Source organism: Lucilia cuprina, chromosome 6, assembly GCF_022045245.1.
Source record: "Lucilia cuprina isolate Lc7/37 chromosome 6, ASM2204524v1, whole genome shotgun sequence".
Classification (NCBI taxonomy): Eukaryota; Metazoa; Arthropoda; class Insecta; order Diptera; family Calliphoridae; genus Lucilia; species Lucilia cuprina.
Window position 1 is genome coordinate 30,351,505 of NC_060954.1, and position 72,089 is coordinate 30,423,593.

Genomic DNA, 72,089 nt, shown 5'->3' on the forward strand with positions numbered 1-72,089 from the left:
TTTGTAGATCGAAAAAGTACCAAAAAGTCCCCTTTCATGTGCTCTGGCCTAATCCGGGCTCTGCATAGTTAATTTCATGTTTCTATGTTCAATATTATAGAAAATTCAAAAAGTACCTTTGTAGAACGAAAAAGTACCAAAAAGCTCCCTTTTATAGGTTCTTACCTAGTCAAGGCCCTACATGCCAAATTTCATGTTTCTAGGTTTAATATTAAAGAAAATTCAAAAATTACCTTTTGTAGAACGAAAAAGTACCAAAAAGTCCCCTTTTATGTGTTCTGATCTTATCCGGTCTCCGGGCTCTACATACCTAAATTCATGTTTCTAGGTTCAATATTATAGAAAATTCTAAAAGTACCTTTTGTAAAACGAAAAAGTACCAAAAAGTCTCCTTTTATAGGTTCTTAACTAGTCAAGGCCCTACATGCTAAATTTCATGTTTCTATGTTCAATATTATAGAAAATTCAAAAAGTACCTTTTGTAGAACGAAAAAGTACCAAAAATTCCCCTTTAATGTGTTCTCGCCTAATCCAGGCTTTACATACTTAATTTCACTTTCTAGGTTCAATATTATAAAAAATTCAAAAAGTACCTTTTGTAGAACGAAAAATTACAAAAAAGTCCCCTTTAATGTGTTCTCACCTAATCCAGGCTCTACGCACTTAATTTCACGTTTCTAGGTTCAATATTATCGAAAATTTAAAAATTATTTTTTGTAAAACGAAAAAGTACGAAAAAATCCCCTTTTATGTGTTCTCTTTCATGTTTCTAGCCAATAACAACGTAACGTAATGTTCATTATTTGCTTTGTGTTGTTTATAAACAACGAATCACAAAAACAAAAAATTTACCGTTTGATACTGTGTTTTGTTTTTGTTTTTTTATTGTTTTGTATAAGCATGCACGAAAAATTTAATTTTTTCATGAAATTATCAGAGGTGGTCTCGGATTTTTATTCATATCTTCGTTTTTTTAAGGCCTATTGGGCTGATTTTAAATAGCGTTCTATTCGATTGTATTTCCGATGGAATTATGGAAAACTCGAATCTCACACATATTTGGGGTCTTCTGAAAACTGATTTCAACATACACACAGACACCCCCGGGGGCATGTTTCCATGATGAAATCTCCATCATGATGTATTGCAATCCCCGGGTAAAGAGGTGCTACCAATACCTCTAATCTAACGGGACTATAGACTGGTGATGTCAAATGTATCCTTGGCTTCGCCTCGGAATGATTTGGCATGAGGTCTAACCAGAGCACCATATAATCTGGCACTTCGGGTGGCCAGTTGCCAAGCAGCATAAGCTGGATTCCTAAATCCGATGGGTATCTCTTACCGTTCGTGTAGTGGGACGCCAGTATATGCTGGGGAATTGTCAGGTCAGTATTCAATGGTTGCCTGTCATGTAGCTCGATCTTTATGATTCTAAACACACAGAGTTTTATAAAAAATTACAATTTTAAATTTGTTTGAATTTTCAATACCAAAAATTGAAACTCTGTTTGTAAAATAAAATGCAACAACAAAAATGAAATGTCAATAAATCATCAAAAAATTTTGTTTCCAGTTCATGAAAATTAAACAAAATTCTAAATTTAAAGTGCTTTAAAACTATTTTAAAAAATTGCAGTTTTTTTGTGGATAACAGCAATTTCGCGTACGGTCCTTAAAAGTGTCCAAAAAAGTAAGTTAAACATTTGAGTGTTTTGACAAGTTTTAATTTCTCACAAGAGAGTCGAATTCACACGGCACTCGTAGATGTGAGAGAGTAATTTCCTATACATGAGAGTTGGACTACTTGTTATACTTTGGTATAAAAATATAAATTATTTATATTTGAAATATTTTATGTCAAGGCTACTATTGTTCAATTCACAATAAAGTTGTATATTGTACCTACTAAAGTGTAGTAACAGTGATTGTGAACAGATCTTTGCAGCAAGTCATAAGTTTATGTTCTCAATAAAAAAAACAATCAAAACAAATACACATAACAATGTCAAAAGATAAAAAAGTCAAAAAATATTAAATTAATTAAACATGCGAAATAAACCAAATTAATTTCTTTGGATTTTAAATTCTTTTATTTTCTTTATTCCACATTTTAAACTAATAAATAAACTGTTTTAAATAAAATTTTAGTTTTTTTGTTTTTGTAAACAGCTGTTTGTTTTTGATTTCAGTGTTACCGCTTTATCGTTTTTTATGCTAAAATCGTTTGAATTTTTGTTTATATGTTGAAAAAAACAATTGGCAACTCTAAAATTTCTTACAACATTCAAAAAACATATGAAAAATTGTCGTATGAGTTGTATAGAGCTTTTGCATGGAAAATACCAACAACATTGTTATGACTATTGTAGCAGCTGCTGACATACAACGCTACAACATCGATTGTGAATTGAACATATATTTTGGTTGAAAATATTTTTCTGTGTAGTATTTTTTTTTTTAGTAAACGAGAAAAAAGGAAGTTATAAACATAGAATAATTTTATACATAGAATCGAATCTGAGCATGACAGAACCTAAGTCTGCTGTCAAAAACCTAAGTCGTGAGAATGTATTAGTAAAAAATATATAAACCAACAAACACAAACTTTATGGTTGAAAAAGTTTTAATATGTTTGTTTGATAATGGTTTTAATTTGTCATTTTTATTAAAATTCTATTCACCAAAGCAAGAGATTTTCATTTATAATTATTCAAAATTTCAATTAAACTCGTTGTGTTTGTTGGGTTGGACCAATATTGACACTTGAAAATTATATAAAAAAATAAAAACAATTGAAAATTTAGTTTTTTTATACCCTTCACCTTCGTGAGAAGGGTATATATAAGTTTGTCATTCCGTTTGTAATTTCTATAATATAATTTTCCGACCCTATAAAGTATATATATTCTGGATCCTTATAGATAGCGGAATCGATTAAGCCATGTCCGTCTGTCTGTTGAAATCAGTTTTTAGAGGACCCCAGACAACCTCTGAAAATTTCATCAAAAAATGTCAAATTTTTTTCATGCTTTGTTATAAAAGCAACAACAACACTGTATATTAGAAAAAGATGTACACGTGTGTGTGTGTAGATGTATTTGGTTTTATTCAGCTGTGTATTTTTTGTATGTTTAGATGCTTTTGGCGTCATTGCGTTGTTATATTTGTTTTTATTTTTCTGTGTTTTTCTTTATGTATTTTTAGATGTCTGTTGGTTTATGTGCCTTGTATGTTTTGTGTTTTTTTTCTTTTAGCGTTGATGTTGTTGTTCTTTTTGTTTAGCTTTTGATGTAATAATAATTTGGTCGGGAAAAAATTTAAAATTTATAAAAGATGTTTAAAATACACTATTGTTAATCTCAATGCAGCCCAAATGCAGTCTATATACACCACACTAATGGGAACGCCATTTTAATTATTGCTTAAAGTTAGTAACACTTGCATCAGTGTAATGATGTTATCCGTCTATAAAATTAGTCTATTGAACTTTTTTGGAAACGGTATATTTTAAACAAGAATAGGCTCTTTAAAAAATTCGACTCAACAAATTTTACATATACGAAAATGTTACTATAATCATCAGTTAAGCAAATAATAAATATATAACCTCTACAATAATAACTACTATATTACTTATTGCAATTTACTCACAATGTGGTAGGGTATGGTGTATTCCATATTTTTATAATTTATGTATAAAAAATTAAATACTTATACAGGTGAATTGAATTGAAATTGAATTCACACAATACCTATACATGTGAGACAGTAATATTTTTTTATTAATTTGTGTATTGTAAATGAGAAATAAATTCAAAATAAAATTAATATTTTGTTAAAAAGCGAATAAAATAAGTTGAAAATGTGTGCAAGTATAAATTTAATTGTTTTATATTATTCCTGGATTTTTTAGGCAACTTTGTAGGTTTGGAAACAGTAGTGAAAGTGTTTGGAGCTAAAAGAACACATAGAAGAGAAACTCATTTTCACTTTTTTAACACATATGGGTATTGTGAATTCAACATAATACCTGATAGTTCCTCACATTTACCTGTCAAAATAAATAATAAATAAGATATTTACAATTTTTTAACTATGTCTTGTCCAGTTTATTGGTCTCTTCGAGATGCACGTGGTGACTGTGGTTTAAATCCACAATCGTGCGAAGAAAACGGATAAACAGAAACATAAATTGAAGAGCATTACGTGAACACCTGTCGTGTTGGGGCTATTTCACGAGGGTAAGAGATGGAAAAAATTTTCAAAAAGGGGTAAATTCACAGATATTTTGCAAAAATGTGGGTGTAAACTCATTCAATAAATAAATTTTGTTGTGCAAACCAATTTTGCATAAAAAATCATTTGTATTCACAACAAATTAAAAAAAATGTTTTCGCCTTAAGAAATTATTATGTAAAAGGGGTTTGAACCAGAGTAGGAAGAGCGTTCAAATTGATTTCTCTCTCGAGTGGTATTAATTCGAGTGAAATAAATTGTTTACTTTCTTGTGAATTTATCTTTTTTTCTCGTGCATTTTAAAAATAAATCTCACGAGTGATATTTAAATTTAAAGAGCGGAAAATAAATTTCTCTCATGAAACGAGTACAAAAGAGTAATTCATGAGTTTTATAATATTGTAAATCTTAAGATAATGAAAATTAACTTTTTTATGTGTGAGTGTGTAAACATACATGTGCATTTATGTATGTATATACGTGTGTAAACTTTAAAGAGTTATGTTTGCCTGTAGATGTTCGTAAATTTTTAAAATGTGGTAAATTTGCAGAAATTTCATTATGATTTTATGGCTATTTACGATGTTTGTGCACGTGTGCAAATAGAAATATCAATTGTTATTGTAATTGAAGTAAGAAATAGGACATACGATGTGTCAATTATGTTTTTGTATTAAAAAAATATTTGTTGATGCAATTTATTTTGTTTTTTTCATAAAAATTTACAGGTCAATAATATTTTTAATTTTTCTATTTTGTAAAAATAATAATATTGTATATGTAAATAAAATTGCATTAACAAATTTTTAATATTAGTATTTTTTTCTAATGTAACTTCATAATTTCATCATATATGCAAGTTTTTGTTTTGCAAATAAACATTTTTATTTCTTAAAACATTTGTTTTTCGCCATAAACCCTTTTTCTCCGCATACACATCCATCTTTCACATACATATGTACGTACATCCTTCTTACTAAATTTATTTTTTACCACCGCCATTAAACCGGTTTTCGTGCACATATTTTCTGTATGTGAGTTTTATTCAAATTCTATTAATTTTGATATCTCTTGTGAGAGAAATTAAAAAAACAATATACATGTATATAAATATATAAAAAACAATATACATGTATATAAATATCGCTCATGAAGTGAACATAAAAAATGAAGAGTTCAAAAAAAAAATAGATCTCGCGAGATTAAAAATGAATCTCGTGAAACTGAGTTGTTAAACTAGAGAAATAAATAAAATTGTATTCACGAGTGCAAAAAATTCCTACTCTGGTTTGAACCCCCTTTTATAAGTTTTTGATTAGTCTAAGGTTTGAGTCTTTAGGCAACCAATTTTTTACTTTTACAACCCACAGGTTGCACCAAGACATGTAATCAGTGAACCAAAATAAGAATCCATCAAATAAAACAATGATTTTATTCTTACTCACACATAAATGTAGTAAGTCAGCTGTGGCAATTATTTTTTTTGAAATCAATAAAGAAATAGCTATCTGAATTCCTTTGTAGAATTTTTGATAGTACCAATAGGTAAAAATTTACACTCATTTGAATAAAACGCTGTAGGACCAAATTACCCAACTATAACCCCCTCTAAGTGCGGCAGTTCTTTTTTGTCCTTCAGCCCCATAGTACTAACCTTTCTGCAAATTCATCAAAATCGTTGTTTCTGTTTTTATTTGAAATTTGTTACTATTTTTATATTTTTCTTGGTTTAAATAAAACTGAAGCTATTGATTTTTTTAATCTATTTTTAACTTCTTTCATTTATAAATTTTTTTGTACAACTTACGATTCTGTCATAAAACTAAAAGCCGTGACAGGATGCACTAAGTAGGGTGAAATCATCAAGGCAGTTGATTTTTATTTGTTTATTGTAAAAGTGCTTGGGTTTTGTCAAAAATAATTTATTTATTTTTTTCTAACATAAAAATTAAATTTGTGTTTTCAAACGAAAAAAATTCAAATCAAAAATTATGAATGAAAATGCTGATAAAAGGGTTCCAAATGAAGAATATCAGATGAAGCACCAATAAGACGTTGTCCTGCTGTGAATACAATTTTAATGCAACGACGGTTTTATATGTAATATTGTGAAATACACAACAAATTTTCTTTCCAATATTTATTATTTTTCAATTTTAGAAATTTCATTTTGACAAAACCCATACTCTAAACAAACCAAAAATATTGTGTTTGTTGCGGTTGTTGCCTAAACGCTCTCACCTTACTTATTACATCATGAGCCGTGATACACGTTCAAAATGTTCAGAAAATGTCTAATAATTGTCTGAACTTACAAATTTTCTTTTGCAACGTTGTCATAAACAACCGTGTATACAAAGATAGCATTAGCAAACGTTTGAAAAGTCAATTTCTAAATAAGTTTTTATCTTTAGTTACCTTATGTTTCAGCTACAACAATCGAAGTGAAAAGCATAAAGTTACCGCTTTAAAGCGGAAAATGTGCTTTTTCAAATATTTTAAAAAAGCTCACAGTAGCAGCGTGATGACTTTGAATATTCCGTGCATCATTTATTTTGCAATGTTAATGATGTTTATGCGTTTAGTTTTATATTGTAATCCTTTTATGAGTTGTAACCTATTTATTTCTTAATTATCATTTATACGTGTAAATCAAATTCCGAGCACTGTATATCAATACATACATACGATGTTATTTTCACACATTTATAGGTAAATATGTATGTATATATGAATATGTATACATATATATATTTATTTTTTTTTTCAACAAATACATATACACATGTGCAAACATACAGCTGTACGTATTTATACATGCACACGAACGCGTAAAGAAAATATAAAAATAAGTATATATGTATGCACACAGTGGTGGAAGGTATGTATGTATATCAACACAGCAAATAAGAAACGGAAACAATTTTTTTGTAAGTATGAAATCGAAATTTTAAATTGGTATTGCTATTAGTATATGAATAATAATGAATATATTTTAATAATTATTCTATTAACATTAATATTATATAATATATTTTTACTACCGAAGAGGGTCTAACACTTTACATTTACACAAGGATTAATAACTGTTCACAAAAAAAGATGTGTGCACAAAATATGGTGGATTTTTCAATTAAATGTTCCGTTCCTAAGGACCGTTTAACGTGGATACTCATCAACAACTGTTGCAGTTTATAATAAACAGGCAACTTGTAGCTACTTTTGTAATATACAGCATCTCTCCGGTTGGTAGAGAAAAAGTCTCCATCAACTGTCATTAAAGCTTTTTTCAACTGTTGGCCCAAGGCGAATTCATATAAGGTGGTGTTAGTTTACATTTTTATATACAGTGTCTCTCATATGTATTGGAATTTAGGTATAATATGAAAAGAAACCAAATTTAATAACATATTTTGTATGCAAAAGTAATACATGAATTTGTTAAATTGTCTAGACAGTCCTTAGCTTTGATATCACGCTTTTTAAAACATTAAAAATTCACATTTACTTAAATTAATTAACCTTTTTTTAAAAAAGTCTATAAAATTAATTCACAAAAGTATTCGAATTTTTCCTGTATTTCATGTTTGACCATATTTTACGAAACATAAAAATTAGAATCGAATGGTTTTTTTGCTTAAAATTGTTTTAATAGATTACTATCAACTGAAAGGATCTAAAACAATATATAGAAAACAAGTTTTCCCGAAAAATTTTGACCCTAGTATTATAAAAATATACTTGAGTTCCAATAAATTTAATTAGCGATAGAAGAATGATTCCAAAAATATATCTTGGAACGCACAGTAGGGCAGAATGGAAATTTTTTGGAAATAAATCTGGCATTTCTAAACGGCTGATCCGATCGGGATAAAATTTGGCGTAAGCGTAGCCAAGGAGTATTCGAGTTTAAGTTTTGAAGATGAACCCCGCAGATGCCCCAGGGACGGAGCTGTGGCGGCTCAAAGTAGGGTACCTACGACATGTAAAATTTTTAAACTCGTGTCATTTGTTTGTTTTTCACCCAAATACAAAGATTTTTATATTTTCTGAAAGTGCTAGACGAGATCTTATCTCTTATAATATCCGAGTTATAGGTATTTAAAAATTAAGTGATACAAAATTTACCATACCTTGGTCCGCCTTTTTTTGAATACCGGGCGTAATTTTGGACCAAATGGACTCAATTTTTTCTCTCAATTTTTCTCTCAATTTCAAAATTTCCAATAATATACAAAAAATTTCAGATCAATATCATTTACAGATCCAAAAATATACGTTTTTTAATTTAAAAATTCAAAAAATTTTAGATTTTTGCCGTTTTTTTGCCCAAAATGTGTCTTAACTCTTTTATTAATAAAATAAAAGTTTCTTTAAGAACATATAACAATTTTATAGTTTTCTAAAAGGTATCTTTACGCAGAACGCTTTGGTGTAAAAAACTTGTCCTATTTTTTGAAAATGTTGCCACTGCGTCCTTCCGAATATGACCTATTTTTTATCAAAACTTCAACTTTGGGCGACATGTTCTAAAATCCCAAAGCTGGGATCAGAAAACTGAAAGCAGTTTTGAAAACCTCAATATGTTTTCCATTTACTCCAAAAGTATTTTCCCAGCCCTGAAAGATATGTGGATGTAAAAAATCCCATTTTTGGGATTTTCATTCCTATGTTTGGGAATTGCGGGATGCCCTTTGACCTTTTTAATTTTTTTTTTTGCATTTTCTTATTTGAAATGACAAATTTAACAAGCGTTGAAGATTTCATTGAGTTTTGTTCATAAATAAAGATTTTGTCATATATTACATATTTGTTAAATTTCTAAAACTATGATTTATATCAAAATTTTAATAGGGTCGCAGATAGCTACAACAATTTAGTCCATATTTATTCCTTAATATCTTTTTTTAGTTAGATATGGAAATTCTCGACCCTTTACAAAAAATTTCAAGCCAATATCTCAATTACATTCAAAAATATGTTCATTTAAACCTGTGTCCTTTAATTTCATCTTTTTCATATTTTAGTATTAAGTATGACAGAACATACATTTGGTGTTGAATAAAATATTTGGATAATTTTTAAAAATTATTTAGTTAATTATTTTATTAAAGACTATAACGTTGTATATACAATAAAAAAATATAATTTTATTAAGAGCCACGCACAACAACACCTAAATCACCCCACACAAACCATCTAAATATAAAACACAATTTAATACAATATCATCAGTTAGTATAATAGCTTTTTTATTTGAACTTTTTATGTTTATCTTAAACATAATACAATTAATTTTTACAACCTACTTATATAGTTAATTCCTAACACTACTTATTTTCTATAAAATAATCTGTCATATCGGTATACATATCCATAAGGTAATATAAGTCCTTTAAATCTTCCTCGTTTTGAGATGATAGAGTTTCATAACAAATCCATCTTTTTCGCATAGTTGAAAGAACAGGATCAGAAGATAGAAGTAAACTATTAAAAATATCTTCATTCTGTGATTGCCTGGAGCATTTTCTTGAGCTGAAAAGTTGAACATGCTTAAAATCTCGATTCCTCGCTTCCTGGGCTTCTTCTGTTAACTCTCCAAGTGGATGTTGGTGTTAGTTCCCTCCATGGATACAGAGATACAAGTAATTTAGAAATTTCAGATGTATATTTCCCAAATCGATTTCCATTAATTTTATGTTTACTATTCAGTGCCATTAAAATAGTGTTAACTCTTCGAAGCAACTCCTTGTCGATTCCAGTTATTTTTGAAGTAATTTCAAAATCACGAAAAAACTTATATTGAGCATATCCAGAAGGAAGAAGTTTCTGTTATGACATTGCTGGCCTTTCCATCAATCATTGTTAAGCTTAGCTGATATGATACGTTATGCAAATGGGCTCCAGTGCATTTATTTCATATTTTAAATATTCTACTGAATCTTTTGTAGTTTTCTTTGACTCCTTTTATATTCAAATCCAATGGGTCTACAAAAATTTTTTGAACCCGGAGTTGTATTGATCCATATATCTTCAAATGAATTTCCGATGCTTGACGATGATGGATTAAGGGAATATGAACGAATTCGTAATGGCACTAATGATGACATAAATACACATTTGTAGTCTGCTAATGTCCGACTTCCACAAGCTTGTTTGTATTCTGGAAGTGCTGATAAACCGTCACATCCCCACTTACACATTAAGACAACATCACAGTTATGAAGTTTCCTTAGTTGGTCTTCTGAAAAGTCTGACACAATTCTTGATGTTGTGTTTTTGAGCAAAGATGATATATCAATACAAGCTTCCACATCATTAACAGCAATAGGTGATGGTAGGATAGTTTGTTTTTTTTTTCCTGGATCGCCTTGTATGATGGTAATATATTGTGTCCTTTTTCATGCAGAGCTTTCCTTAATATTTCATACTTATTTCGACTGAGACCCAGTTCCAACATAAGCGCTATTGCTTCCTCTTCAGTAAAATTTGATTGTGATGTTGGAGTTGGTATACTTTCCACAATTCGCTTAAGTCGTTTTGGTGATGCATTAGGAAGAATAGTTGCAATATGTACGGCATCCATAGGTTGGTTTTCCTTTTTCAGCATTTCGTTAAATGTATCAGCAATTTCCTCATTTGAGATTGAAAAAGTTTTTGTGTGACCCTCTTTTTTTTGACCTTGAACATAAGTCTTCGTATGACTTGCAAGGCGCTCCTGCTGATGTGTTGTAGTAGTGTAGTAGTGATGTGTCCGTAGTAGTTTCCATCCAACTACATCAAAAAGTTTTTAAAAGTTTTCAATTTTTGATATGCCTGTTTTGTCTACTTTTCTACTATATGTAGTTTTTATATAATTTGAAATGTCTTCAATTCTTTCTGGCCCTTTTGAAGATACACTCCATAAGACGGAACACAACTCTTCGTACTTTAATGTAATCTTCATTGTAGATTTATTAAATATGGTACTTAAAATCTGAGAAGTTTTCTTATATACCAATTCTTGTCATTTCCGATACAGGTATTCCAAAGTAAAAAATTACGAACTGTCTATCTATTAACATTTAGGACTATATTACTTTAACCAGTAATTCAGTCATTGATATTTCTTATTAGTGAATGAATCGAAATTATCATTACCTGTATATTTTTACCTACATGATCATAAACGAAACAGAACGAAATGATCTGTCGAAAAAATTTAAGTAAAAAATAGTTATAAGTTTCTGAAAATTTAAGCATAATAGGACCTTTCAATTATAAGGATAAGCAAACAAATAGAAAATAGGTAAATATAAGATTTCAACATGTTCTGTCATATTTAATACTAAAATATGAAAAATATGAAATTAAAGGATACAGGTTTAAATGAACATATTTTTGAATATAATTGAGATATTGGCTTGAATTTTTTTGTAAAGGGTCGAGAATTTCCATATCTAACTAAAAAAAGATATTAAGGGATAAATATGGACTAAATTGTTGTAGCTATCTGCGACCCTATTAAAATTTTGATATAAATCATAGTTTAAGAAATTTAACAAATATGTAATATATGACAAAATCTTTATTTATGAACAAAACTCAATGAAATCTTCAACGCTTGTTAAATTTGTCATTTCAAATAAGAAAATGCAAAAAAAATTGAAAAGGTCAAAGGGCATCCCGCAATTCCCAAAAATAGGAATAAAAATCCCAAAAATGGGATTTTTTACATTTTTGCCCATAGGGTGCACATTTCTTTCAGGGCTGGGAAAATACTTTTGGAGTAAATAGAAAACATATTGAGGTTTCCAAAACTGCTTTCAGTTTTCTGATCCCAGCTTTGGGATTTTAGAACATGTCGCCCAAAATTGAAGTTTTGATAACAAATAGGTCATATTCGGAAGGACGCTGTGGCAACATTTTCAAAAAATAAAACAAGTTTTTTACACCAAAGCGTTCTGCGTAAAGATACCTTTTAGAAAACTATTAAATTGTTATATGTTCTTAAAGAAAATTTTATTTTATTAATAAAAGAGTTAAGACACATTTTGGGCAAAAAAACGGCAAAAATCTAAAATTTTTTGAATTTTTAAATTAAAAATTATATTTTTGGATCTGTAAATGATATTGATCTGAAATTTTGTATATTATTGGAAATTTTGTTGTCTAACTAACAAGAAAAAATTGAGTCCATTTGTTCTAAAATTACGCCCGGTATTCAAAAAAGGCGGACCAAGGTATGGTAAATTTTGTATCACTAAATTTTTAAATGCCTATAAGTAGTATGTCCAAGCATGTTTTTTCAAGATCTCGTCGAGCGCTTTCAGAAAATATAAAAATCTTGTATTTGGGTGAAAAACAAAAAAATGACACGAGTTTAAAAATTTTACATGTCGTAGGTACCCTACTTTGAGCCGCCACAGCTCCGTCCCTGGGGCATCTGCGGGGTTCATCTTCAAAACTTAAACTCGAATACTCTTTGGCTACGCTCACGCCAAATTTTATCCTGATCGGATCAGCCGTTTAGAAATGCCAGATTTATTTCCAAAAAAGTTTCCATTCTGCCCCACTGTGGAACGTTTAAATACAGATTCTTGTAACAAAAAATATTGTTTTTAGATACCCCAAAGGGTACATAAAATCCCAATAACAAATTTTGGTTTTATCTCTGGGAAAAAAGAGAAAAATATACAAATATTGCAAAAATTCGCCATTTTAATGATATTACATAAAAAGATGGTACAAATGCCCCAAAATTGTGGGCCTGGGTTCTACATGCTTAATTTCATGTACATTCTATTAACACTTCGACTGGTACTTTTTAAATTACTTATTTTAATATAAAACCTAGGGAAATGATACTGGATTAAATTATGACCTATAAAATTAGACTTTTAATATCTTTCGTTCCTCATAAGGTACTTCTTGAATTTTCTATAATATTGAATCTAGAAAAAGTAAATTTACCACATAGAGACCGGGATAAATAAAAACATATAAACGATAATTTTTCGTTCTCTAACCTGGACATTTTGAATTTTTTTATTCTATAACTCTAGAAACATAGAATTATGTGGGAACCTATGAAAGTTAATTTTTGTAACTTTTTCGTTCTTTTAAGGTACTTTTTGAAATGTTTATAATGTAATTAAGTATGTAGAGAACTTTTTAGAGGAACGAAGAAGTTCCTCTAAATTTCTATAATTTTGAACATGAAATTAAGCATGTAGAACCTTGATTATGTGAGAAACTATAAGAGGGAACCATTTGGTACTTTTCGTTCTTCAAAAGCTACTTTTTAAAATTTTTATAATATTGAACCTAGGAACGTAAAATTAAGCATGTACGCCCGGATTCTGTAAGAACCTATAAAATGGAACTTTTTTCAAGTTCAGCACCTTTATTTTGTTACACCCCATTCTCTTTTCAACCAATTTTTTTTATCATAACTTAATAAAATAAATAAGAATATGAATTTTACTTCTTTTTGAATATTCGGACGTTACGAGATAAAAATTGTACCAATTTTTGTATTTTTTTAATATAACATTGTTTTTGGTTAATTAACATATCCATGTATCATCTATATACATATAAAAAAGAGTAGCGTTACTGACTGACTGATTCATCATCGCACAGCCCAAACGGCCGAACCTAGTATCATGAAATTTTGACAGTAGATGTGTTTTTGGTTATGTAGATCCACTAAGGAGGAATTTTTGGAAATTTGTACATTTACGGGTAAAAAGGGGAAAAACGGGTAAAACAGGTTTTCTTAATAATCTTACACAATATTAGTGATACAAGAAAAAATTTAAATGCACCTGTATCTACTCTTAAAATTAGCAGATGGGTGTCTGGTACTTTTTTTAAATTCGTACTTGTAAGGGGTAAAATGTGCAACAAAGGTACCTTTTTTGGTACCTTTTTTGGCCCTTAATAACTTTTGAACTAATTAACATAATACAATTTTATAAATATTTCAGTAACATCTCCCAAAATTATGAGACACCTGTTTCGTCCTTTTTTAAAATTCAGTCCTTTTTGGGTGTAAAAGATAGAAAACTGTATTTATGGTACTTTTTTTTAGAACAATAAGAAAACTTTTTCGGTTTTTTTTAACTATTCCTATTAAATTAAGGATAATATTTATATTAATAAAATTTTTGCATTTCACTGGTGAAAAAAGTACCAAAAAGGGAAATTTAATTTTATTCAAACGCATTGAGCCAATATTTTTTTAAATTTTAAAAAGTAGTTTATTTACTCACACAAAATAAACTGTTGGTATGTTATTTTAGTACCAGAGCCTATATAAAACCATATTTGAGTAAATTGTTTGGAATTTTTTTAAATCACTTTTTTTTCTGGAACAAATGAAGGCAGATTTGCATTGTTTGAGTTTTATCTGTGATATATAGATCTAAATACGGAATATTTTGTAAACTTAATTCCCGAAAAAGAATATTACTAAGCGAAAAGGGGAAAAATTTTATTCTTTATTAGTACTTTCCACTTAGGTAAAATTTATTCCACTTTTGGTACTTTTTCTTTCTTCAAATGATACTCTTTGTATGTTCTTTAATATAAATTCAACACATGATTATTAAAAATACATGGTCCTCATTGAATAAGATTATTTAAGAGTGAACTTTTTATCTCATAAATAGTACTTTTTTAATTTTCTAAAATATTCAACCTAGGAACATTAATTTTAACATACATGACCTTGACTGAATAATATTCTGTATGTGGGAACTATTTGGTACTTTTCTATTCTTCAAATGTTACCTTTTAGATTCTTTATAATGGTTAACTGGTTAGATGGTTTATAATGGAACACACGGCCCTTATTAAATGAGAATTTATTGAGAAAGATTTTTGTACTTTTTCGTTTTTCCCTTTTTGATATTTTTACGATATTGAAAATAAAATTTAAAATGTAGGGACTTTGGTTGTTACGGAATCTCTGTCTGGTCCCCCATCCACACCGGCCTTACTATCCTCAGCGGCTACTCTATCAGGGGTGTGTTCTCAACCCTCAAATGGACCGAGGCCCGCACAGAATAAATAAAAAAACAGTGACATTAAAACATAATAAAATTACCACTCAAAATCAGGAACACCAGCAAATAGGGAGTCAGATGTGGGACTCCGATCGCCCATCCCATCCATGTCTGTTATCTATCCCATCTACACTTAACAGATACAGACCCCTATACCCGCCTTCCAACGCCCTTTCTGTTATCAACAGTCCCCAAAATTAAATATTTTACACCATCATTTTTCTCAATACGCTAACATTAATCAAGATATTTATTGAACACATTAATACATTCTATACTTAACAAACCTAATATTTCTCTTACAGCTAGTACATAACCATTATACACGTATTTACTATTGGAACCTGCCAGCCGTTACTTTCTTTTCTTTAAATCTTTTAAAATTTCCAATTGAATTTCATATATTTTTTTTGATATATAGATAAATGTATTTTCCCTATTTTAAAGAGCCCAAGTTATTTTTTTTTACTTTTCCTCACAGGATTATACACTAAGCTAACACCTAAAGGAGCTCCCTGAGGATGTATGTGTCTATTCCAACGGCGAAACTAAATTCATTCCACTAACAAATTAACTAACGTGTGCCCTTATAGGTACGTAAAAAATACACTTATTTATACTCCTGTTAAATTATTTTTCTATACACTTTTTGTTTCCTTTTTTTATATAATTTAAACTAAATCAGAAATGGCTGTGGAGGTTTGTTTCCTATCTTAAAAAATATACACTGAACGATTACACTACATCAAATATTTTCTCACACAACTTATTCTAACTTATAATATAACTTATTCTAAAAATTTTATATTTTGTAGTAACCCTTATTGCTTGGCTTTAATAATAAAATCTTTGTTTCGCTAGAAATCACTGGTGTCTTAAATAAATTACTTATCTTTGATATAGTAGAATAATGTTGAATCCTTGATGTTACAACGCGTTCTTGCTCAGGGTCTCCCAGTATAAATATTGGCATCCCAGTATCAAAACTACGCACGGAATATCATATGGCATATAAATATATAGCCTACCCCTGACTTCTCCAATTAATACTCTGGCGTTCACTTTGTTTGTAGCCTTCAGAACGTATTGGGATCCGTCAGCTAATAGGAAAACATTTTCTTTTTTTATATTCCACCTTTAGATTTATCTTTTCTAAGTACTCACGAGTTATGAATTAAAAAAAAAAATTTAAACAAACGCAAAAAAATATCTTCGACCCAAGGCACTATCACGCTTAATAACTTTTCTTTTATAATGTAGTTATATATTTTTCTTTTCGTTGGCTTATTTTTATAAATGTTCATAAATTGACTATATTCTTTTTTTACTACTCATTGGCTTATGCATTTAGACACACTGCGAAACAACTTGCTTTCACATTTACTCAAAAGAAATGACCCTAAACATGCTAAAACTTCACTTTTATATCTTCAAATAATTACGGTATTTATTTATTTATTAAACCGGTTTCAAATTCACATTATGTGAATATTAATTCCCTCCAATTCTTCATCTTTTCTATAAATTTCCAAACATATCTACCTAAAATTTTATATATTTTATATTTACTCCACTTTCTTCCTGCCCTGAAACCTTATATTTATTAATTTTTCCCATGACCCTTATAATTTCTTCATATTTTCCTCTATTTCGATCCTATCACCTACCAGGCTATCAGTTTTTTTTAGCAACTAAGAAGATTTCATTCAAATTTATAATTATTACTATTTTGAATTCAAACCGCTAGCTTTATTTATTTTTCTACGCATCTCTTTCGAGTTGCCAACTATTAATAAATCCTCGTACTATACAACACTACAATCTATACTGTCACACAAACAAATATTTCATTGAAACTTAGACACATGGTAAGTAAACAAAACACATATTTCATTAATAATATGTTTTCCCAGGTTCCCAGGATGTAAGTATCGTTCCAGTTCATTATTTGTTTTCTCTACTAATGTTTTATTTATTTTTTTTCAGGACTAACAACAACTAACAAACAAAACAACCTAACCAAATTTAAGTACTAACCATCAACTAACTACAATCTATACTGTCACACAAACAAATATTTCATTGACACTTAGACACGGCGGAGGACGTTAAGCAGTACCTTACCACCCTCGCAACATAGTGAAGAATCTACTGAAAGGGACTTTTGGGACTCTTTCATTTAAATTTAAAAAAATTTAAATTTAAAAAAATGTTTAATCAAATTAAATTTTCTATAAAAGTATGTATGTATTTAATTTAAGTTAGGGTAGCGAAGCACCCAGAGTATGCTAGTAAATACTTTTAGTTTAGCAGAGAAAATATGAATATTTTATTGAAAATTTTCTAATTGACATAAAACAAATTACAAAGTTAAGTATGATTTCGTTTTATACATTTCGAACAAGTTAAAATGTAACAAGTTATAAATCTAACACCCCCACTCGAAATCTACTTTAAAACAATCCCAAAAGTTTACAAAAATTTAAATGCTTTTTTTAGTCAAAAAATCAGCAAGTTGATCATTTGTAGATATTCTAATAAACGAAACTTGTTTTGACTGACGATTTTCTCGTATGTAATGATGCCTTATATCAATATGTTTGGTTCTTGGATAATATATGTACTTCATTCGAGGCTAAGTGTATTGCACTTTGGTTGTCACAATATACGTTAGTAGGAATTTGATCATTAAATTCAAAATTAAGTTCATTTTCTAGCATTCTTAGCCACATGATTTCTTATACTGCTGCCGATAACGACATATATTCGTCCTCAGTTGTAGATAATGCAATGGTTGGCTGTCGTTTGCTATTCCAGGATATTGCTGCATTTTGTAATAAATTAACGTAACCAGTAACTGATCTTCGATCTTCCAAATCATTACCCCAATTAGAATCTGTGTACGAAATAAGATTATTATTACCATTAGAATAAAAATGTAACTTGTAATGAGCAGTTGCTTTCAAATATCGAAAAATACGTTTCACAGCTGTCCAATGAATTCGGGAAGGAACTTTATTAAATTTACTTAAAAAATTTACAGCTTGACTTATATCAGGACGTGTGCATTGAGCAGCAAATAATAAACTACCAATTGCTTGTTGATAGGGTACATTTTTCATTGTACCATCTTTACATTCGGATTTTGAAAATTTTTGATTAAGGTCCATCGGTGTAGATATTGGATTACAATTTTCCATTTCATATCTTTTTAGCATGTTTAGAATATATTCTTCTCGATCCAGAGTTATACGTTCATCAGTTTTAATTATCCGCATTCCTAAAAATCGTTTTGCTTCACCTAAAAATTTCATTTTGAAATTTTCTATTAATTTTGTTTTAAATAATTGACTAAAATCATTATCGTTCGTAAATAGGAGCATGTCATCTACATAAAGAGCTATAAAAGTAATTTTATTACCTTCAATTCTATAATAAATGCAAGGATCAAGTTTATAACGTTATATAAACTTTTGTAAAGCATAATACAATTTGTTATTCCAAACATGACTTGCTTGTTTCAATCCATAAAGTGCTTTCTGCAACTTTAAAACATGTCCATTGGGAACTTTCACAACTGATGGAGCTTCAACATAAACATTTTCCACCAAATCACCTTGTAGAAAGACAGTAACTGCATCCATTTGTTCAATTTCCAAATTGTATCTTACAGCTAAAGCTATTGAGTATCGTATAGATGTATATCGAACAACTGGTGAAAAAGTTTCTTCGTAGTCAATTCCCTTCCGTTGTGTGAAACCTTTAACTACAAGTCTGGCTTTATAACGAATAGAATCATTGTGTTCCTTCTTCTTCTTCTTAAAAACCCATTTTGTCTTAATTATATTGCATTTATCAGGTTTTGGAACTACTATCCATGTTTTGTTCTCTTCTATGGACGATAACTCGCTGTTGATAGCCTCTTGCCACTTTTGGTTTTCTCTTGATGAAAGAGCTTCTTCAATACTATTTGGTTGTTCTTCAGAAAGTTCAGCACAATAGCTAAACCAATTCCAAAAAGTTTTTTCTTTATTGGCTAGTCTTTCACTTCTTCTTGGAATGGATTCCCCCATTGCACCTTCATTACAACGTTCAGTTTCCACAATTTGACAATCTGTAGTTTCACTTGAGTCTACAGGTTTTATAATATTATTGGAATCGTAAGTTGCCTCTACTTGGTCAGATTCTTCAGATTCCCCCACTTCATTCTCAATAATAGAATTAAATGATAATGAACTTATGATGGAATTATTATCATCATCAATATTATTTGAATCCGTAGATACATTTTCCTTCTGTGTGTTGTCACAACTGAAAAAATAATATTCTTCTCCTTTTTTCTGTAATAAATAAAAAGCTTTTTTATTTTCATCGAATTTAAAATCTCGACATGTTACGACTATCTTTTTATCTATATCATATATACGGTAACCTTTAATGTTTTTGAATCCCATTTTTTTGCGCTTTTCTTTAGGTATAAGTGAAACAGCTAAACATCCAAATATTTTAAAGTGACTTACGTTAGGTTTCTTTTTTGACCATAATTCTTGAGGTGTACATTTTTATTGTTTGTGTGGGGATCTGTTGACAACATATGCAGCAGTCTGCACTGCTTCAGCCCAAAATTCCATCGGAAGTTCTGCATCACACAACATTGATCTTGCCATTTCGGTTAATGTTCTGTTAACACGTTCCGCAAATCCATTCTGTTGAGGATTGTATGGTAGTGATTTTTGATGTTGAGTACCCCATTTATTTAATGCAGTTTCAAATGTTTTGTTTATGTATTCTGTACCATTGTCGCTTCTTAGTATTTTGATTTTGCTTTCTGTTTGATTTTCTGCAACATATTTGAAATCCTGAAATTTTTCAAAAACGTCAGATTTATTTTTAAAAAATAAATAAATATTTTGCGTGAAAAATCATCCACAAATGTCACAAAATACCGATTATCACCAAGCGACTTTACTTCCATGGGTCCAGAGACATCAGTGTGTACAACCTCCAAAATTTTTTAAGCTCTATTTCCTTCGTTGGGAAATTTAATTTTACATTGTTTACCACCGGTACATCCTTTGCATAACTCTTTATTCAAAGGGATGACCTTAAGATCCAAACCAATTACCATACCATTGCTTAGCTGCTTTAAAACATCGTGATAGAGATGTGCAAAACTTTTATGCCACATTTCCATTGAGTCTTTGCCACTGGCATTAAATTTGATGGGGTTTTGGCGTATTTAACCTATACATGCCGTTTTCACATATAGCACTTGCAATCATTTGTCCATTTTAACCAAAAATATTTCCGCCATGCTTATCAAACACTATTACCACCCTACACATTTGACTCACTGATAATAAGTTTTCCGTTATATCTGGAACATATAACACGTTTTTAACTGGGATTACATATTTACCATATTCTCCACAAATATTTATTTCAACCCAACCATTAATCATCTGCAACAAAACCAATTGATCCCAATTTTTGAGATGCAATTACAATTTGTGATACAATTGAAGATTGTGATTCAATTGAAGAACAATCTTCCAATTGAATTGAGCATAGCTTTTGTAACAAGCCGACTTTTCTGTCCAAACCTGAATCCTGGAAAAATCCTTAAGAGCTTTCCATACATGGCATGTCTTTTCGCAACCTCTAACATAGGCATAAAGTGTCTTATCCAAAGATAAAATTACAGGGCATCTTGCTTTTTCATCTTCTTCAGGTTTGTAGTTTTCCAAGACAACATCTACATATTTCCACAGGTTTTCCAATCGTAATTGCGTTTCCATAGCAAAACTCCATGTTAGCCAATTCTCCGAACCAACAAGCTTTTCAAATTTCTCGATTTGACTAACCGCCATTTTCAAAATTCGTTAATTCTAGTTATTTGTTTTTTTTTTCGTTTAATTAATAAGATTTAAAATTGTATTTAAAAATCTCAATTTTCTGGGCCAATAACCTTTTAGTTTAGCAGAGAAAATATGAATAATATTTTATTGAAAATTTTCTAATTGACATAGAACAAATTACAAAGTTAAGTATGATTTCGCTTTATACATTTCGAACAAGTTATACATCTAACAAATACATAATAACGGGGTCCCACTATTGTAATGTACACAAACAAAATTGCAAATTTTGATCACTCTTCAGTGGTGAGACATTGATACAAGGAGGACTGCGGGAGCCATTGATAGGACTAGCAAACAGTCGGGCATGGGGGGTTCGGTCCTCTTGTAGTCAAAATCCTATTTGTTTACAGTATTTTTTTATTATAGACTCCCTATTTTTTTTTTAGTTGACATAAATTCAATTAGAGTAAAAGGACCAGGATAATCATACCTATAATCTAAAGCCCGAGTATGACTATGAAAAGAATTTAAATTTAATAACAAAAGACTTATATTATTCACTTAACATTTGACCCAATGTAAAAGTCCTTGTCAGGTGTTATTGACAAGTTGGTCTCATAACCCTACCATAACCTATGTCCTAGTGACCAAATAGTTTTTCTAGAACCCCTACACAGACATCTAAACTATTACCAAACCTTTAGAAAAGCATTAAACACAGTTAGGCCATTTTAAATATTCATTATTTCGTTTATTGAAGGAAATTATTCATTTTAAATTACTTTTAAATTTAACAACTTCTAGATGATTTTCAGTTTACATGTTTCTGACATTGATTTATAAATAAATAAAGCTAAGAGCACTAATAAATATAAATATAAAGTCTTCCTTAAGAAATTCTTAACCATTTATGATTTATGGTATATAATAAGAAAATAATTTGATAAAAATTACAGAATTTAAATAATGGAAAAGAGTTATAAATGTTCGGGTAACTCACCAATTTTTACGTCGAAATTCCGGAAGGCCTTCTAGAGTTCGATGCTTGCTGAAAAAAATAAGTACCCTCAACTCGTTCTTGTATACCAAAGAGAATTAGTTTTAGACTTAGAGGGCACAGTGGGGCAGAATGGAAATTTTTTGGAAATAAATCTGGCATTTCTAAACGGCTGATCCGATCGGGATAAAATTTGGCATGAGCGTAGCCAAGGAGTATTCGAGTTTAAGTTTTGTAGATGAACCCCGCAGATGCCCCAGGGACGGAGCTGTGGCGGCTCAAAGTGGGGTACCTACGACATGTAAAATTTTTAAACTCGTGCCATTTTTTTGTTTTTCACCCAATTTTTATATTTTCTGAAAGCGCTCGACGAGATCTTGATCTTGAGATCTTGCTACTTATCTCTTATAATATCCGAGTTATAGGCATTTAGAAATTTAGTGATAAAATATTTACCATACCTTGGTCCGCCTTTTTTTGAATACCGGGCGTAATTTTGGACCAAATGGACTCAATCTTGTTAGTTAGACAACAAAATTTCCAATAATATACAAAAAATTTCAAATCAATATCATTTACAGATCCAAAAATATACGTTTTTTAATTTAAAAATTCAAAAAATTTTAGATTTTGCCGTTTTTTTTGCCCAAAATGTGTCTTAACTCTTTTATTAATAAAATAAAATTTTCTTTAAGAACATATAACAATTTTATAGTTTTCTAAAAGGTATCTTTACGCAGAACACTTTGGCGTAAAAACTTGTCCTATTTTTTGAAAATGTTGCCACTGCGTCCTTCCGAATATGACCTATTTTTTATCAAAACTTCAACTTTGGGCGACATGTTCTAAAATCCCAAAGCTGGGATCAGAAAACTGAAAGCAGTTTTGGAAACCTCAATATGTTTTCTATTTACTCCAAAAGTATTTTCCCAGCCCTGAAAGAAATGTGGACCCTATGGACAAAAATGTAAAAAATCCCATTTTTGGGATTTTCATTCCTATTTTTGGGAATTGCGGGATGCCCTTTGACCTTTTTAATTTTTTTGTATTTTCTTATTTGAAATGAAAAATTTAACAAGCGTTGAAGATTTCATTGAGTTTTGTTCATAAATAAATATTTTGTCCTATATTACATATTTGTTAAATTTCTAAAACTATGATTTATATCAAAATTTTAATAGGGTCGCAGATAGCTACAACAATTTAGTCCATATTTATCCCTTAATATCTTTTTTAGTTAGATATGGAAATTCTCGACCCTTTACAAAAAATTTCAAGCCAATATCTCAATTACATTCAAAAATATGTTCATTTAAACCTGTGTCCTTTAATTTCATCTTTTACATATTTTAGTATTAAGTATGACAGAACATACATTTGGTGTTGAATAAAATATTTGGACAATTTTTAAAAATTATTTAGTTAATTATTTTATTAAAGACTATAACATTGTATATACAATAAAAAATATAATTTTATTATGAGCCACGCACAACAACACCTAAATCACCCCACACAAACCACCTTTCCCGCCCACCGAAATATAAAACACAATTTAATACAATTTTATCAGTTAGTATAATAGCTTTTTTTATTTGAACTGTTTATCGTAAACATAATACAATTAATTCTTACAACCTACTTATATAGTTAATTCCTAACACTACTTATTTTCTATAAAATAATCTGTCATAACGGTATACATATCCATAAGGTAATATAAGTCCTTTAAATCTTCCTCGTTTTGAGATGATAGAGTTTCATAACAAATCCATCTTTTTCGCATAGTTGACAGAACAGGATCAGAAGATAGAAGTAAACTATTAAAAATATCTTCATTCTGTGATTGCCTGGAGCATTTTCTTAAGCTGAAAAGTTGAACATGCTTAAAATCTCAATTCCTCGCTTCCTGGGCTTCTTCTGTTAACTCTCCAAGTGGAAGAATATTCGATTCAATTATTATTTGACCATGACATAATACTTTGTGTACTGTTGGTGTTAGTTTCCTCCATGGATACAGAGATACAAGTAATTTAGAAACTTCAGATGTATATTCTCCAAATCGATTTTTATTAATTTTATGTTTACTATTCAGTGCCATTAAAATAGTGTTAACTCTTCGAAGCAACTCCTTGTCGATTCCAGTTATTTTTGAAGTAATTTCAAAATCACGAAAAAAACTTATGTTGAGCTTAGCTGATATGATACGTTATGCAAATGGGCTCCAGTGCATTTATTTCATATTTTAAATATTCCACTAAATCTTTTGTTGTTTTCTTTGACTCCTTTATATATTCAAATCCAATGGGTCTACAAAAATTTTTTGAACGCGGAGTTGTATTGATACATATAACTTCAAATGAATTTCCGATGCTTGACGATGATGGATTAAGGGAATATGAACGAATTCGTAATGGCACTAATGATGACATAAATACACTTTTGTAGTCTGCTAATGTCCGATTACCACAAGCTTGTTTGTATTCTTGTATTCCCTACTTACACATTAAGACAACATCACAGTTATGAATTTTCCTTAGATGGTATTCTGAAAAGTCTGACACAATTCTTGATGCTGTTAATGATGCTTATATACCAATTCTTGTCATTTCCGATACAGGTATTCCAAAGTAAAAAATTACGAACTGTCTACCTATTAACATTTTGGACTATATTACTATAACCTGTAATTCAGTCATTGATATTTCTTATTAATGAATGAATCGAAATTATCATTACCTGTATATTATTACCTACATGATCATAAACGAAACAGAACGAAATGATCTGTCGAAAAAATTGAGGTAAAAAATAGTTATAAATTTCTGAAAATTTAAGCATAATAGGACCTTTCAATTATAAGGATAAGCAAACAAATAGAAAATAGGTAAATATAAAATTTAAACATGTTCTGTCATATTTAATACTTAAATATGAAAAATATGAAATTAAAGGATACAGGTTTAAATGAACATATTTTTGAATGTAATTGAGATATTGGCTTGAAATTTTTTTGTAAAGGGCCGAGAATTTCCATATCTAACTAAAAAAAGATATTAAGGGATAAATATGGACTAAATTGTTGTAGCTATCTGCGACCCTATTAAAATTTTGATATAAAGCATAGTTTTAGAAATTTAACAAATATATAATATATGACAAAATCTTTATTTATGAACAAAACTCAATGAAATCATCAACGCTTGTTAAATTTGTCATTTCAAATAATAAAAAGGTCAAAGGGCATCCCGCAATTCCCAAAAATAGGAATAAAAATCCCAAAAAATGGGATTTTTTACATTTTTGTCCATAGGGTCCACATTTCTTTCAGGGCTGGGAAAATACTTTTGGAGTAAATAGAAAACATATTGAGGTTTCCAAAACTGCTTTCAGTTTTCTGATCCCAGCTTTGGGATTTTAGTCGCCCAAAGTTGAAGTTTTGATAAAAAATAGGTCATATTCGGAAGGACACAGTGGCAACATTTTCAAAAATAGGACAAGTTTTTTACGCCAAAGCGTTCTGCGTAAAGATACCTTTTAGAAAACTATTGTTATATGTTCTTAAAGAAAATTTTATTTTATTAATAAAAAAGTTAAAACACATTTTGGGCAAAAAAACGGCAAAAATCTAAAATTTTTTGAATTTTTAAATTAAAAAACGTATATTTTTGGATCTGTAAATGATATTGATCTGAAATTTTTGGTCCAAAATTACGCCCGGTATTCAAAAAAAGGTGGACCAAGGTATGGTAAATTTTGTATCACTAAATTTTTAAATGCCTATAACTCGGATATTATAAGAGATAAGTAGTATGTCCAAGCATGGTTTTTCAAGATCTCGTCGAGCGCTTTCAGAAAATCTTTGTATTTGGGTGAAAAACAAAAAAATGGCACGAGTTTAAAAATTTTACATGTCGTAGGTACCCCACTTTGAGCCGCCACAGCTCCGTCCCTGGGGCATCTGCGGGGTTCATCTTCAAAAATTAAACTCGAATACTCCTTGGCTATGCTCACGCCAAATTTTATCCCGATCGGATCAGCCGTTTAGAAATGCCAGATTTATTTCCAAAAAATTGCCATTCTGCCCCACTTTGGAGGGTTAGATATTTATTTTTGTTACTGCTCAAAGGGGATATTATTATTAAATATATAAATTAGAGTTAAGTTAGAATTTAGTTATTTATTAAATAGATTAGTATTATAAATATTAATATTATTTATAAAATGGATAATATTTTTTTTATCAATAATTTTAATATTTATAAAAAGAATGAATTTTGAAAAAAAATAAGTGATCAGATTAATATTGAGAGTCACGTTATTTTAGGAGGGTATGCATTTAGTTAATTATTACTATTATTTTTTTTATGGAATATATATACATTTTTTATGCTTGAGTTGACTGAATATCGTATCTATTTAATAATTAATTTTAAACAATAATTTTGAAAGAAAAAAAAATATAGTTAATTTTAAGATTAAATTAATTATTAATTTCTTAATTAGCCAATAATAATGAATGTAGTTAGAATTTGAAATATATCAAAGAAGATTAGGTGAATTAGTAATTACTATAATTGACTATGGAATACTAAGGCCAACTAGGGGTGGTGGGCACTGAAAACTTGTAGAAATTTAGTTCCAGGAATTACTTAAGTTGTTTTTTTTTATATTAAATTTGAAGAATAATTTTTATTTCTTTTTTTATATTACTCACGCGTTTTTTTTTTATTTAAAAAAAAATTTTTCAAGTTAGGTTTTGTTAGTTGTACTGTAATTTTGGATGGCGTGTTGGGTATAACAATTGTCCAGGCGGACCCACGTGATTTTCTGGTATCAGCCAACTTTCCATTCTTCTTGATTTAAATAATTTCGGTCAATGAAAGTTAATATATTTTTTTATAAATTACATTTCACAAACTCTGTTTAATTTTTCTCGATTAAACTCGTTTCATTTCTTTGCTTTAACTAATGTCTTTTTTATAAATTCAATGACTTTTCTTTTAATTTCAATTTAATATCAACTGATTTGGATTTTTTTTTGTTATGTTTTTTTTTTACTTTAGCTTATTTTTTTTTCTCCGAGCAATCCATCTTGACTGATTCGTTGTTAACCGGTGAGTGACGCTTCTAAAATTTTCCATAGCATCCAAAACCATTATTGCATCATGCCGTCTTACCGTTAACTTTTAAGAAAGTTAAGTTAAAAAGAAACACGTATAGAAAATGACAGTCCAAAAGAAAACAAGTAAAAAACAAGTAAGAGTTTTATATTTGGCTGTGCCGAATCTAATATACCCACCATCAAATCTATGCTCTATGTCTTATATATGGACCGTAAAAGGGTACGAAAATATAATAATCGTTATCAATTAAATAACACTAATTCAAAATTGCTTAAAAATAACTGTTTCTAAAATTAAGTATATCAGTACACTAATTCAAAATTGCTTAAAAATAACTGTTTCTAAAATTAAGTATATCAGTATATTTGTTTACCTATGTGTGTATACTGGTACTTATCTTAGAATAGTCCAAAAGGATCCATATTTATTCATCAAAAAAATATTTTTTTAAACATGTCAGGTAAATCAATTTTCTTTTATGCTTAAAGGACTTTAATGGGTTACATAATTTTATATTTTCGTCCAATAGGATATTGTTTTGATAAATTACGTCAGGTAACAAACATTCATATTTAAAGGACTTTAACAGGTAAAATAATAATCATAGTTTTTGAAATCTTTAAATATTATTTTTATTGTCAATAAAATAACAGGTATTTTATTTATAAACTAGCCTATAAATATGCTAAAAAAATTAAAAACGGATCATTTCCTTTTCTTAATTTATCAAAGAAGGACGTAAAAATTTGTGCTAAGCCAAACTAATAACTCGCAAGTGTGGACATAAAAAGTATTATATTATAGTGATTATTTTATATATTAACTTAATAGTTTGAAAATTGTGTATACAAATAATAGTGTTAAATAGTATATTTTAAAATAGTTCATATAAAATAGTATTTTTGGTAAGATTTTTCTGTTTTAAAGATATTGTTATAAAAACAAAACATATAAAATGCCACGTCTACGTAAGCAATCGACTCAACAACGTATTCAATCAAACATAGCATCAGTTAGGAGCTTCCGTGAACAAAATTTAGATTCTGACAGACTTAGAAACTCTCAACTTTTAGCAGCTAGAAGACGAAACGAAGAATATCGTGAAAACGAAAGGGAACGGGATAGCATTGCTCGTTCATCTAGAAGAAGGTGTAATCCACTGCTACGAAGTGCTGAAAGAAGACGAGATTCACAGGAACATGCCAGACGTCGTGAAGATATTAGTTACCGACAAGGTGAACACGAACGGAATACACTGGAACACGCTATTCGTCGAGAATCGCAAGAATATAGACAAAATGAACGTGAACGAGACGCACTGCAACATTCCATTCGTCGATCAATTTTGCCCATACGGGAAATTGAACAACAACGTAATACTCAAGAGCATGCAATTCGCCAGGAGAATATCGAATACAGGCAAATTGAACGTGAACGAGACGCACTGCAACATTCCATTCGTCGATCAATTTTGCCCATACGGGAAATTGAACAACAACGTAATACTCAAGAGCATGCAATTCGCCGGGAGAATATCGAATACAGGCAAATTGAACGTGAACGAGACGCACTGCAACATTCTATTCGTCGATCAATTTTGCCCATACGAGAAATCGAACAACAACGGAATACTCAAGAGCATGCAATTCGCCGGGAGAATACCGAATACAGGCAAATTGAACGCGAACGGGACGCACTGCAACATTATACTAGACGATCAATTTTATCTCAACGTGAAATTGAGCAAGAAAGGAATACATTGGAGCATTCTATTCGCCGAAGAAATGAAAATTATAGGCAGATTGAACGAGAAAGAGATGCGTTGCAACATTCGATACGTAGGTCTGATCCTGAACAACGTGCTCTTGAACAAATAAGAAATACAAGAGAGCACGCTGAGCGCCGTGAAGACCCTATTTATCGAGAATCCGAACGACAACGCGATATGATTTCTCATTCTAATAGAAGGTCCAATTTTGTATACCGCTCTTTGGAACAAAACATAAATACAATGAGAAGAAGATCAGCAAGACTAAACATTGACTACCGGACTCTAGAACAAACTCGTAATACAACACAACGTCGTGAAGCTCGTCATCTAGCTCGAACACAAGAGCACGATTTAAATCGCCTTAGAAATTGCCGTGTGAGATTACACAGAATAAACCCCGAGAATCGAGCAAAGCAAAATGTTAGACAAGCTTCAAGAAATAGGGAAAATCGAGACAATATTTCTCCTGAGTTAAGACTCAATAACCTACTATTAGATTCGCAATGACATAGTAATAGAATGTTGCAGGATTTTAATGTTAACGTAAAGAAAGGACCAACTGATATCTATGTATGTTGTGGTGGTCTTTGGTTTCCTAACCAAATTAGAACTTTAAACAAAAATCTTCTTCTAAGACGTTTCTCTAATTTATCCGAAGTATTTTTTCTGTCCGAAATTTTTCCATCCGAAGACAATATTTATAAATTTTGCAATACGTGTTATAAAATTTCTAATAGTGGTAAAATTCCAACGATATGCCTTTCTAAGGGCTTGCACTTTCCTACAATTCCTGAGGAATTAAAAAATTTAACGCCTTTAGAAGAGCGGTTTGTTGCTCCAAGAATACCATTTATGAGAGTAGTTTCTTTGGGTTACAATCGCCAATGTGCAGTAAGAGGAGCTGTTGTAAATATTCCCATTTCATTATGCAAAACAGTAGATGTTTTGCCAAGAACCTTCGACCAAACTGAAGTTATTCAGGTTCACCTTAAACGAAGATTGGAATATAATCACAGCTTTATGACGGAGACTATTAGACCTGCTAAAATTTTAGCAGCTGCTCGTTATTTAGTTAATTCTGATTTATTTAAATAACATGGTATCACAATTTCAGAACAATGGTTAACTAGTATTGGTTCAAGTGAAGAAGTTCCATTTATTTCAAATGCAGAGGATCAAGAATTAGTTCAACAATTAATTGAAGGCAATTCTCAGACAGACAATATCACTGAATTAAATCCTCAAGAGACTTTAATTGATAGTGACCCAGTGGAAAATCTTCCACTCAATAGAATTTCAATTGCACCAGGAGAAGGCCAACGTCCCTTGGACATGATTTTAGACAAAGACTCTGAAGAACTATCATATCCTTCTATATATTGTGGTGTAAAACGAACTTGTACTGCCACTATTGAAAAGGTTATAAAATCAGGAGCTAGACGTTATGACAGGCGATGTGCTCGTGTCGACAAAGTGTTGTACTCTTACAAAAAACTGGAATTATCCAGAATTAAGAGCAATATATCTACATGTCTAAGAAAAAAAATCGGGCACACAAGTTACACGGCTAGAGACGTATTAGATGATAATTTCGTCCAAAATCTAATCCAACATGATGAAGGTTATCATATTCTTAGAGGAATTCGGTCATCGCCAGCACATTGGGAAGGTGAGAAGAAAAAAGTACTGGCAATGATAAGACAATTTGGTTTACCAACTTTTTTTATAACATTATCAGCAGCAGAATCTCAGTGGCCGGAACTGATAGTAATTTTGGCAAAAATAGTTGAAAATAAAACTATAACAGAAGAAGAGGCTACAAATTACACTACACAAGAAAAGTATAATCTAATTCGTACTGATCCTATAACCTGCTCTCGATATTTTGATCAACGTATACGTCATTTGTTCAAACACTTCAAAGTTAACGGTGGAATTTTCGACGAATTCAAAGTTATTAAATTTTATTGGAGGATACAATTTCAACAAAGAGGTTCTCCCCATGTTCATGGAATATATTGGATTGAAAATTCTCCTCAATTAGATATAACTAATCATAATTCATTTCCTGACGTAATTAGTTTTATTGACAGGTTCATAAGCACGGACTCTTCTAAAGACGAAGTAAAAGATTTTATTGTATATCAAGAGCATAATCATAGTAGATCGTGTCAACGAGAAATTCGTGGTAGAAAAATTTGCAGATTTGGAATACCACATCCTCCTTTACCAAATACAGAAATTTTGCTACCCCTACCCGAAGACACAAATGCAGACGATATTAAAAGACATATTAACAATTTTGAAAATATTCAAGATTTGCTTAATGCTAAGTTATCCAGTATGGAAGAAGAGCAAATCAATTCTTTTGAAAGATTTTTGTCCAATGAGCGAATAAATATTTCTTATGATGATTATATATTGGCATTGAGGTCATCATTAAAACAACCAAAAATATTTTTAAAGAGATCTTTCAAAGATAGATTTATTAATGCTTTTAATTCCAAAATATTAACTATGCAGCGGGCAAATATGGATATCCAGTTTGTAATAGACGCGTATGCATGTGTTAGTTATATAGTTAACTATATTAATAAATCTAACAGGGGAGTTTCTAAAATATTGCAAGAAGTGATGGAAGAGATTAGAGCTGGAAATTTTACAGTAAAGCAAAGACTCCAGCACATTGGTAATAAATTCATCTCCGCATCTGAAGTTTCAGCTCAAGAAGCTTCCTATAATATTTTAGGCATGCATTTGTCCCAGTGTATTAGTCCAGAGGTTTATATTAACACATTTATCCCGGAAAAAAGAGTCCGCATAATAAAATCTAGACAGGAACTAGAAAAACTTTCATCTGAGTCTACAGAGATTTTTCAAACTAACATTCTTGATTATTATGTTCAACGTCCGGATATATTAAATAATATATGTTTGGCATATTTTGCGGCATTTTACAAATTTTCAAAATCAATTCGTAATACTCGCTATCAAGAAGGAGAGGACGATTACATTGAAAGCGATATCGACAATTCCGATGAAGTTGGTATTCCTCTTCGTTTACGAAATAATTCAGGGTATGTGTCGAAAAGAGCACATCCTGCAATTATACGATTTCCATCATTTAATGTGGAAGTAGCTAGATCTGATTATTTCCGATCATTAACCATGCTTTACTTGCCATGGAGAAATGAACGTGAAGAGCTTTTAGAAAATGATAATGAACTAACTTGCACCATCCATAAAACAACGATTGAGCAAAATAGAATACAGTTTGAAATTTTTAAAGAAGGTGAACTAGATGAAATTATTCAACAAGTTCATTCGGAGATTAATGACATTAATAATAATAACGATGACTACTCATCGGCAACTCAATTATTAGATGATGAGTTTAGGGCGTTAGCTGTTCCGGAAATCGATAACAATATTAATATTATTAATGTTGATAATAATATCCATAACGACAATAATGACCATAACCAAGATATCCATTTAATTCGTTTACCAGCATTGATCAGCGAACTTGACTTAAAAACATCAATATGTAGTCTAAACTATAAACAACGTATGTATCTTCAGCATTTATTGCAAAATGTAATGGAAAATGTGTGTTTCTATGAATATGTTGGTGGAGGAGCTGGTGTAGGAAAAAGCCGTTTAATTAAAACAATCTATCAATCTGTTACACATAGATTAAATAACATTCCTGGGGCAAATCCAGAATTACCAAAGGTGTTATTAACGGCACCAACTGGAAAGGCTGCTTTTGGTATTGGAGGATATACACTACATTCACTATTCTCTTTACCAATAAACCAATATTCCGGTGACGTTCGACCTTTAAGTAGCGATTTGGTAAACTCATTGGTTACAAAATTTATGCATTTAAAACTTATTATAATTGATGAGATATCAATGGTCGGCTCACGAATGTTAGGGTATCTTGATTCAAGACTAAAACAGATTTTCAAGACTACTCAACCATTTGGTGGAATATCAATTTTAGTATTGGGAGAACTTAAACAGCTTCCACCTGTTGGAGATAAATGGATTTTTAGTTCAAATTCTTCAAATCCATATGGCACCATTGTCGGAGGAGCACTATGGGATTTATTTAGGTTTTATGAACTCACTGAAATAATGCGACAAAGGGAAGATTTCAGTTTTGCACAAGCATTAAATAATATGGCTGTTGGAGAAATGACAACTGCAAATATAGAACTTATTCAATCTAGAGTTGTAACTTCCAGTGATAACATACCATCCGATGCAGTTCATCTGTTTGTGTCTAATGCTGAAGCTGAACTACATAATAATTTTCGATTAGGAAGAATAACATCTGAGGAATTTACTGCAAAGTCATTTGATATAGTAAAATCAGACAGCTTATCTGTTGAACGCAAAAGAAGTTTATTGAACTCAGTTCATTTTCGAAACATGAAAACTTCAGAAACTCAAGGTTTATGTCTTGAATTAAAATTAAAGATAACTGCAAAGTATATGATGACTGTTAATGTCAATACCAACGATGGTCTTGTTAATGGAGCTTCCGGCGTTTTAATGGCTATAGATGTACATGAGTCTCGAAATCCAATTACACTCTGGATGCTCTTTTCAGACGAAAACGTTGGTATTGAAGCTCGTCGTAAGAAACCACATGCTACGGAACCACTTTGGACGCCTATTGAAAAGTGTGTATGAACCTTCCAATATAAACAAAATCGCCAAATTACTATTGAGAGAAAACAATTCCCTTTAGTAGTAGGAGAAGGAATTACTATACACAAAAGTCAAGGAGCCACTTATTCCAAGGTTGTTGTTCATACACGAGGTAGAATGTTAAGGTCAGCATTATACGTTGCATGCAGTAGAGCAACGTCAGCATCAGGATTGTATATAATGGAAAATTTCAACCCACCAAGACCATTTGAAGATAATGATCCAGTAAAATTAGAGCTTGAAAGGTTGCGACTAAATCACCAGTTCATCTTTAGTAATACATATGAGCTTAAAATATTTTATCAAAATATTCAAAGTTTACAGGCTCATTACCAAGATGTTACTACAGATAACTCTATCTTAAGTTGTGACATTATATGTTTAGTTGAAACTTGGTCTTTTCCAGAAGAAGTTCATACAATTCCTGACTTTTCAGTTCTCTGTCGTCTAGATTCAAATACAAACGTTGATGAGAGATATAGAAGTAGAAAAGGTATAATTTCCTATATTAAAAGCATAAAATTTCCTGAAGCAGAATTTATATTTAAAAAAGATCACAGGCAAAATAATCATACATTTCAATATATTGTCTTTCGATATAAGGATTTCTATATATTAATTTTATATAAAAATATAGAATTTCCTGAAAGCGTATTTAAACAATTGTTGGTTCAAGGTATTAATAAATTAAGGAGTCGATTTTGTGCAGAGAACAGTAAAATTTTGTTGGTTGGAGATTTCAATTTATGCCGTAAAACTTCTAATTACAAAACTGAAAATGTGCTGAATGCCATGGGATTTGTATCTCTTTTAAACAAAGATCATACAACAACAAATCATGGAACACAGATAGATTGGGCATTTACCAACATGACGGAACAAAATATAACAATTAGGACATATCCTACAATACACAGTCACCACGACGGAATTGTAATAGGAATACAAAATTAAATAAATAAAAATATTTGTAAATTAACTATAAGGTTTTTTTTTATATTTTTACTTTATTCATAATAATTAATTAAAGTTTTATAAAAAAATTTTGTGTTATAAACCTTTGATAAATTGTTACGAATTTAGTGTTAAGAAGTTAATATTATATTAGTAATAATAAGAATTATTTGTTAATAAATATAAACAAAATGTTACGTTTTAATTGTTTTAATTTTTTTAGCGAATATTAGTAAAGTTTATAACATAATTATTAATAATACTAAAGCATTGTATATTATGTATATATTACTTATAGTATTATTAATATTATTACCAGTAAAGCATTATAGTAGAATATATCATAGGTATATATATTACTTATAGTATTAATATTATATAATTAGAATTAATTATTTTTATTATATTTTTTTTAAATTTTTTTAAATTTTTAAAAATAATAATAAAAAAGTATTTATAATGAAAATTTTTATTTTGTTTATTTATTTCTTGAACGTTAATTTAATTTTCTGAAGGGGCCTTATATGTATGAAGGATAAGGACAATTTTATCATAACATTTTATTATGTTGAATTTCATCGCCATATTTTAGTTATTTATTGAGCGAAAAAGTAATTTTCTGGAGAGAACCTTATATGGACGATATATATTCAGTTTTTGGCCGATCAGCATGCAATTTGGTATATATATTTAAGTTTCTATTAAACTTGTTTGTCGAACTTCATCGCTGTAGAGTTATATTTTTTGCTGTTAACGAGCCTTAAAATTATATTATGTAGGAGAGCTTATATGGGGAATTGGGTTACTTATGGACCGATAATCGAACAAATTGTTGTATAGATTAATGTTTCCATAGAACTAGTCATGTTAAATTTCGTCATAGTACAGTTATTTTTGTTGCCAGTAATGGGCGTTAAAGTAATTTATAAAGAGGATCTAATATGGGGGTAGGGTCAATTAGGGACCGATCATCACTTTGATAGAGAGATTTCCGTCTCATAAATATTGTTTATATCGAATTTCATTGTTATTTCAGTTATTTTAAAGCCAGTTATGAGCTTTAGAGTAATTTCTACGGGGAAGGTAGGTTTATAGACCGATTCTCATAAATATATATTTATGTTCTAAAAAAATTGTTATGTTACTTTTTCGAGGGACCTTATATGGGCGATATTTGGACCGATCAGCATACAAATTGGCAGAGATTTTTAAATTCTTATGAAACTTGTTTATGCCAAATTTCATTGCTATACAGTTATATTATTTGCAATTAATGATCGTTGGACCGATTTACGTACACATTTGTATAGAGATTAATGTTTTCAAAGAACTTGTTCATGTTGAATTTTGTATTTGAATTTAGATTACGTCACAGTTAGCCACTAATGGGCGTTAAAATAATTTTATAAAAGGGGCCTAATATGAGGAGCAGGGACAATTAGGGACCGATCATTATAAACTTTTATGTGAATCTTATATGAGAGCAGGGTCAATTATGGACCGATCCACATACAATTTGGTTAAGAGATTTTGGCTAGCAATTAATTTAATTGAGTCAGCGAGTAATGGGCCTTAAAATATTTTTCTGATGGGGACCTTATGTGGGGGGTAGGGTCAATTACGGACCGATCCACAAAAAATTTGGTAAGGAGATTTGGGCTTGTAAAAACTTACTTCTGTGAAATTGCATTGCTATACTAGTATTTTTAAGGTAGTAATGAGCGTTAAAGTAATTTTATGGAGGGGACTTTATATGTGGGGAAGGGTCAATTATAGACCGATCCACATATAATTTGGTGGAAAAGTTTTGGTTCCTAAGATACATACTTATGTCAAATTTCTTTGCTATATTCTTGTTTTTACGCACACAATTAACGTTAAAGACGTTTTCTGAAGGGGACCTTATATGGGGTTAGGGCCAATTATGGACCGATCCACATAAAATTTTGTAAATTTTGACTTGTATAAATCTTACTTTTGTGTAATTTCATTGCTATAATCCTATTTTTAAGCCAGTAATGAGCATTAAATAAATTTTATGAAGGACTTTATATGGGGGGTAGGGTCAATTATGGACCGATCCACATAAAATTTGATAGAGAGATTTTTAATCGTATAAAACTTACTTCTTTGAAATTTCATCGCTATACTCGTATTTTAAAACCAGTAATGAGCGTTAAAGTAATTTTCGAAAGGGGACCTTATATGGGGGGTAGGGCCAATTATGGTCCTATGTCCGCCATAATGCAGAATTATTTTGCAGACATCAAAAAACTGTCCTATGCGAAATTTTGTGGTATTTGCTTCATAAACAACGAATTTGTGAATATTTGAAGCTCTTTGTACAATATTCCGGGGGGTACAGTTGTATTTTGGCTATGAGAAATCGTTGACCGATTTTGCCCATTTTCAATACCAAACATTTCTGATAAATAAAATATATTTTGGGAAAATTTCATCTCAATATCTCTTATTTTGTGGACGCTTTCGTGCCAACAACAGACAGACGGACAGACGGACGGACATAGCTAGATCGTCTTAGAATCTTACGAGGTCCCAGAATATATATACTTTATGGGGTCTTAGAGCAATATTTCGATGTGTTACACACGGAATGACAAAATCAATATACCCCCATCATTTTTGATGGTGGGTATAAAAAAGGATAAGATCCACAAAACAGTATTGCCAGCCAAATGAATCCTTATAGTTGGCAATAACTGATCAAAAGAATTGCCATTTGTCAAAAAGTAAATGGGGTTACCATTGATGGGGAATAAAAAGGCATAATTCCTACTAACTTTATTTTAAATTTAAAAAGAAAGAATCTGCCCTATAGTTTAACATAACTATGACGATCAATTTAAAAAAAATAGGGGTAGATATTGAACTTCTCAGGGTGGCAAATTGCAATAACCGGTCACTACACTATATTGATGTATAAAAAGTATCTGTCTTTTATTACTGATTTGAAGTATTTTAAAAAAATAGCACCGCATTAGCATATTAAGTATTTCCAAATCTAAAAATTTTATGTATTCCAAAGTTGCAAAACTGTAGTGGCAGCCCGTTAAGACATATTTTTCATTAGAAAACCATAATTTTTAAAGAAAAAAATAATATAATTTTATAATGAACATTTTTTAATATCGTGACACATCGTATGTGACAGATTTTTCTTCTGATTTTTTTAGGTTATAAAATATATATTTTGGAAATATATGATACACACACTTCAACAAATCAAAAGAAATAGAAAAGTGCAATAGAAAATCCGATCCTCATAAAATTCTAGCATGTGCTTTTAATTCTTATTTGTGCCAAATTTTATCATAATACTAGTGATTAGAGGTGAGAGTTTTTCTGAAATTAAACTTTAAATTGAACTAGGGTCAAATAAGGTCTAAACGTTATGAAAATCGGCATAAAGGTTTAGACTTATAAACATTATAGATAGTATTATAATTAACAAAATTATAAGCTACAAAGTGATATTTTCGGGTCCCTTTGTAGGGCGGCGAGCTCCAAAAATAGACCGATTGCAAAAATTTCGAAAGATTTTCTAATAGGCCTATACCGGAAGACCGTTTAATAGGCATTTTTAAGTAAGCCTTCTATCAGCCCTCTAATAGAAGCGAGAAGGCAAACACTTTACTGCCTCTATCAACTGGGAATTTCGTAAACTTGCATGTTTTATTTTGCACTCTAGCATTCGAAAATGTAAAGCAAAGAATATTTTTCATTTAAGATTTACATTAAATGTATACAAAATAGTAATTACTCTGTAATATCAACCGGAAAGCCAAAATACTGACCTACTGATCTGCAAAAAAACACTTGATCTACTAAGAAGGGATTTTTAGAAATTCAAATTTTTAAGGGATAAAAAAGATTAAATTCGGTAACCTAATATCTCTTAACCAAATAGATACTGAAAAAGTTACACTTAGCATTGTTAATTGAAAAAATAACTTTTCTCTGGTACATTTTCGTAAGTAAATCGGCAAAAACTGTATTTTGGTTCTTTTTTCACCTTATGTTCCTTTTTCACATTTGTACCTTACTGAAAAATTACGAATATAAGTTTGGTACTTTTAAGAAATTCAGACGTTTAAGGGGTAAAAATCTTACTTATTTTCGGTACTTTTTTATAAAACATTGTTTCCTATTTATTGGTATATCGGGTCTGCTGCATAGCATTATGTAAATGATTCTTCCAATAACTTCTCGGTATGGTGCATTTACCTTTTCTTCACCTTTAATATTTCCAAATTGAATTGACTTATCCATTGGTGTGGAGACGCAGTTGCACTGTTCCATATTCATAAATCGAAGTACTTCCTTTATGGCTTTCTTTTGTGACATTGATATTACATTAGATTTTACATCATAGTTTATCTCTATTCCAAGAAACTGTTCAAACCGATCAGATACAACCATTTCAAACATTTTTGAAAGTTTACTTTTCACATCATTTAATTGCATCTCATTATCTCCAACAAGCAGTAAGTCATCGACGTACAGTACCATAAATATAACATACTTATTTTGGTTTCTCACGTAAACACAATAATCGTGTTGCGATCTGGTGAAACCCATTTTTATTGTAGCATCATATAACTTCCTGTACCAACACAAATGAGACTGTTTCAAGCCATATAGAGCTTTATTCAACGCACACCATTCCCTTTTCACTTCCATACCATCAGGGACCGTTATATAAATCGTTTCATTTAAATCACCATTGAGAAAAGCAGTTTTAACATCCATTTGGCAAATTTTGTAGCCTTTTTGTATTGCTACTGCTAGGACGGTACGTATAGTGGCAATTCTGGCAACTGGTGCGTAAGTATGTTGATAATCGATACCGTAGTCTTGTCGACATCCACGAGCTACTATACCTACTAGGTTGACCATTATTATCGTTTAATTTAAAAACCCACCGACAAGTGATGACTTTCATTTCTGGTTGTTTCTTTACTAGCACAAAAGTATTGTTCTTTTTGACAGACATAAGCTCCTCTTCAATTGCTTTCATCCAATGTAGTCTATCGGGCCTCAACTCAATTTCATTAAAACAAGCAGGTTCAGCTGAAAGAATTACTTTGGACAGATTTATCTGATCAAAATAAGTATTATATGTTAACTTGCCTGGGGCTCTGCGCTCACGGCAACTTTGCCATTGACCTGCCAAATTTGTTTGCTGCCGGAGCGCAACTGCTTCTTCTTCATCATCATCATTTACATTAATTTCTACATCGTTGCACGCATCACCAGCGTCACCCTCGCCAACGGCATGACTGTCTTCATTAACAGCATCACTTCTATCAACAGCATGACCGTCTTCAGTGATTGTCGTGTCACCATCGTCGGGGTCACCATTGTCGTCATCGAAGCCTTCAAAGGGTTCCATTTCTAAAATGGAATCGGCTTCTTCTTCCCCTTCTGCAACTGGCAATTTAAATCTTTTTACAACAAGTATATCTTCTTTATTTTTATATAATTAACAAAATTATAAGCTACAAAGTGATATTTTCGGGTCCCTTTGTAGGGCGGCGAGCTCCAAAAATAGACCGATTGCAAAAATTTCGAAAGATTTTCTAATAGGCCTATACCGGAAGACCGTTTAATAGGCATTTTTAAGTAAGCCTTCTATCAGCCCTCTAATAGAAGCGAAAAGGCAAACACTTTACTGCCTCTATCAACTGGGAATTTCGTAAACTTGCATGTTTTATTTTGCACTCTAGCATTCGAAAATGTAAAGCAAAGAATATTTTTCATTTAAGATTTACATTAAATGTATACAAAATAGTAATTACTCTGTAATATCAACCGGAAAGCCAAAATACTGGCCTACTGATCTGCAAAAAAACACTTGATCTACTAAGAAGGGATTTTTAGAAATTCAAATTTTTAAGGGATAAAAAAGATTAAATTCGGTAACCTAATATCTCTTAACCAAATAGATACTGAAAAAGTTACACTTAGCATTGTTAATTGAAAAAATAACTTTTCTCTGGTACATTTTCGTAAGTAAATCGGCAAAAACTGTATTTTGGTACTTTTTTCACCTTATGTTCCTTTTTAACCAATGAACATGGAAATGAAATTTAGATCACATTTGTACCTTATTGAAAAATTACGAATATAAGTTTGGTACTTTTAAGAAATTCAGACGTTTAAGGGGTAAAAATCTTACTTATTTTCGGTACTTTTTTATAAAACATTGTTTCCTATTTATTGGTATATCGGGTCTGCTGCATAGCATTATGTAAATGATTCTTCCAATAACTTCTCGGTATGGTGCATTTACCTTTTCTTCACCTTTAATATTTCCAAATTGAATTGACTTATCCATTGGTGTGGAGACGCAGTTGCACTGTTCCATATTCATAAATCGAAGTACTTCCTTTATGGCTTTCTTTTGTGACATTGATATTACATTAGATTTTACATCATAGTTTATCTCTATTCCAAGAAACTGTTCAAACCGATCAGATACAACCATTTCAAACATTTTTGAAAGTTTACTTTTCACATCATTTAATTGCATCTCATTATCTCCAACAAGTAAGTCATCGACGTACAGTACCATAAATATAACATACTTATTTTGGTTTCTCACATAAACACAATAATCGTGTTGCGATCTGGTGAAACCCATTTTTATTGTAGCATCATATAACTTTCTGTACCAACACAAATGAGACTGTTTCAAGCCATATAGAGCTTTATTCAACTTGCACACCATTCCCTTTTTCACTTCCATACCATCAGGGACCGTTATATAAATCGTTTCATTTAAATCACCATTGAGAAAAGCAGTTTTAACATCCATTTGGCAAATTTTGTAGCCTTTTTGTATTGCCACTGCTAGGACGGTACGTATAGTGGCAATTCTGGCAACTGGTGCGTAAGTATGTTGATAATCGATACCGTAGTCTTGTCGACATCCACGAGCTACTATACCTACTAGGTTGACCATTATTATCGGTTTTAAATTTAAAAACCCACCGACAAGTGGTGACTTTCATTTCTGGTTGTTTCTTTACTAGCACAAAAGTATTGTTCTTTTTGACAGACATAAGCTCCTCTTCAATTGCTTTCATCCAATGTAGTCTATCGGGCCTCAACTCAATTTCATTAAAACAAGCAGGTTCAGCTGAAAGAATTACTTTGGACAGATTTATCTGATCAAAATAAGTATTATATGTTAACTTGCCTGGGGCTCTGCGCTCACGGCAACTTTGCCTTTGACCTGCCAAATTTGTTTGCTGCCGGAGCGCAACTGCTTCTTCTTCATCATCATCATTTACATTAATTTCTACATCGTTGCACGCATCACCAGCGTCACAATCGCCAACGGCATGACTGTCTTCATTAACAGCATCACTTCTATCAACAGCATGACCGTCTTCAGTGATTGTCGTGTCACCATCGTCGGGGTCACCATTGTCGTCATCGAAGCCTTTAAAGGGTTCCATTTCTAAAATTGAATCGGCTTCTTCTTCCCCTTCTGCAACTGGCAATTTAAATCCTTTTACAACAAGTATATCTTCTTTATTTTTCGATTCTTCATCACCATCGTTTTTTACTTTAGTTTGAGACATTACTTTTGCTGGGAAATTGGTTTCACCAAATTTTACATTTCTAGCCACAACGATCTGTTTATTTACGGGGTTCCACAGTCGATAACCGTTAACAGCATATCCAATAAACACCATCTCCGTACACTTACGCGCGACAACCAAAAATTCTCAGTTTGCCAATATCAGGTGTAACATTGTACCACACATGATAAAAATATGAAGGTAGTGTCCATAGAATATTACCGTAGAAGGCCAACTCTCCCGGAAAAAACCTAACTCAGCTGTCAAAAAAATCTAACTCTAAATATGTATTAGTAAAATTTTCTTTAAAAGTGTTAGTGTATAAAAGCTTTTTACCACACATACAATGTCCTCGCAGTTGTATAAAATAGGTCGAAATAATATTACAATGTTTTCATTGCATTAATTTTCTTAAATTAATAGATTTTAAATTGTAGATTGTATTTATTAAAGCATGATAATATTTTTCATGCATTCTATACTTGTTAAAATATATAAAGCTTTAATTTCTTGGATTATCATAAATTTGTTTGCTACTAAGAAATGCTACTCTGCACCTTCAATTTGAAATTAGAAAAACAAAAAACTAAATGTCAAACAATTGAAAAAATAATTTTTTGGTTTTTGAAAATTAAAAAGATTTCGATAAAGAAAATATATTAAAACAATTGTAAAAAAATAAATAATATGTGTTTGTGTTATAAAAATTGTGTCCGAATCGTTTTTTGTGCGAATTTTGGACCAGAAATATTGAATATTTGTTGTTGTAGCTTTGTGTTGAATTCACACAGCACATATATGTGTGATTTTCGTTGTTGTTGTTTTTTATGAAAAAAATTTGAGTTGACATTCTAGTCTTTTTCTATGGTAGTGTCATTCCTCTCTCTCAAACAAACTTTTTGAAGTTTGCTGGTATTTTTTGAAATTCGTATTTTGTAAATAAGTAGAACATCGTTGCCACATATGAAAAAGGGAAAATAGTTTCTAAGAAATTTTGTGTTGTGATTGTGGAATTTATGTTAATAATTTTCAAAATAATTTAGGTCCAGTGATAATTGTTGTCGAGCTGTCCCTAATTGAAGAAACGTGAGATAATATCCAATCGAATGATAAAAGCAGTAGACTGCAGGGGTTAAATCCCGCAATTCTTCATGTTTGTTATGGAACCTATTCCACAGCCTTCACATCAAGTTCTATCTCTAAGGCCTTTTATATTTTTTAAATTTAAATTTTTTCACTGAAGAAAGCCGTGTATTCTTGGACCGGATGGAGCACTAATTGCAATTGCTTGACACGACAGCAACAGACATTCAAATTGATATAGGAAGTTTATAGTTTTGATTGAATTTTTTGTACATTTATTTAAACTTTTATTGAATTTTTTATTTCATTTGTACATTTTTATTTTTAGTTTAGTTTAAATTGAATTTTATTTTTGATTTTGATTAAAAAATAAACAAACAAAAAATGGGATTTTCAAAGTAAATGTGGTAGCTTGATTTATTAAAATACCAGCAAACGTCAGATGGTTAATATGGCGACAAAAAGAGAGAATGACACTACCTTGATATTTTTACCATGGTACTACACCTCTGCTGGAGTTTTATTTTGTACACTACTTGTAGGACTTCTATTTAGCAAGTAAACTGCAGCTTGAACAGCCTCTCCCCACATTCACTTGCTTAGACCGGAATCAATTAGCATAGTTCTTGCTTTCTCAACTACACTCCTGTTAAATCGCTCTGCCATGCCATTTTGCCTCGGACAATAGCCAACCGTTGTTTCAAGTTGTATACCTTTTAAATTATAATAAATTTTCTGTTCATCACATCTTAAATAAGCAATCCGGGAACCAAATTTTGCTTCTGCGTGTTGTTGGAATGCTTTCAAACAATTAAAAACCTCAGACTTACGTTTTACCAAGTATATCTGGGCAAAATGACTGTAGTCATCTATAAAGCTTAGAAAATATTTATAACCATCATGTGTAGTAGGTGTAATCGGGCCGCAAACGTCCGTGTGAATTCTTTCAAGAATTCTTGATGATTTTTGTCGATGATTTTTATAAGGTAACTCGGATTGTTTGCCTTTTATACAATTATCACACATGACATTTTCCTCACCTGCTTCAAAACCAGTCACCATTTTGTTAACTTGCAACTTCTTTAGATATGCCTTATTTATGTGGCCTAAACGCCGATGCCACAATTCGTCGTCAATTTCACATATGTTTACTTGGGCATCACTTTTTATTAAGTTTACTACGTACAATGAATCCGCCAAGTTACCAACTGCCACTGTACGGTCATTTTTCTTAAGCAGTGCTTGTTGATTATGAGTAAAAATTACTCCCAGACCTTTTTCTTGTAGAGCTTTGATTGAGAGCAAATTTACACGCAAATCTTTTGCATAAAGTACTTCATTTATTTCAATTATTACGATATCGCCTCGAACTTTTGTAAAACCCAGAAAAACACCTTTGTGAGTTGCCATAATCTCCGCACCTTCCTGGGCAGTGCTGATAGATAGTGGCTCATCAAGAATTTCAACAGAATTTAATGACTTTAAATTATTTGCCACATGCCTAGTACTTCCCGAATCTAAAATCCATTTATCTTTTTCGCAGTCGTCACCTCCCACTATAAAGGCTACAGCAGAAATTTCATTATTCTTATTATTGCCGCCACGGCTTCGTTCTCTGTTAGGACCACTACCACGTTTCTTGAATTTTTTTCTTTTATTTTGAGGACACTCGAAACTCTTGTGCCCTTTCTTTTTACACTTGTAGCACTCGCCAGTAAAGTCTGTATAAAAAACAGTGTCCTGACCACCAACACTTTTTCCAACTAGTTCCCTGCTTACATTTTGCCGCATCTCTTCATTTAAGAGCCTTGACTTGGCATATTCCATTGTGAGTGTTTCGTCAGGCAAATTTTCAAGTGCAGTTATTAGTGGCTGAAAGTCTTCGGGAAATGACTTAAATAAATGATAAATAATTTCATTGTTCTCCAACTTTGCACCAGCCGCCACTAATTCACGCACACATTCATCAAACTTTGTGAAATGTCTCTTCATATCACTGCCCATTTCGTACCGCAATCTATCCAACCTCGTTCTTAACATATTTTGCTTGGCCATATTTGTTCCAGAAAAAGTACTGACCAGAACACTCCACATTTGTTTCGCCGTTGTTTTACCTTTTATATATTCCAAATGGTTATCATCCACTAAGCATATAATCAGATTTTTTGCAGTTTAATTTATTTCATTCCATGACGTAACTTCAAGTGCATTATCTTTTGTTACTACTGGTTTATCAACGGTTAAAACATCCAGAACACCTTGAGACTCCAAGAAATTTTCAACTCTATATTTCCAAGAATCAATGTTCCTACCATCAAATGGTTTGATTTTTGCAAAAACTAATTCCATGACAGACATATTTGCGCTTGGCCCATAACCTGTTGTCCATCAGTGGAAAAATATCTTCAATAAAACTAACGGCACAGCCAAGATAATATAAAACGCACTTGTTAATATTGTAACTTCATATAGACGACTGTAATGTCTTTTATTATTTTATAATAACTTCATTTCATTGTACATATATACATTGTATATAATGCTACCTAAAGCTCTACTTATACCATTGTAATACACAAATACAAAATAAGATTATTAACATAAATTTACTTAATGTTGTTTAACAGCCAAGACTGTTGTTTGAGCTGTTGTTATGAACATCGCTGTTTTATAACACTTAATCTTTCGATTCCCCTGAAATGCAACAAGTATCTTTTTAATTTCTAACTGCCGCAGTTTCCATTAAAATTGTCATTTGCAATAACGATCATCAAATTATATTTGTTTACGAGATGCTTGGTATTTTCAGATTTTTTACATAAATAATATTAACGAAGTTTTTCTCTGTTTAACGGACATTTTTATATATAAAAATGTAAACAATAACAAACTTTGACAGCTAGGAAAACGAATTAAGAAAAAAATTATCAGCTGATTGATTAACACCACCTTATATGAATTCTCCTTGCTGCCTTTAATATGTTTTTGCCTAATTATATCAAACACTACACAACTCTCAACGAGCGAGACGAGTAATATTCCGTTTCTAACATAAGCAAGTTGTGTGTGATTATAACTCAGTTGTTCGAACCTACACATCCTGCACATGCTTGTTTAATATTTTCACAATAGTGTACGCGTATTTTGATACTATGCAGTACTGTGAATTTAAGAACAAGTATACCTATGCAGATTTTTAGTAGATACCTAATACTACAAGTATAAATGAGAGAATGATTGTAACTGATATTGTATGCTTTTGTTTGTGCTCGTCCACTATATCCACAAATAACAGTAAGAGATGCTTATGGTTTTGATTTGTATTTTTCTCTGAAATAACTTTTGTTCTACTAATACTTTTAGCATTCATGGTAACTTATAGTAAAAAATGTGGATTAGTCTATTAAGTTTGTTTGTAGTTATATAAAAATTAATAATTTAGAAATAAAAGAAAAAATTTTGTCAAATGAATTTAAAAATTAGTAAAAAAAAAGAGGACGAAGCAAAATATGGGATTGTTTTTTCATGATAAAAGATCAAAACGACTGAGAAATACAAAATTTTGTTACATGCAAAAATTGTAAAAATGTATACAAGTACAATAAAAATGCACTTTCAAATTTAAATAACCTTAATTATATAATATTTATTTGTGCTGAATTTTATCGCGACATTTGTTTTTATAAGTTAATTTTGGACATTCAAGTAATTTTCTGAAGGGGATTTTGTATGGGAGTTAGGGTCTAATGAGGCCCGATTATAAAATTTGGCAAGGTCATCAAGGTTTGTATAAAATTTAGTTGTGCCTCTTTTTATCGATATAAAGTTATAATAATTTTATGTTACTTACATATGTAAACAGGTACCTGTAGAAATGTATTTCTATGTTGAAAGTTTTATTTCAGAATGAATAATTTATGCATAGTTTTTCATACAATATTTCAAAAACCTACTTATACAAAATTCAATCAATATTTAACAAAGTATATAAAAACAAGTTTGTATTAATAATATTCCAATACCCTTCCTTAATACAACTTCAAAAAATTTCTAAATTTTGAAAATTTAATATAGGACAGAGGTTTTGTCAATATGTCTGCTTGCATTTCATCTGTAGGGCAATATAATAATTTCAAAATATTTTTATTTTTAAGATCTCGTACAAAATGATATTTGGTATCCACATGTTTTGTTCTTTTGCTGATTTTTTCGTAACTAACTAACTTTATGCATCTTTGGTTATCTTCAAAAATTGTAGTAGGTTCGTGGAGTTTAATACAAAAATCTTCAACGAGTTTTCTTAACCATATCGTTTCCTGTGTTGCTTCAGCTAGCGCTATGTATTCGGCTTCTGTAGACGATAGTGATACACACTGTTGTTTGTGGCATGAACAGCTTACACAACCACCATTATATTTAAAAACGTAACCGCTAAAGGATTTTCTGACGATTCGGTTTTGTGCCCAATCAGCATCTACATAATTAACAAGTCCTTCACATCTATTACCTCCGAGTTTTAATTTCAAACATTTTGTTCCATTTAGGTATTTTATTAATCTTTTCAACTCCGTTCAATTTTCTTCAGCTGGCTTATTAACATGCTGACTTAATATGGAAACGGCTGCTGAAATATCTGGACTATTTACAGGCTATTTACTGAAAGGTATATTAGACATCCAATTAGCTCTTGATATTTTTCGTTGTTTTCCATAAATGTAAAATCTTTCCGATCTAATGCAATATAGCCGACATCCATTGGTATTTTAGAAACTTTGCTTTCCTGTAAACCAGCTCTTGAAACAATTGAATCAACGTATTGATTTTGATGAATATTATAAAAACCATCATCCGCCCGCTCAATTTTGACACCAAGATAAAAATGTACTTCTCCCAGTTTTGTATGTTCAAAATTGTTCTGAAGTATCGTTTCAACTATTTTTAAATGTTCATCAACTTTGGCTGTCACCAAAATGTCATCTACGTAGACAAGTATGAAAATGAATTCATTATTAATTTGCATTATTAATAAACATGGATCTGCATTTCCTTGAACAAACCCTTCCTGTTTGAGTACCTCAAACAGTTTTGTGTTCCAGCATCGCGCTGCTTGTTTAAGGCCATACAAACTTTTTTGTAGTTTACATACCATTTTATCTTTTCTATTATTTGATACTTCATATCCAACTGGTTGCCGCATGTATATTTCATCATCAAGTTCTCCGTTTAGAAACGCAGTTTTTATGTCGTTGTGTTTGACGTTGTAATTTTTAGAACCAGCAATTGTTAGAAACATTCTCAATGTAGACTGTCTGTCGACAGGAGCAAAAACTTCGTCGTAATCCACACCATACTTTTGGATAAAGCCCTGCGCAACCAATCGAGCTTTGTATTTTAAAATTTCGCCATCTGAACCACGTTTTATTTTGTAAATCCACTTGCATCCAATGGCTTTTCGTCCCTCGGGCAATGGTACTACCTTCCAAGTTTTGTTGTTTTCTAATGATTTCATTTCCTCATTCATAGCTTCTACCCATTTTTCCTTTTCGTCACATTCTATGGCTTGTTTGTATGTACTGGGTTCAACGTTTTGTATTAAATTTACGTACCTCTTTGGCAATACACCCAAATTCGAACGATTAAATCTTCTCAAATTAACTTGTGGGTCTGAAATAAGTTCTACATCATTAGATTCTCTAGTATTTGAAATTACCGTTAAATCGTTTGAATCACTGGAACCATTAATAGTATCTTCATCTTCAGATTGTACTGCAAACTCTTCATCTGTTGAGAAATAATCTTCATTGTTAGAGGTTGAACTTTCGTGATATTGAATTGTGTGAATTGTTGCTTGTTTACTTCAACTTCTTCTGAATTCGATTGTACCATTTCGATTTTTCTTGAAGTAGATTTAAGTATTTTGTAATCTCGGCTTATTACAATCTTTAAATTCGTAAGATTCAAAAAACGTAATGCTTTTGACTCTTCTGAATATCCCACGAATATCAATACTTCAGTTTTCTGATCCAATTTTTTACGTTTTTGCGCTGGTATAAGTTCATGTGCTTCAGAACCAAAAACTTCAAATTGGTTTACATCAACCTTCTTATTTTCCCATAACTCAAAGGGAATATTTTTGTTCGACCTTGTCGTAATTCGATTTTGAACGAAGTTTGCTGCTACCATTGCTTCTCCCCAAAAAATGTTTGGTAAATTCGCATATACCTTACCATCTCAACCAAATATCGATTTCTCCTCTCTGCCACTCCATTTTGTTGCGGAATGTATGGCGCGGTTAGATGTTGTTGTGTACCCATGCTTTTTAGAAACTGTTTAACATTGTATTCACCTCCACGATCTGAACGTAATATTTTAGGAATTTTATTAAATTGGGTTTCAACATAATGAAAATATTCTTTTAGTTTCATAAAAACATCACTCTTATTTTTCAATAAGTATATTACGCAATATCGGCTAAAATCGTCGATAAAAGTAACGAAATACCGATAACCACTTGGAGTAGACACATTCATCATGGCCACATCTGTATGTACCAGATCAAGTAAAGCTTTTGACTGCTCACCTGATTTGTTTGGAAATGGCTTTAGAGACATCTTACCACTCAGACATATTTCACATTCTCCATTATTTCCGCATTCATTTAACTTAATATTTGCATCCTTCAAGATATTCTTTACAGCATTTACATCTCTATGACCCATCTTGCAATGCCATTCATGTATGCATCCATTGGGTTTTGTCATTGTTTATTAAATTGACTTCATTATGCTTCACCCTTAGTCTGTATAGATCTTTCACCAAATCACCAATCGCCACAATAACGTTATTTTTTAAAATTTTGCATATTTTATTATAAAAATATACACCGTAACCTTTTTCAGCCAACTTTTTCACTGATAAAAGATTACATTCAATCGATGGAACGTAAAGAACCTCTTTGATAAAAATTCTTTCGGTTGAATTATCTTCTTTTATTACTTCGATATAACCCGAACATTCACCTTGCGAATTGATTTGGTAACCATTTGCCACATTTAACGACTCAATATGATTTTCATCCAGACTCGTAAAGAAATTTTTCTGATTAGATATGTGACATGTAGCCCCAGAGTCTAAAAATCAGTCCTCTTTACCACATTTACCAAGCCAAAAACAATGCTCTTGAATGCTTTGTTTTGCCTTTGAATTTCCAGCCACGTTTATTTTATTCTTAGCCACGGCTTCTTTATAAATTCTACAGTCCTTCTTAAAATGACCTGCTTTATCACAGTAGAAACACTTCTTGGAATTGTAGTGTTCTTCTTTCTTCTGGCTTACCTTTTGCACTTTCAACACCGATGTGTCTGACGATGACCTCTTATGAACCTTACGAGTTGCTTCTTCTATCAACTTTCCTTTGACAAAGTTAAAATTTAGATGGTCATCGCTACGAGCTTCTAAAGCAACAATAAGTGGATCATATGTATCTGGAAGGCTTCTCAATAATATAGCTACTGCCCACGAATCGCTTAGTGGGTCACCCATGACAACTAATTGATATATGTAGGATATCATCTCATTAATGTGAGCTTCCATTTTTTCATCATCTGTCAGTTGCACCTTGCATATGGTCTTCATTATATGTACCCTTGTACTTAAAGATGGTTACTCATAATGATCTTGCAAATTTTTCCAATAATTCAAAGCATTTTCCGAATTCTTGAAATGTATTAATTGTGCATCTTCCACCATGAGACCAATACATGCCTTTGCCTGTCCGTCTCTCTTTATCCAGTTAGCATCCGGAACTGCGGGTTTACGTTTTGAAACAACATCCCACAGATCTTCTTTAATTAAAATTTATTCGATTTTAATCTTCCAAATTGAATAATTGGCTCCATTGAGCTTTGTGACGGTTGATTTGATTTCTTCTCTTGAAAACATTTCTAAATTTTTAATAGCCCATAACCTATAGATATGTATTTCTATGTTGAAAGTTTTATTTCAGAATGAATAATTTATACATATTTTTTCATACAATATTTCGAAAACCTACTTATACAAAATTTACAAAATTCAATCAATATTTAACAAAGTATATAAAAACAAGTTTGTATTAACAATATTTCAATAGTACCAATATAAAACAAAAATTGGATATTTAAAGAAATCAGGCCATAAAATGTTTAAACTTTTAAGACAGCGTTATCAAAAAGTCATTAAATATTATGTATTTTCTTACAAAACTAAGTCAAATCATAATGTTTTTTGAAGACTAATAGAAAAAAACTAAAGAAGTGCTTTCGGGGGTAGATTCAGCGTTTTAATTAATATAATTATTTTTTGGTTTGTCTTTAAAAAATCCTTTAATATGGTTCGAAATTACAAGCATAAGACCCAACGCGCTTCTATTGACGAAAATGCGATGGGAAAAGCTGTTTATAATGTTTTGTGTGGCCTTGAAAAGCCAACGGACGCCACTAGAAAATATAGCCTTAATAATCAAACAATTGAATCAAGTATTAAAAAAATAGATCCTTTAGAGGATCTAAAGAATAGACCCTGCAAGCAACGATAATCATAACTCTAAGTTTACTCCGAAGTAAGCATTTACCAAAAAGGAAGTGCTTGAATTGGTCGAATATATAAAGAAATGTGTGTAATGACTTATAGTTTTCAGGAAATTAGCTTATGAATATGCCAATCTTAACGAAAGAAGCAGGCGAAGATTGGCTTTATGGTTTTATGGAGCGAAACCCAACATCAACGCTTCGAAAACCAGATTAACAGTACAATATATTTTACGTTTAAAGAAAAGAAATGTGTTCATATTATATTAAATTTCTTCAACTGAATTACCTGTGTCTAATTTTTTATTAAATGGAGTTTTACTTTATATACCGCGGTTAGGAGCAACTAATACTTATTTATCATAAGTTTTTGGTACGAGTTTTTATCATTCATTATCTTAGAACAATAACCTGCGACAAAATGTTTATATTTGTTGAATAAGTACTTAGATATAAAGCTCTAAACAAAAAGTGCCGAATCTGCCCCAGTCTCCCCTAAGCTAACTACAATATTATGCAGAACTACCCCAAATACAAAACGTGTATTTATTGTTGAGAGCTTGTTGTTTGTAAGATTTGTTCTCTCCCTGTTCCTTCTCTGTTCTCTCTTTTACAAGATCAGACTTTTGATGATTTTTTTTCGACAAATTATAAATTAACTACAATATTATACGGAATTTCCCCAAACTTTTAAACGTTTTTGCTTTTTGTTGACAAAATTGTTTTTACAATTGTACATTTTGTGAAATATTTTTAGCAGAGACAGAAAATAATTGTTATCTTTGAAATTTTTGTTTAAAAAAATCAGTATGAAAGAATCGTCATAGAAATGTTTTGAATGAACCAAAATATTTCCCCAACCTTTTTTAATTGATTTCTTCTATAAACTTTTTTTCTTGATTTTTATAATAAAAATTTAAAATAATTTTTTTTTAGATTTTTATTCTATTTATTTCAATAAAAATTATTTATGATTTTTTTAATAATACCCACGTAGTAATTTTTATTTATTCAAACAAAAAATAAAAATCAATGATTTTTATTTTTCTAAACAAAGAATAAAAATCACTTAAAGAATTTTAATTTTCCAATTTTCGAATCTAATTTCTGCACAATTTCTGCAAATTTGGTCGATTAATTGGTAAAGAAATTTGACCAACTTTCTATTAATCTCTCTTTAAATCCGATAATTTTTGTTGTATTTTAAAGGTAAATATCGCATAATGAGTTTTATAATTAATTTCAAAAAATAAAAATCATTGCCTGATTTTTATTTGTGCCTTATGGTTTAAAAATTATTTGTGTTTTTATACCCTTCACCTTCGTGGGAAGGGTATATATAAGTTTGTCATTCCGTTTGTAATTTCTATAATATAATTTTCCGACCCTATAAAGTATATATATTCTGGATCCTTATAGATAGCGGAGTCGATTAAGCCATGTCCGTCTGTCTGTCCGTCCGTCTGTCTGTCTGTTGAAATCAGTTTTTAGAGGACCCCAGATATCGGCGAAATCCGAATCTTCAATAATTCTATTAGACATGCTTTCGAGAAGATCGCTATTTAAAATCAGCAAAATCGGTCGGTAAATAACGGAGATATGAACAAAAATCCGAGACAACCTCTGAAAATTTCATCAAAAAATTGTTATAAAAGCAACAACAACACTGAATATAGAAAAAGATTTACATGTGTGTGTGTAGATGTATTTGGTTTTATTCAGCTGTGTATTTTTTTGTTTTGTTTGGAATCCAAACATACAAAAAATACACAGCAAAAAAATATGATTTGCATTTTTTGTTAAAATAAAATAATATTCCCTTTTGTATTGCAAATATATTTTTTAATGAATAGAAAAAAGTATTTAAAACGTTTTCAATTATATGAGAGTAGATTGTGATTTATTGTACAATAATTTTTATGCGAATAATGTAAGTTTGAAATTTAAAACTAACACAAATTTTTCCCAAGTGCTTTTGAAAACAATTATTTTTACGATAAACAAAAACAAAATCTACGTCTCGTCAATGTTTACCAGCAATGAATCAGAGGTCGAAGTCGACCGGCTTCTAGTCGGAGCTTAGCCGCCGCCGAACTATATTTAGTTGCTTGAGCCGCCGCCGAAACATTCGGCTTAAATCGACTCAAATTTTTTTAAAGTTTTTATTAACAAGACTGTAAGATCAATTATGTTTAAAATACACTATGGTGAAGGGTATATAAGATTCGGCACAGCCGAATATAGCACTCTTACTTGTTTATTATTTGATTTTTGTTTGAAAAAATTCTCAGTAATTTTTACCAAAAATATTAAAATACAAATCAAAAGCATTTTGTATTTTCTGAGAAATGAAATACAAATCAAATGAAATTTGTAATTTAAATTAACTATATGGTAATTACAATGTTATATAGAATTTATATACGAAATGAAACTGTTAGTTTTTTTTTTATTCTTTATTATTACTATTTACAATATCACTTGCAAATCACGCCCAGTGCGTGATTTTAAGTGATATCGGGGTTTAAGATTAGTATGTACCAGTAAAATAAATTTAAAAAGACTTTTTAAGAAAGAAAAAAAGACCTTCACGGATGTTGTTTGGACAAGCGTGGAAAAAGTCGACTAAAAAATTTTCAAGCTTTTTATATTATATTACTAGCTAATACCCGGTGTGCTCCGCTACCCCAATCGAAATTAAATACATAATAACCAAAAAAAAATATTTATTTAGTTACTAAATTATAAAATTTTTCTTAAAGATTTATTATAAATGATGATCTATTTATTTCTTATACTTGCTTAAATTTAATATATATTTTTATTCTTAAAAAATAATTCATATTTTAATGCCTTGGGATATTCAATATTTTTTGTTTTACCCTCTAGTATAAATAAAAACCCCACAGAGATTTTGAAAATTCTAACCACAATAGATTTCCAGATTAACAATATGTTACATATGAGTGATGCCAAACAAATTATTGCAAGTTCGCTAAAATTTGAGGACTCTAGCTCCAGTAGATACTTAGATATACGATTTTTTATATTTATTTCATGTGAGGGTTTTAAGCTCCCCAGATGAAAGTCCGCCCTTTTTCCTCCAAAATGTTCAGATGAATATTGAGATGATGTGTCGTATGTTTTTCTCTTATGAATGTGTCACTAGGTGCTGTTGCCAAATCAACAGAGGCCATCCCATCTTTGTGGTTGTAAACGGAAGTGATGTTTTACATCACAGAAGTTAAGCAGAAGTTAAGCAAGTCAGAGATTAGATAGCTCGAGTACTTCAGCAAAGTGCTTTTACATGGACCAGCCCAATCCATGTACAAAAATTGCCACCTGAGTTCTTCATTGAAGGATTCAGGGGTGATGGTAAAGTGAATGAAAAACACCACCGTGAGATAGGCCATCATGTCAGGTACTCACGTTAAGCACTTCGACATTCATACTCTTCTCACGAAATTAAAGAGTATAAAACAGAGATCAATATTGCCATTACAAAGCACGCGTGATAGGGTAAAAGAATTTTGCTGACGCTAAGTTGATACACATACACTATAGGTTTAATCCTACTTTTTATAATAAGTAATAACAGTAGGTTTGCTCTCAACTTGAAAAACAAAATCAAATCAGTTGCTGATCAGCACTTGTCGATGCAAGGTCTGAGCGCAACGTTTTAAAATACGCACAGAAATACAACAACAAATAAGAAAGCCGAATTAATGTAAGAGAACAGTTTATAGTTTTTTATATATAGACTTTGACTTTGTCAAAATCCATAATAAATATTTGACAGTTAGCATAGTTTGTATTAATTTTATTAGTATACTTTTTATTTTGAATTCGTGCGTGAAATAAAACAACAAGTGGTTTTAAAATTTTGTTTAAACAAAAATATTTCTTTATTAAATATTACCTTGTGTTTGTGGATGATTTATACGAAACGTATTTGCTGACGATTAGGAAGCTAATAATAATTATTATTTTTTGGCAGAAAGTGGCGAACAATATTTAAGCCGATACCGTTAGCGGTTTTACTCGTTAGAATTTAGAAAAATATCCCCACCCAAGGGTGTAAAAAAAGGCTGTATACTAAATCCTAACAAGTATCAAATAATCAAAAGAAAAAAACGTAAATACACGTTCAAGATTAAACGAACTTAAACATTGCCGGCCACCTTGCAACAACATAGAACGTTGCAACCATAATATAAACTTAAGAGGTAAAAGAAATAAAGAGCTTAAAGTAATAGGTTTTTTTTCATTTATTTAATTAATATTTCATTTAATTTTTTTTTTTTTCAAAAAACAAATTGGTCATAGGACCAAAAGATGGGAGAATGGTTTTAAATCAGACCATGAACTGGGCCACTCAAAGAGAGGCTTGGCCAGAAATGACCCAACCAAAAATGGTGTGTTGAGCCATTGGAAGTCCGGGTTCGAATAAATTTTTCCCTTTAAAACCTGTGGAGCAATTTCCGGACCAATGACAAGCGCGACTTTGCCAGAGACATTAAAACTAGGATCTGCCAATTGCAGTCCTGGAAAATGGATCTTAACCGAGTCAGATACAGATTGCAACGGTGTTTGAATGCCTATCATTTTTTTTACTTTAACTGTAAACGTGATATTTTGCGTTGAGTCATATTGTGAGCAAATGTTCACTCGGTATATTTTGTCGGCACCAACAGAGAATGTCACGACATGAAGCAACGGCAACGGCGAAGAGTTCACAGGGGCGTCTGGTCGGTTAACTTCGTTTCGAGCGCGTTTTTTAGATTTAGCGGCGACGTGAGTTTTCGAGTGGAGCATAGAATGGTGTTTTCTTTTACATTGCCCACAATGGCCTTCACTCGTGCAATCACGAGAGATGTGTTCCGCTGATAGGCACCGAGAGCAACAATGGTGTAATAACACCATCCTAATTCTCCTCTCTAAAGACATATTTTGAAATTTTCGACAACCCGATAGTCGATCGCTTACTGAATTCGCTACCGGATTCGAACCTGTGGCACCTGATACGGGATCAGGATTTTGCGTAGTTGCGGCTTCTGGAGCCGGTATTGCCATAAGGGCAGACTGTTGCTCAGGTGAGGTCAAAGGTACCTCTTGAGCTGAAACCACTGCAGGAGCAGTGGAGTTTTCGTTGGAGGTCAATGGGACCTCTGGTGCAGGGACCACGAAGACTTGTGGGTTTTCCACGGCGGCGATACTGGTGGCGCCATCGTCCGACATGTCGGTAGAACCCGGTTGATTCGTGGCTGCTGCTGTGTCAACCTCCATTGTCTCATCATATTCCTTAAGGAGAGCAGCTTCAGACATGGCCATAATACGATCCATAGTGCTAGGAAACAATGAAGGTTAGCAATACTCTTTTAATTATTCACTGGTCAAAACGACCAGTTTGGTAATTGGTCGCTTTATAACCCCGTTTTCAGTACGTATGTCCGCGACGCGTACGTGATGGTCACTTCCTGGATAAGTCTGAACTACTCTTCCCATTTTCCAAGAAGTGGGTGTCATTTGCTCATTTCGAATGACTACTAAATCTCCGGTGTTTATATCGCGTTCCGAATACTTCCACTTGTAACGTTTGTGAAGTCCTGACAAGTATTCTTCTTTCCATCGACGACAGAAATGCTGAGTCAAGGCCTTTATTTTCCGATGCCTATTTAGAAGACCTAGCGGAGATTCATAAATCGAAGGTTCAGGTGGAGCTAATATTGGAGACCCTAATAGGAAATGGCCTAGTGTAAGAGCCACTATGTCATTAGGGTCGTCACTCATAGGACAAAGAGGTCGAGAATTTAGACATGCCTCAATTCTAGCGAGGACCGTCGAAAGTTCTTCAAAAGTGTATTTGCCGGAATGGGCTTCTTTACGGAAGTGAAGTTTAAAACTTCGAACTCCAGCTTCCCATAAACCACCCATATGAGGTGCTCCAGCAGGAATAAAACGCCAAGAAAAGCCGTTGATGCCGTACGTCGTACATATCCTAGCCCTACAATCTAATAAAAAGGTTTTAAACTCTCGTTCTAACTCTCTAGAAGCTCCTACAAAATTCGTCCCGTTATCTGAAAAAACCGTAAGTGGACAACCGCGTCTTGATATAAATCGGTTAAATGCCGCTAAGAATGTATCCGTTGATAAATCCGAAGTTACTTCTAGATGTATGGCTTTCGTGGAAAAACATACAAATATACATACATAGGCCTTTAAGATCTGACACAATCTACCATTTAAATTTCTCATATCAAATGGGCCAGCGAAATCTACGCCAGTTGTCGTAAACGGTCGATCTAAATCAGTCCGTTTTGGAGGTAAGGCAGCCATAATTTGAGTGCAAGCTCGTTTACAATCTATGATACATTGCTTACACTTATTTACCACAGTCCGAGCAAGGGTTTTTGCACGAGGAATCCAATATTCGATTCGTATTATTCGTAGCATAAGTTGATTTCCACCATGAATGGAAATCTTATGAATAAATTCCGCTAAAAGAAGAGTGAAACGACATGCATAGGGCAATAAAATAGGATGCCTTTCCGTGTAAGCCAATGAAGGTGATCTAGCCAATCTACCGTTAAGTCTCATGACACCTTCCTTGTCAAGAATAGGATTTAAGGGCAACAGGCTATTTTTAGAAGAAATTGGTCTTTTTTCCAATAGACTCTTGTATTCTTCCGTAAATTTTACCTTTTGAGCCACAATGGCCAAACGTAGTTTCACATGTCTTATTTCATTATCAGATAGCGTAATTGTGTCATACGAATAGCGATTCCTATAAGATGAATGAGTTCTATGGAAAAATCTAAAAACATAAGATAGAACTCTGATAGCACGATCAAGTGACGAAAATCTATCTAACACATCACATAGCTAGGCTTTTCAAATTCCATGTAGACTTTTTCTCTCTAAGCCAATGTGGACCATTCCACCAAAGAGAGCTCTGAGCTAAAATTGAAGGAGTAACTCCCCTACTTCCTAAATCTGCTGGATTGTCCTCAGATCTGACGTGATGTCAGTTACGTTTGCCAACAATTTCTTGTATTTTGCAAACTCGATTTGCAACAAATGTTGCCCAAGTACAGGGGTATTTTTTCAACCAGGAAAGAACGATCGTGGAATCGGTCCACCAATAAACCTGGTTTAATGGAATTTCGATTTCACAAAGCACAGCCTTCAAAAGATCTGCCGCTAATACAGCGCCACAAAGTTCAAGACGAGGTAAAGTAATCGATTTAATCGGGGCTACTTTCGTCTTACAAGTGAGCAAATGTGAATAAATTTTCCCTCTGGGCGTTTCCACCCGAATGTATATCACCCCCGCATATGCCTTTTCCCAGGCATCAGAAAAAACATGAAATTCAAATAAGGCGTCTGGTTCATAATGAACCCATCGAGGAATTTGTATACTATTGACTTCATGACATGAAGTCACAAATTTCTCCCATTCGGACAGCGTTGAAACTTTAAGATTCTCATCCCATTGTATCTGATCCTGCCAAATTTTCTGCATAATCATTTTTGTCACTATTATAACGGGTCCTAACCAACCTACTAGGTCAAATAATTTAGCTATCGTTGTACGTCGTCAACGTACATACCTTTACGTAAAATTTGCGAGGCAAGTGGATATTGACTCTCACAATCATCTGCCAACTGTAACAAACTACGGATGGCCAGATAAGGCGCACAATTGACGTCAAAGGTCACAGTCTGTAATTCATACTGCTTTATTTCCTCCGTCGGAGAATCGCGAAACAAAATACGCTGAAAAGGAGTATGAGACTGGTCAAGCCTTATCTGTCGATACATTTGAGTAATATCGCAATTAAACACGAATCTAAAAAATCAGCTAGAAGGGTAGGACCGACCAACAAACAATCATTCAATCTAAGTCCATTTAAGGTTTTATTTGACGCATTAAAAACTACTCTTAACTTAGTAGTTTTTCGATCCAATTTGATTACAGGATGGTGCGGCAAATAACAAGAGGAAATAGAAGACGAGGTCTCCATTATTGGCCTCATGTGATCAAAACTAAATATTCTCTTACTACATCGTCATACATCTTCTTTATCTCTGGGTTTCTCAACAATGAAGCTTCTGTCCTCAAAAATTGCGCCCTAACATTTTGTTTTGAAGAACCTATCGACATCTTTTCCGGAAAATCAGATTTAAAAGGAAGTGTGACAATGTATCGTCCATCAGGTCCTCTACGAGTTGTGGCCTTGTAATTTTCTTCACACATCAAAACGAAGTAAGCTATTGTTTAAATTGTCCTCTTCCGAAAAGTCAACCCTGGTGTTAAATACCTGTACAGAAGAGGATGGCACTGGACCGGTGATAATACATCCGAAGATTGTGTTCTGAGACAATAGTGATCCTAAAATATGCATACGAATTTCTCCTAACATAATTTGTGGATATAAATCGGCACTTAAGAGCAGATCAACCGGTCTGCATTTGAAAAACTGAGAATCAGCTAGTCGAAGATTCCGTAAATCTCTACAAAGTTTATCTGATAAGACAAAAGATGGTAAGATACCAGAAATATTCGGTATAACAAGAGCATTAGTTCGCAAAATAATCGAAGTGTCAAAGGGAGAGGCTATTTCGATCGAGCTAAGTTTGGTAGAAGAAGCAGTAACAGTCTGGTTAACACCAGAAACTTGGGCATTTGTCAAATGCGCCGTAATCTTTAACTGATTCTGCAGACGTTCCGAAATAAACGATGTTTCAGAACCAGGGTCAATAAGGGCTCGAGCCGGGTATGTCATACCTTGGTGAAGTATATTCACCATAGCAGTCCCTAAAAGAACAGTCCGATTATCAGACACGTGGAACACTTGTCGATTAGAAGGACCTGAATTACTGTTGTTTGAAGTAGGTGCTGAAGATTCCACAGACCTAGAGTTAGTGGGTGGCGAAACCGCAACAGAACTCGTGCCTGTATTGGAACTAGCAGTCGCTTCATCCGATGATGAAGAATTTCTATGGAGCAAGGTATTATGTCTTTTCTTGCATATTGAACAGCTATGAGCACTCGTACAGTTTTTAACCTCATGTGTTCGTGACAAACAATTAAGACAACAATGATGTTTTCTAATCGTAGAATATCTTTCCGAAACTGAAAGATTTTTGAATCGCTTGCAATCGCGCAGAAAATGGCTCTGATGCTTACATAGAAAGCAAATATGAAAATTACATGCCGGTTGGGCATGATGAGTCTTCACCTTTTGTGTTGTCGACTTCTTTGTCTGAGGCGTTTCACGAATATCACGAAGAAATTCTAAAGTTTGGATCCTTTACGTAAGAAAAGCATTCATCTCTTTTCAGCGTGATAAAGCGAATTTATTCTTAATGCTCTGTTCCCATAAGGTCACAGTGAAATCAGGAATACGCTGCACGCATAAAAAGACAAGAATGGGATCCCAATTTTTTGTCGGAACTTCGTACTCCGACAACGCTTTCAAACAACTATTGATGCCTCCTTGTAAATCTTTGAGGCCTGTGAAAGACTCTTTTTCCAAGATTGGAAGACTAAAAAGCGCTTTCAATTGGTTATTAACATACGCGGATTCTCATATGCTGCCTTTAATTCTTGCCAAGCCATTTGAAACCCTTTATCCGAAAGCGGATATTGTGATACAATTTTCTTTGCGTCGCCACTCGTTTCACGTATCAAGTAACATAACCTTTCAATGTCAGTTAGACGTGAGCTATTTATGTATAAGGCCGTAAACAAATCCCGAAAGGCGGGCCATGAAAGGTAATCGCCTTCAAACATTTCTACATCGCAGGGTGGTAAAGTCAAATTATGTTGACCGTCACAAAGTTTCGGATTCTTTACTGGTGTATCAGTTGATTTATTAGCGGGAGAGAATTGAAGTTTTTTCCTATCTAAGCTACAAGCACATTCAACAAAAGCATCACATGTTGCTTGAAATTTCGCGGCAGACACCTTAATCTCACCTGGTTAAGTGTCCTCAGAAGTTGTCAAGAAATCTAAACATAAGTCATAAGTCGACTGAGCCGCATCCCACAATATGTTCAAATTCTCTTTATAATCAATTTTGAGTCCGTCAAGTGTGTCTTCACGAGCTCTATACTGCGCCTCAAAACTAATAACTGAATCCGAAGCTCTAATAAAGCGATCAAGTGGTGTAATAGACATGGTTTGCCTTTCTTCTATTCAAATTGAAAGTTTAAAACACAAAATTTAATTTATTATTGACTAAAAGTTTGAAACTTTTATAAAAATCAAATTTTTTATTGATGATATCAAAAAAAATATTAAATAAAATTTGAATTATTTCAATTAAATTTAGTCAAAATTAAACGAAAATAAATTTTGTCAAATTCAATTGAACAATCGGTCAAACTGACCGACTGTAGGGTGACCACTTAAGAATGAAGAAGAAGGAACAAGTAAATACTTAAGCTTATGTATTTACTTAAAGCACAACAAAACACAATTCTATTACACCAAATTGTTTTTTATTCAATAAATCACGATAAATTTTATTAATTTAATTTATTTTTTCCGTTCACGACGCGAAAAATGTTATTTTAGTCATAAATGAGCAAATTTTTTAAATAATTTATTTTTTATAATATTGTCCCTCCACGTAAACAAACCCGCAGTTGATAATTTACGTAGTACTAAATGAGATTAAAACAAGTGTCAAATTAAATTGGGGTTGGCAAAGCGATCAACTACAAAAGTACACAAGTAATATTTTTTTTGTATATGTGTATATGTGTGTTTATTTACACTTTTATTTAAATAAAGAAAATAAAATTTCACTTTTATTTTATAAATATTCACTGCACTTTTCAAAATCAAGTACGCACCTTATTATTTGTTTTGCTATTCCAAAAAAATTGTCTCTGATAAAAGTTTGGCAAAATGTCCAATTAAATATTGCGATCTTGTGATGAAACAAAAAAAACAAAAGAATAGCAAATAATTTGTGGTGTACTTATAAGCGGCAAATTAAATCCGGTTCAAAGGACCGAAATGTTCGTGCGTGAAATAAAACAAAAAGTGGTTTTAAAATTTTGTTTAAAACAAAATATTTCTTTATTAAATATTACCTTGTGTTTGTGGATGATTTATACGAAACGTATTTGCTAACGATTAGGAAGCTAATAATAATTATTATTTTTTGGCAGAAAGTGGCGAACAATATTTAAGCCGATACCGTTAGCGGTTTTACTCGTTAGAATTTAGAAAAATATCCCCACCCAAGGGTGTAAAAAAAGGCTGTATACTAAATCCTAACAAGTATCAAATAATCAAAAGAAAAAAAAACGTAAATACACGTTCAAAATTAAACGAACTTAAACAGTTAGCATATAGTTTGTAGTAATTTTATTAGTATACTTTTTTATTTTTAATTGAATTCTGTTCTCTGCTGCTTTACCAACACAAATAAAACTATGGTAGTCTATGGTAGTATGTCTTTGAGCAACCCTCAACGCGGCTATTAGACTCAATACAATTGGTATGATTCAGTCAGGTCACTCTACCATTCTCAATTGTCTAAGACAGATTCCTGACAATATCGACTATTGCATCACCAACAAATTCCTGGTAATACCATCGCGGACTCTCTTGCCAAGTTAGGGGCCTCACTTGCAAGAGAGCATACCGATCCTTTTGTCTGTATACCGCTTTCAACCTGCAGACGCTCGATACGTGGAAAACTATATGAGCTTGCGCAATGCAGATGGTCGAATGAAGCCACCTGTAGACCGGCAAGGATTATGTGGCCATCTTACATGACTTAGGGTGGGTTTCTTACTCCTCAGTTAAACTATGCTTAACTTGCTGTTAGATTAAACTCGGAACAAGTTTAGACGGACTATAACCGATGATTGTGTTTTTCAGTTTTAGATTTAAGCTCAGTTAACTTTGTTAGTATTGGAAAAATGTTAAATAAACATTTAAAATAATAAATAAAACAAAACAAATCAGAAAATTGCAATTTACTTAAAATATTAAGTTTTTGTTCTTCCGAAATCATTGTTTTTTTTTTTGTGTTTTCTCACTTATAACTTGAGTTTAATTGGCCAATTACACTCAGTTAAACTAAGATAATATGTAACTTTACTGATAACTGAAAAACACGAAACATATTAAACCAGGTTTAACCAAAGAATGAAGATTATCTTCATCAGAAAAACTCGCCCTTAGCGGATCTATCGGAGGTCAACATCCGGAAGATAAATTCCTATATTCGTTCGACAAACATTTTTAATAAAATTTTATTTTTTATATTTTGGGGAGAACAATAAACTACAGTAATAAAATATAATTATGCATAATGTATGTATTAAAATCTACAAAAAAATATATATATAGAAAAGTAAGAAGTAATAATAAGTAATTCACTAGCTAATTTTCAAAAGATTACAACTAATTTTTTAATATTTGGTTTTACTAATTTAAAAATTTATATATTTCGTCGCCGAGAAGATTTGCCTGAAGCCACTGATGTGATATGAGTAGAAGTTGTTGAAGTAGAGGTTGTTGCAAGATGACCCATCTTTAAACGTAATGATCGTCCTACAGGTATTTTACCCGAAACTATACGCGAGTTTTTGGAAAATGTTTTTTTCTCCATTGTGTTTTCTACTGGTTTATCCAATTTTTTTGTTCTGACAGGGATGCGACTCTTCCCAATTTCAGATTTTGGACCAGAGTTTGAATATGATGATTGTATAGTTAAATTTTCTTGAGAAAGCCTTTTTCTTGTCATAATCATTTTAGATATTAGTTCCTTTTTCGTCGAATTTCTTGTCGCAATACTTTTATTTAATTTTTGTTCATCTTTAGCTGGGCTCTTCGAGTCATTTTGAATACTATTGGATGGGGCAGATTTGGTAATGGTCGGTATTGATTTCCTTTTTTGTACTACGTTTTCCTTATTCGATGTGGGACTAATCACACAAGGATTTGTTGCAGTTTTTTCTGAATTCGTGTTTTCGCTCTCTAGACAAGATTGCATTAATACTGGGGATGAAACTGTACCATCGGTTGAATGGTTTGGGGATGATTTCTTTTCTAATCTACGTTTACGCGTGTTTCGAGGAGTTGAAGTCTTACTTGAATCTAAATAAAGATGTTAAATAAATAAACAGAAAAACAAAAAGGACATAAAAAGCATCACAAAACACCACATTTATATACAAATATAAAAACATATATATACGTATATATATTTTAAAGTATTCTACTTTACTTACTTATATATTGAGTTAATGAAAAATTCCAAATTTTTCGAATAACAATTGCCTTGTGTACTCTTTCAAAGAACTAACTCATCTTTATTTATATGATTTTATATATTACTAACAACATTTAATTACGCGTTGTAACAATACGACTTAAAAATACGTTTTTTATTTATTGTTTGATATTTTAGTTAATACCTCTATATATGTCAAAATATTGAAAAGATTTGTTAGTTTTACAAAATTGAAAAAGTTTAATATTTAATTATTACTGATTTTTTAGAAAAGATAAAAAGTTTATGCTGTTTTTTATGAAGCATGACAGAGTATTAATGAAATTTCCTGCTATGAAATGTTTTCAGTTTAATCAAAACATATATTTAATTGAATGAAAACGCTGAAGGGCTCCTAATTACGATACTCAGATCTTTTCCTCATTGTTTACACTAAACTGAAATTATTAAGTGAATCAATGTCATTGCAATTTCTAAGTAAAATTTGTCGGAATTTTTACTTTGTACAATGTTGAATATAAAATAAATTACATATCGTCACCTAATACGCAAACGGTCCTATCTAACATTTTTAAAATTTTACAGGAGAAACAATTGAAAAGTTTGCGATTTATTTGTTGTAAATATAATATTTAAATGTTTTGGTAGATAGGGCCTTTTATTTTTTGTTAATAATATCGCTAATTTTAGTCGGAGTAGTCTCATTTTTTGTGTAGACATTTGTTTTGATTCAACACATTAGAGTCAACAATAAAATCGATTTTGACGATATTTATTATGTACTGATTCATATGTATACCCAAAAAATGTCTACAGCCTTTATTCTCAAAATTACAAAAGTATTGTATTGTATTTGATATTAATGTAAGTAATTAACTCCTAATACATTTATAAAGTCTATTTCCAATAACAAAAAAACATTTTGCATCGTATATCAAAACAATTAATTCAATTTTTTTTATGTCATGACACAAATTTTACTTTAATAGTTTTGAACTTCAGATGAGATTTAGCTGCAGAAATGAAGTACACATCATGTATCTGTATTTAATGGTTCCATTTTCTCCGTATATGAATGTGTTATATGTATGTGTGGGCCTTTTCGGAAATGCGTCAGAGCACTGCATCTAATTATTAGTTTTTGATGCTAATGCAAATAAACGTATGCTCATTTTATGCACAAAGTTTTACTTTCGTTAAAAAAAACCGTAAAAAAATAAGTGTATTATACATTAAAATCCAAATACCTCCTTATTTTTCGCACCATTCATTTTAGTGATGCATATTCAAACGTACTGCACATTTGATGTAGCGCACTGATACATTTCCAAACTGGCCTACATATGTTTGTATGCAAGTTTTGAACATTTTTATTTCTAAACTTTCTTTTCATACCAATAACAAAGTTATGCAAAATTTAAAAAGTTTGAATTGATATAAATTTAAAATAGAAAATACAATAACAACTCTGTTATACTATAAATAAAATTTACAAAAACAAATCGAAGATGAAATAATGAAACCACATGACAAACATTTTTCCAACCCTAAGTTAATGATGTCAATATTATTCTTTGATAGTAATGATGATTGAAATCATTCCCATGTAGGAAATAATGTTAGTTAAATGATGGTAACCTTTCACCATTCATCATCGAAATATATATATATATACATGTTTAAATATTAGGTTAAATAATATTGGTGTTTTGTAAGTTTTTTCTTAATTACCTATTTCAATGCATGGCTGTTTTCTAACGGGAGAGGACATGGCTGTAGAAGCAGCAGAAGCATATAATTTAGGAGAAGTTCGCAAAACACGCTTGCGTCCATTACGTAAAGGTGTGGTTGCTACCGTAACATGTGAGGATGATGTATCCAATGTCTAAATAAGATAAAGTATAGGTATTAGAGTGATTTTAGATAAAATTTGTGTCCACTGTCCCCTACTCCTCTCTAATAAATATTCAATTCGATCCAAAGAAAAAAACTTAAAAAGCAGTTTGAAGTAGCTAAATTTGTTAAATAGTTCAATAGCTATAGTAAAATGATACACAGTTTTCAATTATTTTCAAATACATATTTTTTCAGTCTTCATAATGAAAATATTGCCACAGTATTACAAAAAAATCGGCACAGATATATTTGAATGATATGCATGGAAGTAAAATAGAGTTAATTATGATCTTATATTGTATAATAATGATAGACAAGCAATCTAATGGAGAACTGGATCTTGAATATTTTATGCGAACACGTATTGCGTTTTAAAGTTGAAGTCTTGTTCGTCTGGTAGAGGACGTAGATGGAGTCGTACTCACTTTGCCTACGGGTTGAGAAACGTTGCGAAATGTACGGCTGCGCATAGAGCGCATTGTGGAATTTGCCCGCAAACGGGTAGTTGTTCCCGAAATTGTCTTCGGAGATTTGTCTCTTGGTGATTCTGGAATTACCTCCGATATATCAAGCTAAGTATTGAAATGAATACAATAAAAGAAATTATGAATTACTCAAAATAACTAAATATTTCTAATATTGATATTTACCTCTTCGGAAGATGTAACTCCTGATTTATCATGGGTTCTTTCTTTGTCAGTACGATTTTCATGTCGTAAAAACGAAGTCACCCTGTGGCTTTTTTCCTTAGATACCGTTGAATCTTTGTGTGGAGATAAAGTCCTTTCAGTTTGCTTTTCTGGCATTCCAATTTCTGATGTATGACGTAATTCGTTTTCAGATTTTGAAGGAGTTTTTGATTTTCTAGGACTATGTAAAATTTTTTCAATTATTTCTGGTTCTCTAGGTTTAAGTTGGACCAATTCAGTGTTGTCTTTTTCATTACCATTTAGATTTGTATTTCGCTTGCTATAACGTAGACTTCTTCTAGCTCTAGAATTCTCTGGTCCAGAATCTTTTGTCGGTTCTTTTAACTTTTTGTCCGAGTCGATTCGTGCTTCTATTCGAATTATATTAGGTCTCGATATTTGATCATTGCCAGGAGTACCACTGCTATCAATCGAATTATTTCGAGAAAGATTGAGAGATTTTCTTAAAAATCTATGGCTTGTTATGTTCTCACTTCCAAATGTAGTTGGCATACTGGCAGCTGAAGGCGACACAATTGTACTTTCGCTGGCCACAAGAGTTCTGTCGCTACTGCTTTCATTTTGCGACCGACTTTTTTCTACAGAATTTTCTTTATTACAATCTGTGCCGGTTGTCGGCGATGTTTCATTATTACCTTCAGACATCGCACCAACAGTTTCAGTTTCCATATTTTTTTCTGAAGGATTTGTTTCGGGATCATCTTCTTCATCTTCTGATTCCATATCTTCATTTGTTCTTTTTGCGGGTGGATTAAAAACCCCATCGAGCATATCTTTAAAATCAATTATACATTTTACGGTTCTTGGATCAAATTTATTCTGCAAATTCAGAATTTGAAAGAGGTATTAGTAAACTACAAGTATATTTTAAATATTTGTTTGTAATACATAATCTTTTAAACAAAAAAAATCGATTTTCCAATACAAAAAATTAATTTTATTTATCCATAGATACTAATGGATACAAATTTAATTTTATAAAACAAGTATGAATGTATAGTCGGGCATTGCCGACCATATGATACCCTACAGTTAGTATGTACCTTACGCAAAAGGTTTACATGGACAGCCAGCCGGCTGGTATTATTTATCAATACCTTTTAAGAATAAGAATTCATTGTTTTATTGTTAAAAGGACACGTGTTAAGTATTTCTCAATCGCAATTTTCAAAAAAACATATTCTCATTGTGAGAAACTGAGAAGTTATTTGTGTTAAAAATGCTTAAAGGAAAATATTGAGGCAATTCCAATGTAAAAAATAGTTTAATTTTTAGAACAAAATTAAATTAATGAAATAAAATTATGTGATGTTTATCATTATCTTAAAAAAATATAAAATGGAGTAATTGTTGAAATAATCTAATGATCTTTCCATGAAAGAATAAAATAAAGCATTCAAAATATGAATCAATATTTAATCATATAATAGTTCTATAGTGGTATATGCGTATTTATTTTATGCGAATTTAAATTAGTGCATTCGCAAATATTTTGCGTATACTAATGTAACAACCATTAAGACAAAAAGCACTTTAGCATTTACACTTACCAAAATTAATTTATCAGCTAATTCTTTCATCTCTTTTTTAAGTTCCTCTTGTTGCATAACATTGACTTCTAGTGTTGTTAATTCTTTTGCCAAAAGTTTACAAAGTTCTTTGTTATTTGAATTGTTGACCATCTCATTTAAAAATACCGATGCTAACTTATTGTGCGAGTTTTCACAATTATTTGCAGAAACGGCATCGGGCCGCGTGGCATCTATAATAAAGCGCGTAATAGTTTCGGGTCTAATATCATGTAGTGGGCTGTCGTATGGTGCAGAAAGAACTGAATTAACTGTTATCATTAGACAGGGTTGTAGAAGATTTTGTTTTCGATGTTGAATCAGATTCTCCAGAAAAACGCCCAATATTTGATTAATCTCTGGTTCTATATTTGATTAAGTAATAATAATGTTGAATAGATAACTATATGTTATAAAATAAGAAAAGACTTACCAGTTGCTGGATTGAAATATCGCAACAGCAATTTTTCCATAATGTCACGATTTTCGATGTGACCATGTAGGACTAATCGACAGAAACCATTTATAATGGCTCGCACAATACACATATCGTCACAGGTGTCGAGAAAATGGGACATCATATAAATAACACCAACACCTTGTCCCAATGTTGTGGACTGGCGAGTATCATCGTCTGCATCAATGAACTCAAGCGTGTTATAAAGTTGACGACCAGTTTTTTTTGCTTTATTTTGTTCCTCTTGAATGGCAAAGCTATCCACTCCATAACGGTCAAGCATTTCAAATATACATGTTATGGCAGTTTCCCATATCCGTATATTATGATTTTTAAAGAACTGTGCATAAAGTTCATCAAACACATCTTTAGCCAAAGGTTCATATAGCATACTAAAAGCCGCTCCGCACTTTAAGGCCCAATCACGAATTGCTATTTGATTAGAGGCAATATTCCGGAAAATAAAATCCTGTAACAGACAAAAGTGTTTAATATTTAGTATTAATAATGTTTATAATTGTAAGTTATATATTTATAATTGTATTCAGAATTTTGCCATTGTAATATAGTTTAACATATTATGGCTTTTTATATTACTTGTTAAATTTATAAGTTTATATCTCAACTTACATTGTATAATCGGCATGTGTTGTGGCCCAATGTTTTAACACGTTTTGACACCACCATATAATAAGTTATTTGTAAACTTCTTAATATGCAGTCATTTTTTACGACTTTAGAAAATTGTGGTTGCGCTGAATCTCCAGAATTGCTGTTGCGCTTTTCTAATAAGGGTCTTAACAAATTTGTAAACTCTTCTGTTGCAATATTTTTTTCTTCTATTATTTGTTGTGCCCTTACGTAGTCTTTCATTTGTACGTAATTCATCTCTTGCTCTTCTAAATCTAATATTTTTACTTTCAGTGAGGAGAGCTTTAAATTTAGATCAGCATCTGTTGAGTTGGCCAGCAACTCACTAATTAAATTACGATCATGCACCAAGTCCTGTTGCTTAGCATTTAAACCACATATGTCGTGAATTATATCTAAAAAGAACTACAGAAATATAAACAAAATAAATACTTATTTGATCTGGAAGGCTATTCTAATTATTACCTGATGTCGTGTGTTTTGATCAGTAATTAAATTTTCTGAACATTTTACAATAATCTCGATAACCTTTTCATCCAGAGCGCAATTTTTTAAAAGATGGTGTAAAAGTTTCTGTAAATTACCACGACCAATTTCATCACCCAAATCATAATTATAAAGAATTTCCATAAGCGATAGGAGAATATATTGAAACTCCATTGCTTCAAACTTATCCATGTCTGTTTTACGAGTTTTACAGTAAAACTCCACGTAAGAACAAAATATTGTTAGCTCTGGTACGATTTGATCCAATTCCTCTGCCATCTCATTTTGTAAATATTCGGTAAGACATTGCCAATAAAAAGCCATCTCTAAGCTGAGACGCTCAATAGGTATACAACGATAGTAATCACCATCTTCTTCAAGACATAAGCAAGCAACAATATCAGCCTTGTTTTGTCGTCTAAATAATAATTAAGAACATTATCTTTTGTTTATATTATCTCTAGAATTATTTTTAAGTTAAAACAAAACTAATTTAAATTTTTCATATCATCTATTTAAATATAGTCAGTCACTGTATCCAATAACTATACTAATAAATAAAATAAACCTATTTACATGTTCAATTCACAATCAAGTTGTATATTGTATGTACTAAAGTGTAGTAACAGTGATTGTGCACAGATTTTTGTAGCAAGTCATAAGTTTATGTTCACAATAAAAAAAAAAAACAATCAAAACAAACAATGCAAAAGTAAAAAAACTAATTAAACGAGCAAAATAAACCAGATTAATTTCTTTTTATTTAAAATTCTATTATTTTCATTATTTCACAGTTTTTAATAAGATTTTATTTTTGTTTTGGTAAACAGCTTTGTTTGTTTGTAATTTCTGTGTTACCACTTTATCTTTTTTTATGCCAAAATCGATTGAATTGTTTATTTATATGCTGAAAAAAACAATTGACAACACTGAATTTCCTTACGATATTCGAAAAACATATGAAAAATTGTTGTAAGAGTTGTACAGAACTTTTGCATAGAAAATACCAACAACATTGTTATGACTATTGTAGCAGCTGCTGACATATAACGCATACAACGCTACAACATCGATTGTG

At 31.4% G+C, this 72,089-nt stretch overlaps 4 protein-coding genes across 4 annotated transcripts in view; 2 read left to right on the forward strand and 2 right to left on the reverse strand.

Annotated features, from left to right (window-relative positions):
* Nucleotides 1-28,229: 28,229 nt before the first annotated feature.
* Nucleotides 28,230-29,552, forward strand: LOC124420611 (vicilin-like seed storage protein At2g18540). Its single transcript, XM_046954072.1, has one exon. It carries the CDS (start codon nucleotides 28,230-28,232, stop codon nucleotides 29,550-29,552), a length of 1,323 nt encoding a protein of 440 aa, XP_046810028.1.
* Nucleotides 29,553-29,897: 345 nt separating this feature from the next.
* On the forward strand, nucleotides 29,898-33,749 carry LOC124420612. The gene is made up of 2 exons (XM_046954073.1): nucleotides 29,898-30,108; nucleotides 30,160-33,749. Exons 1-2 carry the CDS (start codon nucleotides 29,898-29,900, stop codon nucleotides 33,747-33,749), a joined length of 3,801 nt encoding a protein of 1,266 aa, XP_046810029.1.
* A 22,090-nt stretch (nucleotides 33,750-55,839) lies between these two features.
* On the reverse strand, nucleotides 55,840-62,918 carry LOC124420984. The gene is made up of 2 exons (XM_046955597.1): nucleotides 62,845-62,918; nucleotides 55,840-57,328 (listed from the first exon to the last, which is right to left on the reverse strand). Exon 2 carries the CDS (start codon nucleotides 57,322-57,324, stop codon nucleotides 56,302-56,304), a length of 1,023 nt encoding a protein of 340 aa, XP_046811553.1. The 5' UTR covers nucleotides 57,325-57,328; nucleotides 62,845-62,918; the 3' UTR covers nucleotides 55,840-56,301.
* A 1,324-nt stretch (nucleotides 62,919-64,242) lies between these two features.
* The window catches only part of LOC111686207 (condensin complex subunit 3), a 17,874-nt gene continuing 10,027 nt past the window's right edge, over nucleotides 64,243-72,089 (reverse strand). The window contains exons 4-11 of the mRNA XM_023448546.2: nucleotides 70,991-71,429; nucleotides 70,505-70,930; nucleotides 69,851-70,343; nucleotides 69,400-69,782; nucleotides 67,790-68,668; nucleotides 67,565-67,711; nucleotides 66,975-67,128; nucleotides 64,243-65,107 (exon numbers count right to left, since the gene is read on the reverse strand). Of these exons, the coding sequence (XP_023304314.2) occupies nucleotides 64,449-65,107; nucleotides 66,975-67,128; nucleotides 67,565-67,711; nucleotides 67,790-68,668; nucleotides 69,400-69,782; nucleotides 69,851-70,343; nucleotides 70,505-70,930; nucleotides 70,991-71,429 (3,580 nt within the window). The 3' untranslated portion in view covers nucleotides 64,243-64,448. The remainder of the gene's footprint in view (nucleotides 65,108-66,974; nucleotides 67,129-67,564; nucleotides 67,712-67,789; nucleotides 68,669-69,399; nucleotides 69,783-69,850; nucleotides 70,344-70,504; nucleotides 70,931-70,990; nucleotides 71,430-72,089) is intronic.

Coding starts and splice junctions, on each gene's coding strand:
- LOC124420612 (XM_046954073.1), top strand. CDS start 29,898: ATGAGAGTAGTTTCTTTGGGTTACAATCGCCAATGTGCAGTAAGAGGA. Junction 30,109..30,159: donor TAAAATTTTAGCAGCTGCTC/GTTATTTAGTTA, acceptor TCACAATTTCAG/AACAATGGTTAACTAGTATT.
- LOC124420984 (XM_046955597.1), bottom strand. CDS start 57,324: ATGGATCGTATTATGGCCATGTCTGAAGCTGCTCTCCTTAAGGAATAT.
- LOC124420611 (XM_046954072.1), top strand. CDS start 28,230: ATGCCACGTCTACGTAAGCAATCGACTCAACAACGTATTCAATCAAAC.